The following is a 69,156-nucleotide window of genomic DNA, read 5'->3' as shown; positions in this document are numbered from 1 at the left end:
GAGCTAGAGCACTCGCGAACACTATGCCGGCTCCTGTGAGGCGAGCTGGCGGCCACACAGAGATCCTCTGCAGGATGGGGATCCAGCCTTGTCGGGCCTCCTGAACTTTATGATATTTTTCTTATTTTCATTGAGGCAATCATAAAAAAGGTCCTCTGATTTTATTCTTGTTTTTATTTTTACCCTCTCTGGGTAATGCAGGACAGCAAGCCTTCAACCTCAGTCAACTGCAGAGAAACAGTTGGGACTTTAACTTCAAGTTTAATTTTAAATATGTGCAGCCAACAACAAAATCCAGCCTTGGATGCACTTAAAATGAGTAGAATGAGGAATGCAGCAATGTGCCATCTTCACTTCTCCCGCACTTGAACTGATGTGCATGCTGGGCGGGGCCGATCAGGCAGCTTTCACCACGAGTATGCTGCCTGATCTGCCATCAATTTAAACCAAGCATCTTTGCGACATTGATTGACAGCGATTTAAAAGGAAAAATACTCAGAAATGCAAAAATGAAATCATTTCTTATTACATGTGTTCTCTTTTATAAGACAATATGCAACAAGTGTATGTCAAAAAATAAAAAAAAGATGATTTTCATCATAAGGGGACTTTAAAGGGCCTATATCATGCAAAATCAACTTTTTGAGCTTTTAAGTGCATCACAATGTTTATGCATCACAAAAAACAACCCCAAGTTGGATTTTTCACACATCTCTTGAGTATTCCTTCAAAAAACTTTTTTGTCTGAGCACCAGCCCCTCCCCACCCCAGAAAACGAGTGGGTCCTCACGTTGTGATGTCACAAAGTGGGGAACCGCCCCTTCCAGAAAGAGTCTGCACTGCCAGCACCGCCCCCAGGTTAACACACACGCCCACTTTCTCCACGGAGCTAGCAGTGATTGGCTAAACGCTTTCATTCTATATGCACAATATTCACATCCATCTTTGCAAAGTTCGGATGTTGTTGTGTCATGAAATGGGCGGCACCCACAAGGAGCGAAAGGCGGTGTCTCGGAGATCAAATGGTCTAACTCCCAGGTACGAGAATGAACTGTGAAAATACCTAATATTTCCTTAAAAAGCTCAGTTTTCATTGTCCCAAAGGTATTATATAAATTATATATATATATAGGTCATATCTATGGATATAGTTTACTGTGAAAGGCCTAAGAAAAGCATAATATAGGCCCTTTAAGTACATTTTCTATATAAATGGGTTGCTAGTCAAACCCCGCAGAATAATATCTGAATCTGAATGACTCTTTGTTCTGTATCTTAATGTACACACAAACATACTCAATTAGACTCACAACAACAACTTCAGGTGTGAAGCACTCTGGCTGCTCATAACAAAGGTAATTCTCAGTGGTGCAGTGTTTTTCACACTCTTTGTCATTAGTCAGATGATGACAGCGAAGCATTTGAAGGTTCAGCAAAGCAAGCTACAGCATTTCCAATGCAACAACTTTAAATAACCCATTAAAGTTTAGTTTAATGTTATTATGTTTCTGATGCAACATGCAGATCTCAAAATCCAGTTATTTAAAAAGATGGATTCAGTTCTAATAAGGAAGAAGCTTGCATGTTCAAAGTAGTTTATAAAGCAGCCTTTCAAAGTCCAGTTTCCCTTAAAACCAAAATTCTGTGGAAACATGACTTGAATAGCTGAGCTTCTTCACAAAACATGCTCATCACAGATCAATGCAAACTTAGCTGTCTTCATCCCTTGCCAACCTAGGCATGCTCAATGTTAAAGAGTTCGCATGATCAAAACATTTCATAATCAAATTACATAAATCCTCCAAACAACCTAATCGAAGCATGAACAGTTTTGGTGAAGGGTGAGAAGAACCCAAATAAAACCTTTTAGGGCAGTTGGAGAGAGAAACCCCAAAAGATCTCATAAAGCTTACCCTCCGCCTTGTAAGAGACCCTTTTTTTCAAAAGAAAGAGCAATATCACCATCAAGACGACCACCAATAGCTTCACAGAAAAAGTCACAGAAAACCCATATTCGCAAAAAGCCTTAACTCTGGGATTCTGCCAATTACATTTCTACATTTAAAATGTGAAGAATATGAACACAACAAAACAAAAAGAAAATAACAGAGAAATGTTTGTCATGATTTGAGTTTGTTGTCTTGTTTTTCGTCCTTGTTCTTGTTCTGTCTTGTTTGTTTCTGTTTCCTGTTTTATTTTGAAAGTTCTCCTGTCTTGTCTGGTTTCTTGAATTTTACTTCCTTTGGTCCCCATCTGCCCTGATCGTGTTCACCTGTGTCTTGTCTGCCCTGTCTGTATTTAAGTCATGTCTTTGCCTTCCTCCTGTGCTGGTTCATTTAGTCTTGTCATGCTGTCTCTTGTCATGCTGTCTCTTGTCACGTTCCATGTTTCATGTTCCTCGCCACGTCAAGTAAGTTTTGTTGGGTTTCAGAAATTCTGCTCTGCAGCGCTTTGTATTTGGTTTTTGTTATCATTAAATCCATTAGTCTCTGCTCCTTGTGCCTCCGCCTCTGCTACTGGGTCCTACCGGCTCTCGAGCCACCCCTCCACCGTGACAATGTTTCTGCTTTTACAGAATTTGATCACAAATACCAAGTCAGATCCAACATTATTTGATTAACAACTATCAAGGCCTTTGGACTAACTGAAATATCTGGCAGATGTGCTGAAGTGGTCATTTAGAAAATCTGTCTTACCATCTCAAATTTCCTACATAACAAACATGAGAACTTGTTGGCACTGTAGATCCTGGATAATAAATTTATAGAAATGTAGGTCCATGTTTGGATGCAAGTTGTTTACTTATCTTTGACCTGAAAACATAAATATTTAGTATTTTTTTTTTTTTTTAAGTTATGATCCAACCTTTTACAAGAGCAATGCACCATCATTGAAATAACTATTTGGATATTATTTGTCTTTCAGGGACTTCCTCGAGGGGCGCCACACCAGATCATTTGCCTCCAACTCTATCCTCTGTATTGTTTCTAATACCACCAACCACCCTTACATTCTCCTTCAGTAGATCCATTAATCTCCTATTTGGTCTTCCTCTAAGCATTTTTCCTGCTAGCTCAAACCTCAGCATCCTTTCACCACTGTCCCTCCTCTCACACCATCTCAGTCTGCTTCCCTGTGTTTATCTTTAAAACATCTACCATGATCTGTTCCTCTGATGGAACCATTCCTGATCCTATCCATCCTGGTCACTCCCAAAGAGAACCTCAGCTTCTTCCTCTCTGATACCCCCAAATATTGGTTCTTGGGCCATGGAGCATCCCCTGTCTAGGAAGGAAGAAGCCTGATATTAAACAAGAGGTTGAGATGTTGCTGATAAAAGTTGGGCTCACCTTTACGTGCGGCCGGAACTCAAAAATATAACTTCTTGAGAAGGTTTGTAAGATGATGTTGGCTTACTTGTGAGCCCCCTAAACAGCCATCAAGTGTTGGGGCTCTTACCAGGGGACGAGAGTGTCTACTTGTTTTTGGGCGGGGGATATGTCTTTGACCATGGTTTTGGCCTGTGCACTGAGCAGCAGTTCAAAGAATCTGACCTTATTGTCTCTCAGAGGGACACTCAAAAGTGCCCCAACGGGGAATTACATTTTCTGCCTGGGAGACTTTAATGCTGACATGGACAACAACCGTGGCACCTGGAAGGGCGTGATGGAGGGAAGGGCCTCCCTTGGCCTAGCTCAGCCACCAAATTGTTGGAGTTCAGCCAAGAGGGTCGTGTCCCTTTTCTTTTGGGCATCGGATAGGTATCTGACATTGGTTTTGGCCGACAAGCCTAACAGCAGTTCAGAGTACCAAACCTTCTTAGTGTCTCTCAGAGGTACTGGAAAGCGCCCAAATGGGGGACAACATTGTCCTCTTGGGGTCCTTTAACAACGTCATATGCAACAATAGTGGCACCTGGAAAGGTATTATGGAAGGAATGGCTTCAGTGATCTGAACTCAAGTATTCTGTTGTTGGAATTCTGTGCTCATTACGGTTTGTCCATAATAAACAGCATGTTCAAACATAAGTGTGTCACTAGCAGGGAAGAGGACGGAAATTTTTGGCAGATTCAAACATATTGTGAGAGATCTCTGGGAACATCTGACAGAATCCATAATAAAGGTCTTCAACTTTTAACAATTCACTAGGATAACTAGTCATGTTACTAATAAATAAATACACGAAAAGGGGTTCAACACAAAAGAGCATCTTAATGCGGAGAAATAATTTGCAGATAACAGAAAATTTCCGACACAACCTGTTAAAGTGGGTGTTTCCACACAAAAAACCAGTCCAGCTTCGTTGCAATATCCCAACTGGGTCTGCATTTATTAACAACGTCGGCCTGTATCTCTTCTTCTCCGGTCTCACTTCCTGAACTTCAACATAAATAGACAAACCATCATTGCCCCCTAGTGGCAGGTCCATTAACTTAAACAAACAATATACCATATTGTTACATCTTTTCTCTTTTTGGAAGCTACTGCTCAATGTTATTCTTTGTACGGTCAAAATAAAAAGAATCATCACATATGTCTAGAACAGCTAAATCAGTTTACCATGACACAATCCAAACTTTTCAAACAAATGTTTGAACATTTTTTTTTTTTTTCTACAGGAGTGTCTGTTCAGGAAACAAAGTCTTTGTAGCGCCTTGGCTTGTGAATGACCCTACCAGCTCTGGTTGTTATTGGTCTCTCAGGGGTCGGTTGAGTTTGTACTGACTCTGCTTGGGCACTTTCCGGGTCAACCGTCTCAATATCAAGGGGTACTGTTGGTGTTATGTTGTGAGAACGCCTGAGGTGCCTACGGTTTCTCCTCAGCACAGCACCTGACTCCATTGCAACCTCATAGGACCTATCCTCGACAGATTTTCTCACCAAACCTCTCCTCCATTTGTTGTGGGGCTGAAAAGGCTGAACTCTCACAGCATCACCTACTTTCAAAGGACTGAGGTCTCTGGCTGATCGGTTGTAGTAAGCACACTGACGATGTTGGTTGTTAAGCAGTGCTTCCTTGGCTTGAGGTACTTTGGGCTTGAGTAGACTGGGTTTGACTGGAAGCAATGTCCGTGTGCGGCGACTCAGTAGCCTTTGTGCTGGGCTGCTGTCCAGTCCCTGGGATGGTGTATTGCGATGGTCTAAGAGTGCAAGATAAGGATCTAGTCCAGAAACTTTGGCTTTGTGTAACAGTCTCTTGGCCGTCTTAACAGCTGACTCGGCTTTGCCATTACTCTGTGGGAAACCTGGGGATGAGGTTTTGTGTTCAAATTCCCACCGTAGGCTGAATCTCTGAAACTCTTGAGAAGAGTACTGTGGTCCATTGTCTGAGACTACAGTGTTGGGGATGCCGTATCTAGCAAAATGAGCTTTCAATTTTTTAATCACGGTGCTCGATTTGGTGTCTGGCAGAAAGTCTATCTCCCAAAAGTTGGAGTAATAGTCAACTATTACATGATAGTCTTTGTTGTCAAACTGAAATAAGTCAACACCCACTTTGGCCCACGGCCTGTTTGGTATTTCATGTGGGTGGAGTGTTTCCTTTTGTTGTTTGTCATCTACTGACCTGCAGATATCACAACGAGCAATATGTTTCTTGATTTGGTCACTCATGCCAATCCAGAACACGCATTCCCTGGCTCTCCTTAGGCATCCTTCTGCACCAAAATGAGATGAGTGCAGGCGTCTGGTGATGTCCTCCTGGAGGGAAGAAGGGATAACCGCACGTTCTCCTTTAAACACAATGCCATCTTGGTGACTGAGTTCCTCTTGAAAAGAAAAGTATGGTTTTATTTCAGTTGGTATTGCTCTTTTATCTGAAGGCCATCCTTGCTGCATCATTTTGATAATCATTTGTAGAGTTTTGTCACCTTTTGTTGCTGTTCTGATCTGGCTAAGACTGTCATGGGAAATAGGCAAATGTTGCAACATATTAACAGTCTCTATTTCAGCTTCTCCAGAGTCCTGGTGTGCACCTTCTGGGAGGTATGCTCTGCTCAATGTGTCTGCCAGTAACATGTCTTTGCCTGAGACGTACACCACATTCAGGTCATATTTCTGAATACGTAGCATCATTCTTTGGAGTCTCTTTGGTGCACTTAACAGTGGTTTTCTAACTATGGTCTCTAAGGGTTCATGGTCAGATTGGACGGTGACTTTGCGACCATAAGTGTACTGATGGAACTTCTCGACACTGAAAACCATAGCTAAGAACTCCTTCTCGATCTGAGCATAACCGCGTTCTGTTTGCGTGAGTGCTCTACTTGCATATGCGATGGGCTTTCCCTTCTGTAGGAGTGCTGCACCCAAACCTGCGTCTGATGCGTCACATTGCACCACCAGATCATCTTCTGGGCTGTAGTACTTCAGGGTAGGAGCATCTGCAATCGTCTGTTTAAGTTTCACGAAAGCATTCTCATGATGATCTGTCCATTCCCATTCCGTGTCTTTATGGGTCAACTGTCTTAACACTGCACACTGGTTGGAAAGATGTGGGCAAAACTTAGCTAAATAATTAGCCATGCCTAGCAGTCTTTGTATTGCCTTCACATCTGTGGGCCTCGGCATTTGTTCAATTGCATGCACCTTGTCTGGGTCAATCTTAAGTCCATTCGCTGTGAGACGATGTCCGATGTATGTGCACTCACGTTCTCAGTTTAAACTTTTCTGGGTTCAGTTTGATGTTTTTCTGTTGACAGCGTTCCAGGAATTTTCTCAACTTTGCATCATGGTCTTGGATGGCTGCTTCCTGACTTTCACCTTGGCCTGTTATAAGCACATCGTCAGCAATAATGTAAAGGCCTGGCAGCCCATCCAGAGCTTGGGTCAGTTTTCTCTGGAAAACCTCAGGTGCTGGACTAATCCCCATGGGCATTCTAAGCCATCTGTAGCGCCCAAATGGAGTGGAGAAGGTAGTGAGGTAACTCGACTCCTCTGCGAGTTTCACATGCCAAAATCCATTCTTAACGTCGCAAACTGTGAACACTTTTGCCTTAGACATGTCTGGAAGTACATCCTCAATAGTAGCCAATGGAAAGTGACTTCTTTTGAGTGCCTTATTCAAGGGCTTTGGATCAATGCAAACTCTGAGTTTACCGTTCTGCTTTTGCACAACCACCATGTTGCTGATCCAATCTGTGCTACAGTCAACTGGGGTGATAATACCTCTCTGCTCCAACTTCTGAAGCTCCTCCTTTAGTGGCTTCATCATGGCGACAGGCACTCGTCGCTTTGGGAGTTGTACTGGCTTCACGCACTGGTCCACTTCCATTTTGTATTCTCCTTCCAGACAACCGTCTCCTGTGAACACATCTGCAAAATCTGTTTTAATTTGTTCGAATGTCCATTTTCCGTTTGCATCTTCTCCTTTTGTCACAATGCTATCCATAGTCATAATGTTTTCATAGTGTACTTTTATCAGCTTCATAGCTTCACTAGCTCTTTTACCAATCAGTGGCACAGGGCTGTCTTTGTCTACCACCTGGAACTCTAACTGGTATAGTTTTTGGTTTCTGGGGTTCCTTAACTTCACTTTACATTTACCCAGTGGCTTCACTTTGCTACCGTTATACATCACTAACACAGAATTTGTTTCATCAAGTGTTACATCTTTGTTTAGCAGGTCAACAGGTAACACATTACATGTGGCTCCACAGTCTATTTGAAATCTTACCATCTTTTTGCCTAAGAGCATGTTTGAAAACAGTTTAGCGTCTTTCATTTTGTCAGAGCTAACAGGTTTTCCATTTTCTCCTTGTGCCTCATCTTTAACACACAAAATATCCTCAAACTCACTTTCACATTCTGTTATATGATGCACTGTTTTCTTCTTTCGTGTGTCAATGCGGGCTTTACACATTGCAGCAAAGTGGTTTTCCTTACCACACTTTTTGCATTTTTCCCCAAATGCTGGACATTTTAGTTTGCTCCTTTGATGCGTTCTGCCGCAAAACTTGCATTCCACTGTGCTTTCTTTGTCTCTTTTTGTCTGATGCTGGTGAGGAGACCTGTGTACAGCGTGAACGTCCTCCTCCGTTGTACTTGAAATTGCTTTGCAGTTCTCCCGGGATAATTCAGCCGCTCTGCAGAGTTGAATACAGGTGTCCAACGTCATGGCTCTCTCTCTCAGAAGCCTTTCTCTCATGCCGTCATTGTTAATGCCACATACTATCCTGTCTCGGATGAGTGAGTCTCTTAAAGTGCCAAAGTTGCACGTTTTAGTGAGCAGTTTCAGTTCAGTCACATAACTATTAATGGACTCACTGATGCCCTGATTTCTGGTGAAAAATTTGTATCGCTCCACTGTTTCATTCACCGTGGGATTGCAGTAATTGTTAAACTTTTCAATCATGTCATCCACCTTCCAGTCAGACTGTGGCGTGTCCCCCATTAGTGTATCCATTTTCTCCCACCAAATAACGGAATAGAGTCACTCTCTTACCCTCCTCATCTGGGGCAACTGTCAATCCAACATAAAGTTGAAACTCATCTCTCCATGTCTTCCATGTTTTCGACAGGTTGTTGGAGTCCAGACACAGCACTTGTGGAGTTTTCAGTCCTTCCATTTTAGCTAGCTCGTCCGTGTGTGATGCTAAGCTCTGCTAATGTTAGCGCTTCACCGTCTTCCACGGAACCTCTGCAGCAAACGACGAGAGAAAAAAATGCTCTTAAAAAATCCGGGTAGAGTTCTCTACCGCTGCCACCATGTTAAAGTGGGTGTTTCCACACAAAAAACCAGTCCAGCTTCGTTGCAATATCCCAACTGGGTCTGCATTTATTAACAACGTCGGCCTGTATCTCTTCTTCTTCGGTCTCACTTCCTGAACTTCAACATAAATAGACAAACCATCATTGCCCCCTAGTGGCAGGTCCATTAACTTAAACAAACAATACAATACCATATTGTTACACAACCCGTGCATAAATCAACAGACTAAATTAAGGTATAGTCAGTCAACAATATGATCATTGTTCCATTCCAAAACAAACATTCAGGTGATTAGGCGTGCTCAGCCTTAGTCATTCATAGAGTTCAATTCTTCCGGAAAGTCAATAATTCCAAAAAATGAGGTGAGTCAATAAAGAAAGGAAAAAAATATAGCCCTAAAGCGATCGCTATTTTCTGGTATACCAGTAACTAAAAAAAATATGGTTGGATCTCACCAGCGTTCTTCCAGGATCGTTGACGTGGCCTCTCGCAGCAAACTCTCCTGCTCCCGATCACGAAACACGTCTGCTGTGGGAACCGCGCCTCCCGGTAATGCTTCCTCCGTAGATCTAATGATCCGGCTCCGGTGGGTTTCTTTATTTTTCCGTTAAAGCCATCAGCATTCGAAAAAGTCAGAGAATTCACTCCAAACATCCACCTGTGGAGCTGTCATTCGCGGCCTGCAGGTGACAGGGGAGATCCTCGCGCCACACCCCTCATCGGCGTTTTCAAGGAAGTCAGCTGGCCTCGCTGTCTCGTCACCACCCCCTTATATAGTCTTTTGATGACGTTCCCCATTATTTAGTTTTGATTCTGTTTTGTTTATGGAGTAATTTAAATGAAAAAACAGACAACCCTTTTTTCCCCACAGCAGGAGTACATACATACGTTTTTATATACAAAACATAAATTCCTGACGGTACCATGTCAAAAGAATTTTCTTAACTACGTCTTGCACACATCAGTATAATGTGACATTGTCACAAACTCCCATATCAAGTGAGAACTTCAAACAGGTACCGAGGGAGGATGTGGATATTAACTCAGAGCTGACCATGTTCTCCACTTTGGTTGTCTTTGCGCTTGTTTGAAGCTGTGGTCTCGAGGTCTATGGTGCCTGCCGTGGTAGCAATGCCCAAGTCGGTGGACACCAAAAGTACGGGATGGCATGAGGCTGAAGAGGGGATTCTTCAGGAAACTGACAGGTACCAGCAACCTAAGAGAGCTACAGCCCAGGTTATTGTGAAGGGGAAAATTCAGTCTTGGATAAGGAATAACGGTTAGCCTCAAAGAGACTTTTGCAAACTCTCAGGGCGGGGAAGCAGTTTTCCACTGGCACCATTCTCAGGGCAAGTGGGGAGCTGTTGGGGAGAATTGTCAGGTGGTGGAACAGATACTTCAAGAATCTCTGTAACCATGCTGAAATGCTTTCTGTTTATGAAACTGAGGCCAGAGATACTGTTGGGGGTGCTGTCCACCAGCTCTATTGAAATCCTTGAAGTAGTTTAAAATTAAATCTGTGGCAAGGCACTAAGTTGTGTCAATCAAAAACAACTTTGAATCATCTCATCAAAGTCTTTTAAAGCCTGAATATTTGCATTTAACAGCTAAAGCCCAAATACCTACTGCATTTAAATATCTCCCCACAGGTCAAAAATCACAGAAGCAACGGTCCTCTGTTTCATGTCCGATAGTACAGGCTTCCACATCAACCATCAATTTCTGATATTGGACACCTTGTTACTTTATAAACGTAATTGATGTGAAAAAGGACTAGCACAGTTAACAATGCTCCTTGTGTTGTAAAATAGGTTTAAACAGTGGGAGGAGCTTCTTGACATTCAACTATATAATGAGAACTAAACAGTTTCGGAAGCTCTGCAGCCTCCTGTCCTCTGTCTGGCATGATGGAGACTCTGAACACAGATGAGCTCTGCTTCCCACACCTCCTCAATGCCTCCTGCAGGAAGCCGCCACAGCGTCCTGCTGAGAACGTTTTCATCTTCATGGTGTTGTGTCTTCTGTCTGTGCTGACTGTGACTCTAAACCTGCTGGTTATCATCTCTGTCTCTCACTACAGGCATAGAAACTAACATAACGTTTTCTGACTGAATCTTATTTTGATGGCTGTTTCAATAATTGATTGTTATTTTTTCCAGGGCACAAAGTATCAGATATGTCGAACTTTAGAACTTCAGAACAGTCTAATCCAAATACTGCAGCTGTTGTTTCTCTGTGTCTGCAGGCAGCTGCACACCCCCACCAACCTCCTCCTGCTCTCTCTGGCCGTCTCAGACTTCCTTGTTGGGTTCTTTGTGATGCCGATTCGTATTCTTCTCACAGAGGGTTGCTGGGTTTTGGGGACTTTCATGTGTGGACTGTTTAACTTTGCCTCTTTCATTCTTACATCTGTGTCAGTGGGACACATGGTGCTCATATCAGCTGATCGATACGTGGCCATCTGTGACCCGTTACGTTACCCCACCAAAGTCACTCTGAGGAGAGTTCAAGTCTGTGTTTGTCTGTGTTGGGCCGCTTCTGCTTTCTACAATGGAGTGATTCTGCAGGTCGCTCTCACAGACCCAGACAACAATAACCACTGCCTTGGAGAGTGTGTGCTGCTTGTAGATTATCTAACAGGAGCTTTTGATGTGGTCATCACTTTCTTTGGTCCCATTATAGTCATTGTGGTTCTGTACATGAGCGTGTTTGTGGTGGCTGTGTCTCATGCTCGAGCCATGAGGTCTCACATCATTTCTCTCCAGAGTTCAGCTCACCTGAGTGTAAAAAAGTCTGAACTGAAAGCAGCAGCAGCTCTGGGTGTGGTTGTGTTCATGTTTCTGGTGTGTTTTTGTCCGTATTTCCTCCCTTCTGTCACGGGACAAGATCTTGACTCCAGTCATTTTTCTTCAATTTTTGGAATTTGGCTCTTTTACGCAAACTCATGTTTGAATCCAGTGATTTATGCTTTTTTCTATCCCTGGTTCAGGAAATCTCTGAAGAGTATTGTTACCCTGCAGATACTGCACCCTAACTCCTGTGATGTCCTTTTATTGTAAAGTTGTCAAACAACTCATAGAAATGGGACCCTATTTTGGTTTTACCCCTATACATGTATTTGTATTTTTTTCCAGGAATTCATGAAAAAATAAACTTTTTGATCAGCAACATTTATTAAACTCTTTTTTGGGAATCGCTATAAATAGTACAGAAAAAATAAATAATTAGTAGCAAGGCAGCAATTAAATTATTGAATACAACAGGTGTTTGGCTGGGGCAAAGAACTTGTGACTGAACCTGGAGGTTTGTTTCTCTGCAGTTATCATCATCCTTTGGGAGGTTAGCAGTAAGTGGAGAAGGAAGATACGTTTTTTCAATGCTGTGGTCATATTTGCATCCAGGGAACATTTCTGCTATACTGTTAAAATGTCGCATGTTTTTTTCTTGAACCAGACTCTACACTGCAAACTTTAGAGAGGAACCATAAGTAGGCACTTTCTGTTGGTCAATAAAACCCCACCAGCAACTTCTCCAAATCAAATGTGATTAAATTTGATTTAAAAAGCACTTTTTATATGCAAGTAAAACCAAATGTTTAAAGGAAATTTTGTTTCAAGCTTAAAAAGCTATCTACTTGGAAAAGATAAAACACACAACTGTCCAACCCCAACACACCCAACATGGTGAAACGTTATATAGCATATAAGTAAGATTAGAAAAGAAATAGAAATCTGGTTCACATTGTTTTTCCAAAGCACCGTGAACATTTTTTTAGCTGTATTTAGCAAAATTTTGCCAAGATGTGAAATCTCTAATAGTAATCTCATGGTTTGGCAGGACCGTGTCCCTCTGTCTCCCTTCTCTGGTTATCTCTGCTGGTGTTTGTCCCCAGGATTACTGCCGGGGACTCCAGATGCATCTGCAGCCCATCTACATTCACACTGGATATATGTAAAACTGGTTTTGCAAGCCCTTAGCCTCCAATCTGTCTACTAACTTTAAGTGGTATTGAGCCCACACAATGTCAAAAGGTTTACTTTGTCCTTTACTGCATTTTTACCTCATCTCTTATCATCATCTTACCATATGAAACACTTGGATTTTCTTCATCATTATGGACAGAAGTGACTACCATCTGCACCAGGGGGTATTCCAGTAGGCCAGTTTAAACTACCCTGACTTTAACCCTGAACTCTGGCTGAAATCCGCCTGAACTTGCTTACTCTGGGTATGTCGGTTCCAAAAGACCGGAAATGAGTTAGTGTAATTACACTCGACTTGGTAACCCTGGGTTAATGCGCGTGCACGGCAAGGACATAAAGGTATTCTCAATTGACCGCTGATTTCTGGAGTCACCATGGAAACGCATCGAGAAAAAAAAGAGAGTGCTATACTCCAGTGAGACGGAGTCGGAGATTTTAATGACGGCGTATGAAAATTATACGTCCTTCACGTCTATCCAACTCAATAAATGCTTTTACAACTCAAATTTACATATTTATCTAAATGTCATATTACTCCAATTCAATTAAATGTTTTTTCATCTTAATTTATTTTACTTCTTGAACTCTCATATGTCTTAGTTTGAGGCAGCAGATATTCTAATTTTTATAACATTAAAATGGACGACTGAATGTGGATTTGTAATATGAACCATGCTCTCTTTTGTCATGAATCTGATTTCAACTTCACTTCTTAGAATCCAAACTACCACTAGTGGTGCTAAATAAACTCATTATCCTCTCCCTCCCTCTTACTCGTGGTGCAGAAAGAATGAAACCTGGTAGAACAAAACAACTCGGCAAAACACAGTAAAACAGCTAAACAACTAAAGACATTTGGACAAAAACCCACACTTAAACCCTAATCCATCCAGACAGGCAAAAGGAATGGTATCCCACAATTCCTTGCGCTGCCAATCTAACAGCAACACCAAAGTTACACCTACTTAATTGAATTTATTTAAATGAAAGTAAAATAGCTATGTCTGATAACTATGTGTTATCTTTAAGTTGACTGAACTCAAACAAATGATTATCTTATTTGAAGCAAATAATTAAGTTATATCCATGTAAAAAAGTTTATCTTTAAACATCCATACGTGGTCTTTTCACCCTCTCACTGTTGAAAAAGTTTTATCTGAGCTTCTTCATCCACTAAATCATCTTCAAATGGACACGCCATGCTCCTTCATCTCTTTGAAACCAACTAACCTCTAATTAAACCTGCTCCAGACCAGGGGGGTTTTCCAGAAAGCATGTTTAACCCTTGTGCTATCCTATGCCCTACATTGAAGTGTTATCCCTATGACAAAGGTGGATAAAGGTAAAAATGATTTCATGTAATCCATGGACACCAGTGAAGATCACAAATCATTGAAGAAAAAAAGTTCAGCGCACTGTCTAGTGGGTCTAGATGACCCAATTCCCAATGTTAAAGTGCCCAGGATAGCACAAAGGTTAAACTACCCTGACTTTAACCCTGGACTCTGGCTGAATTCAGCCTGAACTTGCTTACTATGGGCAAAAAGGAAATAAATAAAAGTTTTGTTTGAATTTCATTTAGAAACATATCCAAAAGAACGGATATGAGTTAGCGTAATTACGCTCGACCGCCATCAGTGTGTGAACGTGTGTGTGCATGGGTGAATGGGACTGTGACTGTAAAGCGCTTTGGGCCTTCGAAAGAGGGTAGAAAGCGCTATGTAAGTATACGCCATTTACCATTTCGACTTGGTTACCCTGGGTTAATGCGCGTGCACAGCAAGGACATAAAGGTATTCTCAATTGACAGCCGATTTCCGGAGTCACCATGCAAACGCGTTGAGAAAAAAGAGCGCAATACTTTAGTGAGACGGAGTCGGAGATTTTAATGACAGCGTATGAAGATTATACGCCCATCAAAAAAGTAATACAGCTGGATCATCAGCAAAAGACAGAGTGTCTACTTGAAGAAAAAGAACAGAAAAAGTATATACTGTGAAAAAAAAAAAAACGCCCCTCTCACCCTCCGCGGGTGGTTTCTCCTCCAAGCTCGGGTCCTCTACCAGAGGCCTGGGAGCTTGAGGGTCCTACGCAGTATCTTAGCTGTTCCTAGCACTGCGCTTTTCTGGACTAAGAGGTCTGAGGTCTTTCCAGGTATCTGTTGTAGCCACTCCTCCAGCTTGGTGGTTACTACCCCAAGTGCTCCAATTACCACAGGCACCACTGTCACCTTCACTTTCCAGGCTTTCTCCAGTTCTTCTCTGAGTCCCTGGTATTTCTCCAGTTTCTCATGTTCCTTCTTCCTGATGTTCCCATCGCTTGGCACTGCCACATCCACCACAACGGCTTTCCTCTGTTCTTTATCCACCACTACAATGTCTGGTTGGTTCGCCATTACCATCCTATCAGTCTGGATCTGGAAGTCCCACAGGATCTTTGCCCTCTCATTCTCTACCACCTTCGGAGGTGTTTCCCATTTTGACCTTGGGGTTTCCAGTTCATATTTTGCACACATGTTCCTGTATATTATTCCAGCCACTTGATTGTGGCGCTCCATGTATGCTTTCCCTGCCAGCATCTTACATCCTGCAGTTATGTGCTGGATTGTTTCAGGCGCTTCTTTGCACAGCCTACACCTTGGGTCTTGTCTGGTGTGGTAGATCTGAGTCTCTATGGCTCTGGTGCACAGGGCTTGTTCCTGGGCTGCCAGGATGAGTGCTTCGGTGCTGTCCTTTAGGCCAGCCCTTTCTAGCCATTGGTAAGTTTTCTTGATATCAGCCACTTCAGTTATGGTCCGGTGGTACATCCCATGCAGGGGTTTGTCCTCCCATGAGGATCTGTCCTCCAGCACTGTATCCTTGTTGTATTCATCCTGGATAGTGGCTTCTACGCTCACTAGTCCTCGGCCTCCTTCCTTGCGGCTAGCATACAGTCTCAGGGTGCTGGATTTGGGATGGAACCTTCCATGCATGGTGAGGAGCTTTCGTGTTTTAACATCCGTGGTCTGTACCTCTTCCTTTGGCCATCTTATTATTCCTGCAGGGTATCTGATAACGGGCAGCGCGTAGCTGTTTATTGCCCGGGTCTTATTTTTGCCATTGAGCTGGCTTCTCAGGACTTGCCTTACTCGTTGATACTGTGTATATATATATATATATATATATATAGAGAGAGAGAGAGAGAGAGAGAGAGAGAGAGAGAGAGAGAGAGAGAGAGAGAGAGAGAGAGAGAGAGAGAGAGAGAGAGAGAGAGAGAGAGAGAGAGAGAGAGAGAGAGAGAGAGAGAGAGAGAGAGAGAGAGAGAGAGAGAGAGAGAGAGAGAGAGAGAGAGAGAGAGAGAGAGAGAGAGAGAGAGAGAGAGAGAGAGAGAGAGAGAGAGAGAGAGAGAGAGAGAGAGAGAGAGAGAGAGAGAGAGAGAGAGAGAGAGAGAGAGAGAGATAGATAGATAGATAGATAGATAGATAGATAGATAGATAGATAGATAGATAGATAGATAGATAGATAGATAGATAGATAGATAGATAGATAGATAGATAGATAGATAGATAGATAGATAGATAGATAGATAGATAGATAGAGATATGGATGGATGGATAGACACAACTCATAAAACTTTATTGAATTGATTCAATTGGTAACAAGTAATTGAGTTAAATTTATTCAACCTAATTTCTTATGTATCAGTATCCTGCTCTTTGCATTGTGGTTTCTTCACCTGAAGCCATGAACAGTACAGTGATAGTAGGGATCTAACCCACAGGGAGAGAACTTGCTGGCCATGGTAACCTTTCCTTCTTAACCAGCCGAGTAGAAAACCCCATATCCACCAAAGCACTGCAGAACTGGCTACCAATAAAGAAGTTCAAATATAATCAACGAATTGGATTGCAGAGGCGTAGTTGGTGTGATGTCACACAGGGATGTTGCTGTTAGGGGGTGGAGGCCAGCTAACGGCCTCATAACACTGGTATTTCCCTAAAGAGCCTGGGGTAATGATCAACAGGGGCCCTTAAAAGTTTTTATAGTAGGAGAAAGTAGGAGGCTACCACTATTGGGCACACTGTTTGGAATTATTTTTACATGTGTATAAAAAAATTCTTCTGGCACCCTCCATGGGGTGTTTCTCTCATAAGCTTATGTCCACTACTTGAGGTGTGGGAGCTAAAGGGTCTTATGCAGTATCTTTGCACAAGACTGAGAAGTCTGAGTTTTTCTTATGGATCTGCTGTAGCCACTCCTCCACCTTGAGATTTCAATCATAATGTGTGTGTCAATGGTGACGGTTATTCTTAGTCCTTCATTCACCACCACGATGTTTACCACTTTAACTCTGGGGTTTTTATCCATGTTTCAGGGACCTTTCGCAAAGTCTACACGTCTACACCTTGGATCTTGTCTGGAGTAGTCAACCAATAAGGTTATGGAAAAGCACCTTTGAAGCCAATGATAATCCACTTGCACTACCGTTTTTTATTTTATTTTATTTAACCAGGAACGTCCCATTGAGATTAAACACCTCTTTTCCAAGGGAGTCCTGGCGAAGAGGCAGCACATTTCAATACAAAAAACAAACATAATTAAAATCACACAAATCATGAAAAGCAGTTGCACATTATTGTTGAAGTCTCTGATGCTTTAAGCTTGTTCTTAAAAACATTTAAAGATGCCAGTTCAGTTAGTTTCCAGTCTTTCTGCAGCATATTCCAAGCAGAAGAAGCAGAGTGGACAAAGACTTTTCCCCAGCTCTGTGCAGCAAATGGAACAGAAAGCAACAGCTGGTGTTTTGATCTTAAGGAGTAAAATACCACACTTCTCTTTGTGATTAGGGAACAAATGGGAAGCAGTAATCCAAGTAAGGCCTTGTAAATAAAATTGTACCAATGTCCCTACCTCCTAGTGGCCATTGTACTCTTGAATACAAGTCACAATAATGCCTCATACAGTAGTGGACAAAATTGTTGGTACCCCTTAGTTAAAGAAAGAAAGTCCACAATGCTCAGTGGCATGACTTGAAACATTCAAAAGTAACAAATTAAAATTTATTTAAAATTAAATAATCAAAATCAGCCATTACTTTTGAGTTGTTGATTTACAGAATTATTGAAAAAAACAAAATAATGAAACAGTTTTGCCCAGGATGAACTCAGGTATGTCCTTTAATTGACATCACAGCTGTTTTCATCACAGTGACAGAAAGCTTGGTCTCAGTCGCAGGTCATGGGTCTTCCAACAGGACAACGATCCAAAACACACAGCCAGAAACCCCCAAGAATGGCTAAGAGAAAAGAGTTGGACTATTCTGAAGTGGCATTCTATGAGCCCAGATCTGAATCCCATTGAACATCTGTGGAAGGAGCTGAAACATGCCATTTGGAGAAGACACCCGTCAAACCTGAGACAACTGGAGCAGTTGGCTCATGAGGAGTGGGCCAAAATACCTGTGGACAGGTGCAGAAGGCTCATTGACAAATACAGAAACCGTTTCATTGCAGTGATTGCCTCAAAACGTTGTGCAACAAAATATTAAGTTATGGGTACCATCATGTATGTCCAGCCCTATTTCATTAGTTTGTTTTTTTAAATAATTCTGTTAATCAACAACTCAAAAGTAATGGCGGATTTTGATTATTTAATTTTCCATAAATTTTAATTTACTGTTACTTTGGAACATTTCAAGTCATTTTAGTGAGCATTGTGGACTTTCTTTATTTAACTGAGGGGTACCAACAATGTTGTCCACCACTGTAGATTTATAGTTGGTAATGCGCCTCAGGGAAGCAAGACACATGGTGTCAACAGTTTGGAGACATGAAGAAGAGGCATTTACAGTATATACATAATATCATCATAATCCAGCACAGAAAAAAGTTGCAGAGACAAAACGCTTTTTTACTTCAAAAGAAAAACACAAAGCCAAGTTTCAATTTTATTTTATTTTTTAAGTTTTTCTATGTGCGGTTTAAAGGTGGGGGAGTCATCAATCCAGACACCAAGGTACTTGTATTCATGAACCACCTCTATAACATTTCCAATCAGAGTGGACACCATTGGAATTATTTTAGAGACCTTCTATGTGTTTGAAAGCAACATTAACTTTGTCTTGTCAGCATTGAGAACCCATTTTAACTGAATAAGTGAATGCTGAACAACAAAAAAAGCTTTCTGCAGGGTTTCAATTGCCGGAGCAAGAGATAATCCATAACAGTAAATAACCGTGTCATCGGTATAGAAATACAAATTAGCTTCAGAGAAATTTTGACCCAAGTCATTGATGTACAAAATAACGCACGTTTTTGGACAGTGGGAGTTTGTATTTTATCCCCAGAGAAAACTCTCGCATGCATGGGAAGAACATATAAACTCCACGCAGAAAGGTCCCCCATTGGTGTTCTGTTTCAGGTCCTGAACCTAAAGGCTTCATGCTGTGAGGTAAGAGCGCTAACCGCTGCGCCAACGTGCAGCCTGGTCCCTTTTATCTATTATTATTGTCATGCTCCATTTCAAACATGTTTTGTATTATTATTGTAAGATTGACATTATTATTATCACTCTTATGGTTTCACCGTATTGATTTTATTAAAATTATAAAAACATAACAAATTAAATACAAATAAAAGAAACAATCGTGCTACCTGGATACTACTTTGATACACTGAACATGAAAACATTGTGGATTAAACAGCAATATCGAATCAGTTCATTCCAATTCCTGTTTGATCTTAACTTTTTTGTTTTACTTGATTGTACAATCACAGTGGGAGGAGCTTCCTGACATTTAACTTCATAACGAGAGCTACACACCTGCAGGAGCTCTGCAGCCTCCTCTGCTCTGTCTGGCATGATGGAGACTCTGAACACAGCTGAGCTCTGCTTCCCACACCTCCTCAATGCCTCCTGCAGGAAGCCGCCACAGCGTCCTGCTGAGAACGTTTTCATCTTCATGGTGTTGTGTCTTCTGTCTGTGCTGACTGTGACTCTAAACCTGCTGGTTATCATCTCTGTCTCTCACTTCAGGCAATGGAACTAAAATGACAAAAACAATATGCGTTTGCTGCTTTAAAATTTGATATTTTATATAATTCATGAATGTTCCAGGGATGTAGAAATAATTACCAATTCAAACACTTCAACTGTTGTTTCTCTGTGTTTGCAGGCAGCTGCACACCCCCACCAACCTCCTCCTGCTCTCTCTGGCCGTCTCAGACTTCCTTATTGGCTTCTTTGTGATGCCGATTCGCATTCGTATCACAGAGGGTTGCTGGGTTTTGGGGACTTTTATGTGTGGACTGTACACCTTCACTGCTTTCATTCTTACATCTGTGTCAGTGGGACACATGGTGCTCATATCAGCTGATCGATACGTGGCCATCTGTGACCCGTTACGTTACCCCACCAAAGTCACTCTGAGGAGAGTTCAAGTCTGTGTTTGTCTGTGTTGGGCCACTTCTGCTTTCTACAATGGAGTGATTCTTAAGGATTTTCTGGAAGATCCAGACAGATATAACCTCTGCCTCGGAGAGTGTGTATTGTTTATAGACTATATAACAGGAGCTTTTGATGTGGTCATCACTTTCTTTGGTCCCATTATAGTCATTGTGGTTCTGTACATGAGAGTGTTTGTGGTGGCTGTGTCTCAGGCTCGAGCCATGAGGTCTCACATCGTTTCTGTCCAGAGTTCAGCTCACCGTAGTGTAAAAAAGTCTGAACTGAAAGCAGCAGCAGCTCTGGGTGTGGTTGTGTTTATGTTTCTGGTGTGTTTTTGTCCGTATTTCTACCCCAACATCGCAGGTCTGGCATACAAATCCAGTGATTTTTTAAGAGTTTTTGGAACCTGGCTCTTTCATAGCAACTCATGTTTGAATCCAGTGATCTATGCTTTTTTCTATCCCTGGTTCAGGAAATCTCTGAAGAGTATTTTCACCCTGCAGATACTGCAGCCCGACTCCTCTGATGCAATCATTCTGTAGACATGTTGTGTTAAAGAGCTATTTTGAGGAAACAAAAAAAGTCTATAGTGATGTACCTACCTTACCTACATAGCCTTTTTCTTACTGCCACTTAACATACACAGTCCCATTCACTCACTGTAGGAGCCAAACTGCACATATATTGTTTGCCCTGTGGGTGTCGCCTTGGTGGGAATTGACATAAAGTACAGGTGCAATCTGTGAGTAAATGTTTTTTTACTGTTGCAGCAGAGAAAAATAGAGGTCTTAGTAAGTTATGACTCCTCAGTGCAGAAATGAATAAATAAATATAGGTTTTTACCTGCATGAATTGACAGAGCCATACATTTTTTGTAACAGAGAAACAGCATTTAATTCAAGCTGAACCATTCCAGGACAACCAGCATAGCAGCTCAAACACTGGACTGAGCTACAACAACCATGTTTGCACTGATGCCGGTTCCGCTGCTTTACATTGGCACCAACCTACAACCACCAGGAACAAAGTGGGGTTCAATGTTTTACCCAGGAACACTTTGACGCATGGGTGGGCAAGGCTGGAACTGAACCTGCAATCCTCCAAACAGGATTAGACCGCTGTACCTTTGCACTACAGCCGGCCTTTTTTCTATTGTACATTTACAGTGTTATGAGCTGTTTTTCAAACGAACTGAAAAGGCACAGATATGTGTTCATGGTTTTGTTTCTTTTTATTATGTTGTTTTTACATTTGGGCAGATTCGTGTAAGAAGGGGAGATCCTCCATCTGTAACGGTTTGATTTCTTTGATTTTGTTTTTTGGTTCTACTTTAGTTCTGTTTCCTGTTTTATTTTGAAAGGCTTCCTTTTGTGTATCATGGTTTCGAATTTTACTTTTGGTCCCCATCTGTCCTGATTGTTTCCACCTGTGTCTCCTCTGTTCTGTGTCTATTCAAGTCCTGTCTTTCCCTTTCTCCTGTGCTGGTCCATAGTTTTGATGTTTCCCCTTTTTCTAGTGTTTTGAGTTTCAAGTGTGTAGTTTGGTTTGTCTGCGTAGTAAGTTTTAAACTCCTGTGCCGACTTTGACAATGAGCGCGCAACTGCACCACCTGCATCAGTGGATGTCCAATTACGTGAAAAAGCAAAGCCTGTTCCCCAGGGTTGTACAAGCCCCCCTGGCATCGCCCCTATTAGGGGGCGCGCCCCACTGTTTCAGAAGGACTAGTCAAATGTAAAATGAAGAAAAAAAGTAGAAAAGGTTGGAGTTACCAGAGACAAGGCCTTGAGGAGAATCAAAGATGATTTTATGGATGCAACAAAGAAAGAGATGTGGATGGTTGGTGTAAGCAAGGAGAATTGGTAACCCTTGTGCTATCTTAGATGACCCCCCCTTACATTGACGTCTGCTCCCTACCATGACAAAGGTGGATAAAGGTGGAACGATTTCATGTAATCCATGGACATCAGTGAAGATCACAAATCATTGAAGAAAAAAGGTTCAGAGCACTGTCCAGTGGGTCTAGATGACCCAACTCCCAATGTTAAAGAGCCTAGGATAGCACACGGGATAAGAGAGGATAGAATTAGATAAGGGGAGAGGGTGTGCTGTGGCTCCCCCTAAGGGTAGAAGTTGAAAAGATAAGGAAGGGTATTATAATAAAATGCCTCTCACGTTACATTCGAGGTTTGAAAAGTGGGAGGAGCTTCTTGACATTTAACTTCATAACGAGAGCTACAAACCTGCAGGAGCTCTGCAGCCTCCTCTTCTCTGTCTGGCATGATGGATGATTGCCCCACAGACTGTATTGACAAGGAAGGAGCGCTGGCAGGACTCTCTGGTGTTCTTGACAGCTCTTTAGTCTAGTGGAGTTTGGAGTTTCACTGTTTGAGGGTGTGGACTGCACAGAGCAGAGGAGTGGACTGTGTGGATGCAGAGGCAAACTTTCTTTTTTTCTCAGTCTAATGTAAAATGAAAAAAGGGGTAGAAGAGGTTTGACCCACCAGAGAAGAGGCCTTGAGGAAAATCAAAGATGAGCTTATGGATGTAGCACAAAAAGACATGAAGGTGGTTGGTGTAAGCCAGTGGTGGGCCGTCAGGACCTTCAGCGCCTTCACTGAATGCGTAAAAAATATCTGAATCGTGTGTTAATTCAACTTTGTCCATGCATACTCATTAAATCATTCTAAATGGTCTTTCCAGTTCCTTTTATTGTGTTTATGATGGTTATGCTTCTTCCAGACAGACGTAATTTCAGATTGGAGCATTTAACCAATCGCATTCCAGCTGTCCTTTGTTGCCAGGCAGAGTCGGAGCTAAAGGGGCCTTCACTATGAGTTCTGAAGGTGTTGTAATGAAAAATCTATGTTGATCATTCATTTCTTTCAACTCAGGAAAAATGTCCGACATGCAGCCTTGTCCAGTTTGACACAGAGCCACGGAGCACTTTTTGATCCGTCTCAGTTAAAAACAGAGCTGACTGTAGTGTACGCCATGGAGGATTTAGCAGGAAAATCTCCCACTGATCTCCTCGACTTCCTTCATCAGAAAACTCTGAGTGAAATCATGAAGCAGCTTTGAAGATTTGTGTGTTTGGCGTTGACCATCCCCGTCTGCGTCTGTCTAGCGGACATTTTCGGCTCTAAAGCGAATTCAAACCCACGCAGAAACACAACTGGACAGTCTGGGCTCTCAGCACTGACCTTGATGGAATAGAAAAGGACTTCTTGACGGAACTGAAGCGCAATAATCTACATGACAGGGTGATGGAACTGTTTTTGAGGGAGGAAGGTTCAGGTGTGTAATAAACGGTCCGCCAGTGGTGTAAGCAAGGAGAATGGAGAGGTTAGAGTTAGAGAAGGGAGGATTTGTTGTGGCGCCCCATAAGGGGAGAAGTTAAAAAAAGACAAAAAAAGGTATTAAAATAAAATGATTATCGTGTTGCATCACAGGTTAGAAAAGTAGGAGGAGCTTCTTGACATTTAACTTCATAACGAGAGCTACACACCTGCAGGAGCTCTGCAGCCTCCTCTGCTCTGTCTGGCATGATGGAGACTCTGAACACAGATGAGCTCTGCTTCCCACACCTCCTCAATGCCTCCTGCAGGAAGCCGCCACAGCGTCCTGCTGAGAACGTTTTCATCTTCATGGTGTTGTGTCTTCTGTCTGTGCTGACTGTGACTCTAAACCTGCTGGTTATCATCTCTGTCTCTCACTTCAGGCAATGGAACTAAAATGACAAAAAAAATATGTGTTTGCTGCTTTAAAATTTGATATTTTATCTAATTCATGAATGTTCCAGGGATGTAGAAATAATTACCAATTCAAACACTTCAACTGTTGCTTCTGTGTCTACAGGCAGCTGCACACCCCCACCAACCTCCTCCTGCTCTCTCTGGCCGTCTCAGACTTCCTTATTGGCTTCTTTGTGATGCCGATTCGCATTCTTCTCACAGAGGGTTGCTGGGTTTTGGGGACTTTCATGTGTGGACTGTTTAACTTTGCCTCTTTCACTCTTACATCTGTGTCGGTGGGACACATGGTGCTCATATCAGCTGATCGATACGTGGCCATCTGTGACCCGTTACGTTACCCCACCAAAGTCACTCTGAGGAGAGTTCAAGTCTGTGTTTGTCTGTGTTGGGCCGCTTCTGTTTTCTATAACGGAGTGATTCTTAAGGATTTTCTGGAAGATCCAGACAAATATAACCTCTGCCTTGGAGAGTGTTTGCTGCTCATAGACTATATAACAGGAGCTTTTGATGTGGTCATCACTTTCTTTGGTCCCATTATAGTCATTGTGGTTCTGTACATGAGAGTGTTTGTGGTGGCTGTGTCTCAGGCTCGAGCCATGAGGTCTCACATCGTTTCTGTCCAGAGTTCAGCTCACTTGAGTGTAAAAAAGTCTGAACTGAAAGCAGCAGCAGCTCTGGGTGTGGTTGTGTTCTTGTTTCTGGTGTGTCTTTGTCCGTATTTTTACCCCAACATCGTAGGTCTGACATTCAAATCCAGTGATTTTTTAGCAGTTTTGGGTACCTGGCTCTTTCATAGCAACTCATGTTTGAATCCAGTGATCTATGCTTTTTTCTATCCCTGGTTCAGGAAATCTCTGAAGAGTATTGTTACCCTGCAGATACTGCAGCCCGACTCCTCTGATGCAAACATTCTGTAAACATGTTGTGTTAAAGAGCTATTTTGAGGAAACAAAAAAAGTCTATAGTGATGTACCTACCTTGCCTACATAGCCTTTTTTTTGCTGGCACTTAACATACACAGTCCCATTCACTCACTGTAGGAGCCAAACTGCACATATATTGTTTGCCCTGTGGGAGTCGCCTTGGTGGGAATTGACATAAAGTACAGGTGCAATCTGTGAGTAAATGTTTTTTTTACTGTTGCAGCAAAGAAAAATAGAGGTCTTAGTAAGTTATGATTCCTCAGTGCAGAAATGAATAAACAAATATAGGTTTTTACCTGCACGAATTGACAGAGCCATGATTTTTTGTAACAGAGAAACAGCATTTAATTCAAGCAGAACCATTCCAGGACAACCAGCATAGCAGCTCAAACACTGGACTGAGCTACAACAACCATGTTTGCATTGATGCCGGTTCCGCTGCTTTACATTGGCACCAACCTATAACCACCAGGAACAAAGTGGGGTTCAATGTTTTACCCAGGAACACTTTGACGCATGGGTGGGCAAGGCTGGAACTGAACCTGCAATCCTCCAAACAGGATTAGACCGCTGTACCTTTGCACTACAGCCGGCCTTTTTTCTATTGTACATTTACAGTGTTATGAGCTGTTTTTCAAACGAACTGAAAAGGCACAGATATGTGTTCATGCTTTTGTTTCTTTTTATTATGTTGTTTTTACATTTAGGCAGATTCGTGTAAGAAGGGGAAATCCTCCATCTGTAACGGTTTGAGTTCTTTGCTTTTGTTTTTTGGTTCTACTTTAGTTCTGTTTCCTGTTTTATTTTGAAAGGCTTCCTTTTGTGTATCATGGTTTCGAATTTTACTTTTGGTCCCCATCTGTCCTGATTGTTTCCACCTGTGTCTCCTCTGTTCTGTGTCTATTCAAGTCCTGTCTTTCCCTTTCTCCTGTGCTGGTCCATAGTTTTGATGTTTCCCCTTTTTCTAGTGTTTTGAGTTTCAAGTGTGTAGTTTGGTTTGTCTGCGTAGTAAGTTTTAAACTCCTGTGCCGACTTTGACAATGAGCGCGCAACTGCACCACCTGCATCAGTGGATGTCCAATTACGTGAAAAAGCAAAGCCTGTTCCCCAGGGTTGTACGAGCCCCCCTGGCATCGCCCCTATTAGGGGGCGTGCCCCACTGTTTCAGAAGGACTAGTCAAATGTAAAATGAAGAAAAAAAGTAGAAAAGGTTGGAGTTACCAGAGACAAGGCTTTGAGGAGAATCAAAGATGATTTTATGGATGCAACAAAGAAAGAGATGTGGATGGTTGGTGTAAGCAAGGAGAATGGGTAACCCTTGTGCCATCTTAGATGACCCCCCCTTACATTGACGTCTGCTCCCTACCATGACAAAGGTGGATAAAGGTGGAACGATTTCATGTAATCCATGGACATCAGTGAAGATCACAAATCATTGAAGAAAAAAGGTTCAGAGCACTGTCCAGTGGGTCTAGATGACCCAACTCCCAATGTTAAAGAGCCTAGGATAGCACAAGGGATAAGAGAGGATAGAATTAGATAAGGGGAGAGGGTGTGCTGTGGCTCCCCCTAAGGGTAGAAGTTGAAAAGATAAGGAAGGGTATTATAATAAAATGCCTCTCACGTTACATTCGAGGTTTGAAAAGTGGGAGGAGCTTCTTGACATTTAACTTCATAACGAGAGCTACAAACCTGCAGGAGCTCTGCAGCCTCCTCTTCTCTGTCTGGCATGATGGATGATTGGCCCACAGACTGTATTGACGAGGAAGGAGCGCTGGCACGACTCTCTGGTGTTCTTGACAGCTCTTTAGTCTAGTGGAGTTTGGACTTTCACTGTTTGAGGGTGTGGACAGATGTCTTTTGATACCCAGTTCCAACAGGTGGTACTAAAACAGGAATAGAGGATAGAGGAGTTTCTTAACCTTTTGAAATCGAAGCTGACCCCAGCGACAATGTCTAACCATGACTCTCCGACCATTGTCGCAATCAATTTAATTCAGAAATGTTTTGATGCTAACAAAAGCAGCTTTGCAAACCTTAAACTGCACAGAGCAGAGGAGTGGACTGTGTGGATGCAGAGGCAAACTTTCTTTTTTTCTCAGTCTAATGTAAAATGAAAAAAGGGGTAGAAGAGGTTTGACCCACCAGAGAAGAGGCCTTGAGGAAAATCAAAGATGAGCTTATGGATGTAGCACAAAAAGACATGAAGGTGGTTGGTGTAAGCCAGTGGTGGGCCGTCAGGACCTTCAGCGCCTTCTCTGAATGCGTAAAAAATATCTGAATCGTGTGTTAATTCAACTTTGTCCATGCATACTCATTAAATCATTCTAAATGGTCTTTCCAGTTCCTTTTATTGTGTTTATGATGGTTATGCTTCTTCCAGACAGACGTAATTTCAGATTGGAGCATTTAACCAATCGCATTCCAGCTGTCCTTTGTTGCCAGGCAGAGTCAGAGCTAAAGGGGCCTTCACTATGAGTTCTGAAGGTGTTGTAATGCAAAATCAATGTTGATCGTTCATTTCTTTCAACTCAGGAAAAATGTCCGACATGCAGCCTTGTCCAGTTTGACACAGAGCCACGGAGCACTTTTTGATCCGTCTCAGTTAAAAACAGAGCTGACTGTAGTGTACGCCATGGAGGATTTAGCAGGAAAATCTCCCACTGATCTCCTCGACTTCCTTCATCAGAAAACTCTGAGTGAAATCATGAAGCAGCTTTGAAGATTTGTGTGTTTGGCGTTGACCATCCCCGTCTGCGTCTGTCTAGCGGACATTTTCGGCTCTAAAGCGAATTCAAACCCACGCAGAAACACAACTGGACAGTCTGGGCTCTCAGCACTGACCTTGATGGAATAGAAAAGGACTTCTTGACGGAACTGAAGCGCAATAATCTACATGACAGGGTGATGGAACTGTTTTTGAGGGAAGAGAGGAGGATGGATTTTGTCTTCAAATAATCAGATTTTTTGATGAGTGAAATGATAAATATGATAATAAATAATATTCCAAATTTATACGTTTTTTTAAATGTTTTTTTCTGGCTGTAGTTGCAAAAAGAGATTTGTTCATTGTTGTGTTTATTCAGTTTATTTAGAGGTTATTGTGGCTACAGGAATTTTTAATATGCAATGCAAAGCTCCTTTCTGCAACAGTAAAATAGTAAATGAGGGGTTAAGTGGTTCAGACGTAGCTCTGCTGAAGGTTCCGGTGTGTAATAAACGGTCCGCCAGTGGTGTAAGCAAGGAGAATGGAGAGGTTAGAGTTAGAGAAGGGAGGATATGTTGTGGCGCCACCTAAGGGGAGAAGTTAAAAGACAAAAAAAGGTATTAAAATAAAATGATTATCGTGTTACATCACAGGTTACAAAAGTAGGAGGAGCTTCTTGACATTTAACTTCATAACGAGAGCTACACACCTGCAGGAGCTCTGCAGCCTCCTCTGCTCTGTCTGGCATGATGGAGACTCTGAACACAGATGAGCTCTGCTTCCCACACCTCCTCAATGCCTCCTGCAGGAAGCCGCCACAGCGTCCTGCTGAGAACGTTTTCATCTTCATGGTGTTGTGTCTTCTGTCTGTGCTGACTGTGACTCTAAACCTGCTGGTTATCATCTCTGTCTCTCACTTCAGGCAATGGAACTAAAATGACAAAAACAAATATGTGTTTGCTGCTATAAAAATTGATATTTTATCTAATTCATGAATGTTCCAGGGAAGTAGAAATAATTACCAATCCAAACACTTCAACTGTTGCTTCTGTGTCTACAGGCAGCTGCACACCCCCACCAACCTCCTCCTGCTCTCTCTGGCCGTCTCAGACTTCCTTGTTGGCTTCTTTGTGATGCCGATTCGCTTTTTTCTCACAGAGGGTTGCTGGGTTTTGGGGACTTTCATGTGTGGACTGTGTACCTTTACTGCTTTCATTCTTACATCTGTGTCGGTGGGACACATGGTGCTCATATCAGCTGATCGATACGTGGCCATCTGTGACCCGTTACGTTACCCCACCAAAGTCACTCTGAGGAGAGTTCAAGTCTGTGTTTGTCTGTGTTGGGCCGCTTCTGCTTTCTATAACGGAGTGATTCTGCAGGACGCTCTCAGAGATCCAGACAAATATAACCTCTGCCTTGGAGAGTGTGTGGTGCTCATAGACTATATTTCAGGGGTTTTTGATGTGGTCATCACTTTCTTTGGTCCCATTATAGTCATTGTGGTTCTGTACATGAGCGTGTTTGTGGTGGCTGTGTCTCATGCTCGAGCCATGAGGTCTCACATCGTTTCTGTCCAGAGTTCAGCTCACCTGAGCATTAAAAAGTCTGAACTGAAAGCAGCAGCAGCTCTGGGTGTGGTTGTGTTCATGTTTCTGGTGTGTTTTTGTCCTTATTTCTACCCCAACATCGCAGGTCTGGCATACAAATCCAGTGATTTTTTAGCAGTTTTTGTAACTTTGCTCTTTTACTGCAACTCATGTCTGAATCCAGTGATCTATGCTTTTTTCTATCCCTGGTTCAGGAAATCTCTGAAGAGTATTGTTACCCTGCAGATACTGCAGCCCGACTCCTCTGATGCAAACATTCTGTAAACATGTTGTGTTAAAGAGCTATTTTGAAAAGATTCTATTGTGACATTTATCTGCACATTTGTTGATTTTGAAACCAATCGATCTCAAATCTTAATTTAACATGCATAGATAGAAGGACCTTGTTTTTTTTGCTTCTTATATTTAGGCAGATTAAGTGTACAATAGGGGAGGTCCTTCATCATATCATTATGTTTTCTGCACATCCTGTTCGTTTTAAGACCAGCATCTCTTGTACTAGCATGATTTCCTTTGCAGCAGTACTGCTGATGGTAAAACAACCATAATAAAGATTAAAGGTAATATCATAAATGAGATGCAGTTTGTCTTGTCAATCCTTCCTCTTCTCATCTATTTACAGTGAGGATAAGATTTCTTTTCCTAACAATGAAATCCTCTTAGCTCAGGGATGGACAAACTTTTTGACTCATGGGCCACAAAGGGATCTAAAATTTCACCGAAAGGCTGGACCAGGAACAGATGTGTGGAAAGTTTTGGTATAGAAATTATATGGAATCTGGACAAAAACAAGCTTTCGTTTTGATTGAAACCCATTTTAAGGGCCAGTTGCACCAAAGAGTTGATGTACCTCTGGGAAAAACGGATACTTAGACAAATGCTGCGTTCACTCGGTGTTGGAATGATTGGAAACATGACTTTTCAACTTGGAAAAAAAACATGAATGTGAGAAAAATAACAAATATTCCAACATTATTGTGGAATAATCTTCTGTACCTACGTGCCATTTCTGCTCTGTGAAGAAATGTATGGAAGCATTTTTGTGGCATAATTACAAATAAAAGCCAAAATCCGGAATTCTTTTTCATTTTCAAAATGAAGATGCATTTGTTGATTCAAAATTAAAATGAAAAAGGAATCTGCCAAACCAAATTTTTTTTTCTTTTTCTTTTTCAACACCACTCATTCTGTCACTTGATTAAAATGATTTTAAAAAATGGCATTTGACTTTTTGAAAATGACATTTCAAAACCCATTTTCTTTATCATTTTAATAAAGTGACATAATGAGGGGTGTTGAAGAGGTAAAAGAAAAAGCGGTTTGTCGGATTGATTTTTCTTTTTAGTTTGGGTCAAAAAAGCTTTTCTGATATTGACTTTTAGTTTTAATTATGCTACAGAAATGCTTCCATTAAAATGGAGTTGTTGGACTGCTGATCCGAAGATTGCAGGTTCCATGCCCTCCAAAATGTCAAAGTGTCCTGGACACTAACCCCCCCCCCTTGCCTCTGGTGGTCATAGGCTGGTGCCAGTGTTCAGGAGCAGAGCCACCATCATTGTGTGTGTGTGAATGGGCGAATGGGACTGTGACTGTAAAGCGTCTTGGGCCTTTGAGGAAGGTAGAAAAGTGAAATGCAAGTATACACCATTTACATAAACAAAGGTCAACATATTTATATTGTGCCATCAATGGGTAGATACCAACATGATTCTGCCTTGGATCTGCTCCCTCTGCAGGAAAGTGGATCATGAAGGAGCCTCTCTAGAAGAGTTGTTGGCAGCAACCGTGCAGCGGCTCCTCTTCAGTTACTACAGCCTCACTCCCTGCAGGTTCCTGTGGTGCTGAGGACCTGATGAAGCTGTGAGGAGCACATGCTGCCCTCACACTCTTCTGCACAACTTCTGGGTGGACTTCATCCAGGCCTCGATACTGACACCTCTGCACAGAAAGCATCCAAGAGGCATTCTTCAAAACCACCCGGGCTGGGGAGAGGTTGTAGTTAAAGATGCACCTCTCTCTGGGAAGGGGGAACCCAGGGAATGATTGCATCACATCCTTTTTCAGCCACAAAGACACTGGGACTCATTGGAGACAGATAATCTCAGGGAATCCTGAGTTTGGAGTCCTTTAAAAATATATATATTTAAATGTTTGATGTTTGTTTTTAAAAAGGGCTGCCTGTTGGGCAGCTTGTTGCCTTAATTAGCCTTTTTGAAGGCCCTGGACCTGCCGGGTTACAGGAACCCTCCTTGGTACGACCCCCTGAGGGTTTGCAAGTGTAGCACTGTGTTGGTGGAACCTGCCGGTCTTTTCTCAGGCGTTAAAAGTTTCCTCCAACATGAGATGACTTGCTTTTAGAGCAAGAAAGTGTTCTGCAGCAGCTCTGGCTGCAACCTGTGGAGGACGCCTCAAAGCAGCGTTCAGAAAGTCAAACATCAAACATGTCATATGCTTAGACACTGTGGGGGGTGGGAGCTTGTGTATACAAAAAAATGGCAGACAGTTGAAGGGGCGGGACCTTTCCGAAAAAAGAGCTGAAGCTGCGGCTAAATCACTGTACTGGCATTCCTGTCAAAGTGTCTTTAATAGAATCAAATAAACACAAAGAAAAAGTATTTTATTATCTTTCATATTCCTGACTACTCTGTGTTTTATCTGGGCCTGTTTGGATGAACACAGAGCTGATATCCTGATATCCCTATGGTAAATCTTTATAGATCAGTGAAAATGGGTAATTTCCCACGGCCCACCTGACCATATTTCACGGCACACTGGTTGAAAAACACTGAGATATATGTTTAAAAAATGGCGGTGAAAATCTCACAGCATGAGCATTTTTTACATGTTATTCCCTATTTGAACTGTAGGCGGCGACAGAACCCAACCGATACATGAGTGCGGCAAAAAAATGCCAAACCCAAAGAAGAAGAACTCAGTGAGTCACGTGATTCGGAGAAAGGCTTGATAAGTGATGCTAAAACGAGCGGATGTCTGTGATTTTACAATAGAACAACATTTAAATGAACGTTTATTATCATTTAGTGATCGTGATTTTTAAACCATGGTGTCTAAACAGTGATAATTTGGGTTTTATTGGGTAAAAATGCATTAGAAGGCTCTCTTCGCTAACTGTTGTTCTAAGATGCTAGCCGGCTAAGCTGGCAAAGGTGAGTACAGAGATTTCTTCTCGTTTGTTTTGTTTGTTTACTATTTCCTTCTGGTCCAGTTATGCTAATATCAAATAGATTTATATCTCTACAAACACAGCAGCGCTGTTGGCTGCTATGAGCGTTCATATAAACAGTCTTTAGCTAACACACGGATGAGTCCACATCTGTAGTTTAGGATTATACTCGAGCACACAGCTGCGCCAGTTAGATCTCTAATGATAGGTTTTAGGGTTGTCATTTATTATTATTTTTATCATCGTTTTTTTTTATTAATCAATAAAAAAGTATTTTTACCTTTTTAATTTTCAAGTAGGAAAGTATTTCATCCTAAGCATTGATTAAAACTTCAAAATTTCATTCACATGATGTTCCGTCTAACAGTTTTATTTGTTCGTAATACCAAACATTGACAAACTAAATACAAAGCACTCTGTTTTTGAGAATTTATTGCAGATTTAGAAATGTACATTAATGGGTATATAAAAACAAATGAAAGCAGAAAAGTTGCAGCTTCTACAAGTGGATTGATGGATTCAGAGACCGTAGTTTTTTTGTGAACTCCTGTTGTTTATGCAGCTGAATCCTTGAAGAACCGCTTGGACCGGATCTTTCCTGACATGGACGTGAGCATAGCTGTGTCGCTTATTCGGGGTCAGATGGGCACCGTGGTGGAGCGAGCGGTCAACGTTGCCGTGGAGACCGTTTTGGCAGAGATGCTTAAAGTGGTCGGAGCCAAATTTGAGGAGCTGAAAACCCAGGTGATGCTGATGAAGAGAGACATGGTGGCTCTGCAGAAGGAGAAGGCGCTGAAGGAGAAGGAGAACGACAACATCCGGGCCAAGCTGCGATACACGGAGCTGAAGCTGAAGTACTACCGCCAGGGCGTGGAGGAGGAGCTGCAGCAGAGAGCCTCCTCCTCCACTCTGGTCCGTATTTACCCACCTGGATATGCCAGAGGGCAGGGGGGCGAGGTCCTGCCCACTGAGCCCTCCCCATCCTGCTCGGCTCAGAGGACCCCAGATACAGTGCTGGTGAAGAGCGGTCAAGGTGAGACATAGTCAGACGGTGACCTGCTCGGTCCTCCCAGTAATCAACTCACTCCTTCCTGTTTTTACCCTCCCAGAATGCACCTCTTCACAGAGCACATGCAGGCGTGCGAGCAGAGCGTGCTGCCCGTCAGACACAACATGCTCGGACTCGATGGAACTGCGACAGAACGCTCCTGCAGAACCGCTGGACGGCAACGCCGGTACAGTCCGAGAGAATTCACGAGGAAAAGAGTAACTTTGGAGGACTTCCGGTAAATTTAGTGAAACTTCTGCCGCACATACAAATGTTTCTGAGCAGCTTTCCTTCCGGAGCGTGACATCTGTCCTACCCGAGGTCCAGATGAGGCCGAATGGAGCATCTCTGTGGGGTCGCACTCAGACGCCACAGTGGCCACTCCCTCTATCCAGATCCTGACCACTGATACGGGTCCTCCTCCAGCAGGCATCTCATCTTCTCCACCAGCCCACAGCTGGAGCCCCCCCTCCCCTGCTCCACAGGTGACCCAACCCCCCACCCACCCACCCACCCATGCACCAGTGTTGGACATTTGGAGGCCTAAAGAAACATTTTCTACAGGTGAAGCAGGAGCTGCATCCGCAGGAGGAGGAGGAGGAGGAAGTGATCTGCATCAAAGAGGAGCCAGAGGAGCAGCAGGTGATGGCGACCTTGGAGCAGCAGAGTTGTCCTCCAGAGTCAGAGGTAGAGATTTTTGAGACGAGATCTCAAAACTAGTTTCTCTCTGGGTTTTTATGTTTTTCTGGAGGTCATTTCAGAAGTGTTGTTTGGTTTTGTGAGGGTCATCTATGAGCCGTTTTATTCCTACACCGTTCCTTGAGGTTGGCATGAATACTTCTCTAAACGAACATCACTTTGGTTTGTTTTTCATAAAAGTTTTTTAATTAGACTTTAATGAATGGTTTTTAAATCTAAATAAAATAAACTTCCTGTAGAGAAAGACATGACAGCAGGTGAATATGACTCAACTTTATAGATGAGGAATATAAATATTAAATACATCTAAAAATCTACATACAGAACTAGGACTTTTTACTTTGTGGAAATATTAGTAGAGATTTTTTTTAAATCCATAATATTGGGATGAATTTATAACTTGCGTTCAGTTTTATGGTCTTTCTATACATGAGTCTGTTAACTGAAACGAACAGTTTGTCTGCAGGCTCAACTGTTGGTGACAGAGAGGAATAAACCTTCAACAAGCCAGATGAACCCGAGCGTCTCCGTCAGCTCAGGAGGACCGAATACCTGTGAGTCAAGCGTCTGCAAAGAGACGTTTTTTCTTTTTCTTTGGTATGACTCAGCCTGGATTTGAACTCACAACCTTCCAGTCTCGAGGCAGACACTTTTCCACAGGGTCACTGAGCTGGTCTGGTTTAGTTTTTGAAGTATCTGGGAAAACTCGTCAACCAAAACCTCCAGATTATATATAGAAAATATAATAAAATGTTTTTTTTTTTTAAAAACATTAATAAATATATATAAATGAATAATATATAAAGGACCATAGAGCAAACACACAACATCCACCAAAGCTCCTCAGTATCAAATACCATCATCTTTGTGAGGATTCATGTGAAAAGGTGTTTTTTCTTATTGCTAGTTGTAGTCTGTGCACTCTGTTAATAAATATTTTAGTTAGTTATTTCTAATGCGGCGTTCACACTGAACGTCTGTCGCCTCCATGTGGACACGCGGCGTATTCGCTGCCAGACTGTCCAAAAATGTGTTGAACTTGTGGGAGGAGCTACTGCCGAATGTTTTTAGCCTGATCGATTCACGGAGCCGTGACTGTGTCTGTATGATTAACAACGGATGATGTTGAGATTTTAGATTTTAAAGAGTTTTACAACAACATCGGTAATCGTGCCTCCATGGGTTCATGACATCATTCAGAGACTCTTCCAGTACGGTGAGCTTCAGACTCTGCTGATGGCGGTACTGAAAGCCCGGTTTGACGACCTTCTGACCCGCATTAGTCTGAGGAGGGAAAAAAAGGAAAATAAGAATTAGAAAAAAAATGTATTATTGTCTCCATGAAAAAAAGTAAAATATTATAAGAATTCTGTAGAAGAAAGATCAGATTCTCCTCTGTGTCGGTTTTGGACTCCGCCCACTGAATATTAAATACGTCTCAGGCCAAAGCTGAGTCTCTGATCGGTTGACGCAACACGACTTCTTTGCCAAAGTTCATATCTTTGAACTCTAAATCACGCTGCAGGACCCCTGATCACCACTGCGGAATGGCGTTCGCTGTGAACGCAGCTTTAAGAAGAGACTAAAGGTGTATAACTGAAAAATCCTACATATTGAACGAGCTGAAGGATTAATCAAATGTTTCTTCCTTTTCTTTTCTATGCACCCTCAGACGCTACGTCTCAGCTCGCTGCCTCCCTGCCCCCGGGGGCGCTGCAGCCTTGGAGCAAAGACCTCACCTTCTACGACGAGTTCAAGCTCCGCAGGAACGAGCTGCGGCGGCGAAACCTGAGCCGTCAGAGAGAACTGGAGAAGGAGCTACCTCAGCCTCTGCTGGCAAATCTGGTGAATAAGAGCTTTCAGGTGTTTGGCCGATGATCCAGATGATCTGAACTAACGGTCGGTGGATTTTAGGTGCAGGAGCGCCGAGAGAAGACCAGGCTGAGGGTGGCCAGATGGAGAGCCAAGAGAAAACTGCAGGCCTATCTGAACCAGACTCAGGTTAGGGAACGCCCTCCTCAGTCTAAAGAAGTTTTTCTATCATTTCAAACAGAAAAATTCAGTCAGCAGGCTGGATCAGTTGGAAAACCTTTATTCATACGTGACAGAAACATGTCTGCGTCTCTTCCAGGCTCAGGCCGGAGCTGCTGGTTCTTCTCCTTCGGGTTTTGCAGGCGGCAGTCAGCAGCTTACAGCTCCCTGTGGTACGAATGACCAAACCTCTGCGTTTAATCTGTTTAACTGGAATCAGAGCCAAATTTCAGCAAAAATGTCCCTCTCTAGAACACGTTCATGTTTCCCAGTCACTGATTGAGTGACGACGTCTACAACCAATCTCCTGCGTGGACCGAATGCGTTCATCTTGACACATTTACATTTATCTTTGTTTACCTTCTTTAATACTGGACTTGTTTCTCTATAAAGTTTTGAACTTGCGTTCCCAGTGGTCTTTTAATTAAGATGAAGCCGTTTTTGACTTCCAGAAATGGACGGTAACTAGAAAGTCAGGCTCGACTCTGCTCTCCACAAAAACATTGAGCTATCCTTCAAAAGGACGATTTGAATTACTCCAAACAGCAAGATAGATCTGTGAAAGTGCGCCACTGGCAAGGGAGGTAAAGACAGGCTGAAGCCATCCACACAATGTAAAATGATGGACTTTCGGGCCGCAAACTACGGAAAAGCGAATCGCTAATGCTAGCACAACGCTAACGCTAGCACAACGCTAACGCTGCGCGCGAGGAGGAATCTGCTGCGGTGACCAGAGGAATGGCGGCCGCTGCTGGAGGATATAAACCGGGTGACTCGGTTCAACACCAGATAAGCAACAACCAACTTTTTGCCTCTAAAGAGGAAATACTGATGGAAATACGGGGTTTGAGGTTCGAATTTTCAGGAAGGTTTTTTTTTTTTTTTTTTTTTTGGCATCATGGCGCCTCCCGAGGCGAACGTGTTTCCTCGCGTTGCTGTAGAATGCCGGCTTTTTGTTATTTTTTATGCGTATTTTGTGTATTTACTGCACTGCACAGATGCCATGCAGGACTGGCATACAACAGGCAGACACTGCTTAACATTGCAGACCTACACCATTATGGATTTATACCTCCGGACCTGCAACTCATTGTGCGCCCTAAATGACCGCCATGGCCACGGCGCGCCGGCCACTTGCGAATCAGCTGACCCGAGGAGAGTGCTTCAGAGACGGAGCCAAAAGAAAGGGAAGTGGGGGGGGGCTCCACGCTCGGCTAAAAGCCCGTGCAACAGGACCACCGCTACTCAGGACGACGACACAGCGGGAAATATTTAAGAGAGTGCTGCGCTCTGATTTTCACCGAAACGTGGCTCTCAGAAAACATTGCAGGACTGTTTCACAACAGACTGGGATGTGTTTAAAGCTGCAGCCACGCTGGAGGACGCTTCTGTCAGCATACAGGATTATGCTGGCTGTGTGACTGGATACATCAGCAGAACATCGTGCCCACCATCCAAGTCAGGAAGTTTCCTAACCAGAAGCCCTGGATAAACAGCCATGTGCGTCATATGCTGCGTGCTCGCTCCAGTGCATTTACATCTGGCAATGAGTCCGAGTACGCCCTGAAAAAGGCCATCACAGCAGCAAAGAGGCAGGACTGAGAGAAGCTGGAGGGCTTCTGTTCCACTGCTGACTCTGGCTGCATGTGGAGGGGTTTAAAGCACATCACGGACTACAGAAGCAGCACCAGCACCATCAGTGCTGCAGACAGCCTGCCCGACGACCTAAATGCATTCTACACCCGCCTTGAGACGTCCACCCCCCACATCTTCTTTCTCTTTCGGCTTTTCCCATCAGGGGTCGCCACAGCGAATCATTCTTTTCCACCTCACTCTATCATGAACATCTTCTACCCTAACGTTAGCCAACTTCATATCCTCTGTTAAGACATCCATATATCTCCTCTTTGGCCGTCCTCTTGCCCTCCGGCCAGGCAGCTCCATCTCCAACATCCTTCTACCAATATATCCACTATCCCTCCTCTGAACATGTCCAAACCATCTCAGTCTGGCTTCTCTGACTTTGTCGCTAACACAGGCAACATGAGCCGTCCCTCTGATGTACTCGTTCCTTATCCTGTCTAACCTGGTCACTCCTAAGGAGAACCTCAACATCTTCATCTCTGCTACCTCCATCTCAGCCTCTTGTCTCTGTCTCACTGCTACCGTCTCTAACCCATAGAGCAGAGCTGGTCTCACCACTGTCTTGTACACCTTTCCTTTGAGTCTTGCTGGCACTCTTCTGTCACACAACACTCCTGACACTTTCCTCCAACCGCTCCAACCTGCCTGCACTCGCCTCTTCACCTCTTTTCCACAATCCCCATCACACTGAACTGTTGACCCCAAGTACTTAAACTCCTGCACCTTCTTCACCTCAGTCCCCTGTAACCTAACGCTTCTACCTTGATCCCTCTCGTTCAGACACATGTATTCTGTCTTACTACGACTGACCTTCATACCTCTTCTTTCCAGAGCAAACCTCCACCTCTCTAGCTGTTCCTCCACCTGCTCTCTACTCTCACTGCAAATTACAATGTCATCCGCAAACATCATTGTCCAGGGAGATTCCTGTCTTACCTCGTCTGTCAGCCTGTCCATCAGCATAGCAAACAAAAAAGGACTCAAAGCTGATCCTTGGTGTAGTCCCACCTCCACCTTGAACTCCTCTGTCTGACCTACAGCACATCTCACCACCGTCATACTTCTCTCATACATGTCCTGAACTACTCTGACATACTTCTCTGCCACTCCAGACGACCTCATACAGTACCACAGCTCCTCCCTTGGCACCCTGTCATACGCCTTCTCTAAATCTACGAACACACAATGCAGCTCCTTCTGACCTTCTCTGTACTTTTCCATCAACATTCTCAAAGCAAAAATGGCATCAGTGGTGCTCTTACGGGGCATGAAACCATACTGCTGCTCACAAATCTCCACCTTCTTCCTAAGCCTGGCTTCCACTACTCTTTCCCACAGCTTCATTGTGTGGCTCATCAACTTTATTCCTCTATAGTTGCTGCAGTTCTGCATGTCACCCTTGTTTTTAAAGATCGGGACCAGAACGCTTCTCCTCCATTCCTCAGGCATCTTCTCACTCTCTAAAATCCTATTGAACAACCTTGTTAGAAATTCCACTGCTGTCTCTCCTAAGCACTTCCATACCTCCACAGGTACGTCATCAGGACCAACGGCCTTTCCGCTCTTCATCCTTTTCAGAGCCTTCCTAACCTCATCCTTTCCAATCTCTGCTACTTCCTGCTCCACAACAACCACATCTTCCTCCCTTCTTTCCCTGTCATTTTCCACGTTCATCAGCTCCTCAAAATACTCCTTCCATCTTTTCTGTACACTCTCCTGGGTTGTTAGCACCTTTCCATCTCTGTCCTTAATCACCCTTATCTGTTGCACGTCCTTCCCATCTCTGTCTCTCTGTCTGGCTAGCCTGTACAAGTCCTTCTCTCCTTCCTTTGTGTCTAACCTGTCATATAGCTCATCGTAAGCTTTCTGTTTGGCCTTTGCCACCTCTCTCTTCACTCTACGCTGCGCTTCCTTGTACTCCTGTCTACCTTCCTCAGTCCTTTCTACATCCCACTTCCTTTTAGCCAACCTCTTCCTCTGGACGCATTCCTGTACTTCCTCATTCCACCACCAAGTCTCTTTACCGTCTTTCCTCTTTCCAGATGACACACCTAGCACCTTCCTACCTGTTTCCCTGATAATTTCTGCTGTAGTTTCCCAGTCATCTGGAAGTTCATCCTGACCACCCAGGACCTGCCTCAACTTCTGCCTAAATTCCTCACAAGTTTCTTCATTCTGTAGCTTCCACCACTTGGTCTTCTTTTCTGTTTTCCCTATCTTCTTCTTCCTGACCTCCAGAGTCATCTTACACACCACCATGCGGTGCTGTCTGGCTACACTCTCTCCTACCACCACTTTGCAGTCATTAACCTCTCTCAAATGACCTCGTCTACATAGGATGTAGTCCACCTGGGTACTCCTACCTCCACTTCTGTATGTCACTCTATGTTCCTCTCTCTTCTGGAAGTAAGTGTTGACTACAGCCATTTCCATCCTCTTCGCAAAGTCCACCACCATCTGTCCCTCCAGATTCCTTTCCTTCACACCAAACCTGCCCATCACCTCCTCATCACCTCTGTTGCCCTCACCAACATGCCCATTAAAGTCTGCTCCAATAACAACTCTCTCTCCTCTGGGAAAACTCTCTATGACCTCATCCAACTCACTCCAGAATCTCTCCTTCACTTCTAACTCACAGCCAACCTGTGGCGCATACCCACTGACTACATTCACCATCACCCCTTCAATTTCTAACTTTAGGCTCATCATCCTGTCTGAGACTCTTTTCACCTCTAGAACACTGTTTACAAACTCCCCCTTCAGAATCACTCCTACCCCGTTTCTCTTCCTATCAACACCATGATAGAAAAGTTTGTATCCTCCTCCAATACTACGTGCCTTGCTGCCCTTCCACCTTGTCTCCTGCACACACAGTACATCTACCTTCCTTCTCTCCATCATGTCTGCCAGCTCTCTGCCTTTCCCTGTCATTGTGCCAACGTTAAGAGTCCCTATTCTCAAACCTATGTTCCTGCCTTTTCCCTTCTCTCTCTGGCCACGGACCCTTCTGCCTCCTCTCTTTCTTCGACCAACAGTAGTCAAATTTCCACCGACACCCTGTAGGTTAACAGCATCGGTGGCGGTCGTTGTTAACCCGGGCCTCGACCGATCCGGTATGTCTAAAGTGTTGTGGATGATTCGCATGGTTATTTTGGCAATTTTTACGCCGGATGCCCTTCCTGACGCAACCCTCTCTATTTATCCGGGCTTGGGACCGGCACAGAAGTTACTGGCTTGCAACCCCTGTGGCTACCACCCACATAGAGGGACCAATACACTCTGCACACCCCACACCCACACCCCCACCTGTCCTCTCATCAGCCCAGGTAAACAAAGCCCTGAGTAGGATTAACCCCCGCAAGGCGGCAGGACCGGACAACATTCCTGGACGAGCCCTCAGAGCATGTGCTAACCAGCTGACGGACGTCCTCACCTCCATATTCAACCTGTCCCTCAGCCAGAGAACCGTCCCCTCCTGCTTCAAGACCACTACCATTGTTCTCCTCCCCAAGAAGAGCCCTCCCACCTGCCTGAATGACTACAGACCAGTAGCATTCACTCCAATCATTATGAAGCGCTTTGATAGAGTGATGCTGACCCACATTCAGAGCAGCATCCCAGACACACTAGACCCCCTGCAGTACGCATACCGGCCCAACAGGTCCACCTCAGATGCCATTGCCCCAGCACTGCACACCTCCCTCTCACACCTGGAGAATAAAGACTCCTTCATTAGGATGCTCTTTATTGACTCCAGCTCTGCATTCAACACTTGTTCCCACAAGCTCACCCACAAAATGTTCTCCCTTGGACTACACCCCATCATCTGTGACTGGCTCCTGGACTTTCTGCCTGGCAGGCCTCAGTCTGTCAGAATAGGGGACAGAACTTCAGCCAGCATCGTCTCTAACATTGGCACACCACAGGGCTGTGTGAACACCCTGTTCACCCTCTCATAAGGACAACATCATCCTGAGGTTTGCTGACGACACCGCTGTGATAGGACGCATCACTGGCGGGGACGAAGCAGCTAAAGGAGGGAGGTGGCCAGTCTGGTGACATGGTGTGAGGACAACAACCTCACTCTCAACACCGACAAGACAAATGAGATGATGGTAGACATGAGGAAGGAGAGGAACACTCATAAGTCGCTTCTTATCGGGGTTCTGGAAGTGGAGAGGGTGAGCAGCTTCAAATATCTGGGGGTCCACCTCAGCCAGGACCTCACCTGGACACTCAACACCTCACAGCTGGTGAAGAAAGCTCATCAGCGGCTGGACTTCCTGTGGAGGCTGAGGAAGTTCAGCATGTCCCCGAAGATCCTCAGCAACTTCTACAGCTGCATGGTTGAGTCCATCCTGACCAGCTGCATCACAGTGTGGTACGGCAGCTCTACCGCCACGGACCGCAAACGCCTGCAGAGAGCGGTGGAGACTGCGTCCAAGATCACCAGGACTCCTCTGCCCTCGCTCCAGAGCATCTACAAACGCAGGAGAGCTGCCTCCATCATCAAGGACCCCTCCCACCCCCAACTGGAGGTCTGTTCACTCTCCTCCCCTCGGGATGGAGGTACAGGAGTGTGAAGTGCAGGACCACCAGACTCAGAAACTTTTTCTTTCCCTCTGCCATCAGGCTCCTTAACAGCTGACAGGAGTCTGGAAGAACAAACTGCACCTTTGCACATCCTCATTGTTCGCTACTGTTTATTATCACTGTTTTTGCACATTTAGAATTTGTTTTTGTTTTTTGTTTTTGTGTATGTTTTGTGTAATTTTTCAGTTTCCTGTATACTTTCTTTTTGGCATTCGGAGCAACCCGTTTCTTACTGTGCATATGACAATAAACCCTTTGAATCTTGAATGGTGTTATGAAAGCCATTGAGGACGCACAAAGGCACGGGGGGGATGGATGGAGCGGAGGTGCGTCTCTCCTCTGTGGAGGATGTTCAAACAAGCATGAATGCTGAAGTAATGAAGCTGGTGAAAAATAACGAGGAGAAAAGAATCGATTTGGAAACAAGATCACTGATGAACAAGCTCCGACTTGTTGATTTACCCGAAGGTGCAGAAGGCTCCAATGCATGTGTGTTTTTGGAAAGCTGGCTGCCTGAAGCACTGGATGTCGCTCAACTTCGGCAGCCCCTAACCATAGAAAGAGCACATCGGGTTGGACCGAAAAAGAGTGCAGATGTGCCACCAAGAACGCTTATCATGAGGTTTCATAACTTCAATCAAAAGGAACTTGTGTGCAAAGCAGCAAGATCCAAAAAGGAGGAAATTCTATATAAGAACCAGCGTGTGAGATTCTACAACGATGTTGCAACAGAAGTACACAAACAGCGTAAGCAGTTCGACACCACACGCCAGCATCTGCGCCAGCTTGGACTGAGGCATGGCAGCTTATCCCCAGCTACACTGGTGCTGACGTACAAAGACGTTGAGCACAAATTCACCAACACAGAGGAGGCCCAGAGTTTCATATCCAAGATCCGAGAAGGCAAAGGAGGAAATTAAAGAACTACATGGAAATCTTGCTTCAAATGTTAAATACAGAGTAAGACTTTAAAACACAGGATATGTTCATTTTTATGTAATTTTATGACCCACTAAACAAAAGTGTAAAGGAAACGGCTGGTTACAGTAAAAATAAATACAGTTTGGTCTTACAGCTTTTCTCAGTCGCTTTAGTACAATTCTCAGATCAGACTTGAAGTTTGCAAATACATGTGTGCATTTCTCAAAACAATTTGTACAAACAGCAAAACACTATGGATTTCTTGCAAAAGCCTGTAACTTGCTCAAAATCTTGAGATCATCTCTCAAAACTAAGTCTTTATGTCATTTAACATGTCAGTGTCATCAGAATGTCAAGTCTTTGTTTCGTTGTCTACGAACAAGACAGTCAAATGACTTAGTCATGTTGTCAATATAACCCTTGTGCTGTCTTAGATGACCCCACCCTTCCATTGACGTGTTCTCCCTACCATGACAAAGGTGGATAAAGGTGGAAAGATTTCATGTAATCCATGGACACCAGTGAAGATCACAAATCATTGAAGAAAACGCGTTCAGAGCACTGTCTAGTGGGTCTAGATGACCCAACTCTCAATGTTACAGTGCCTAGGATAGCACAAGGGATAACTGTGTACTTTAGAGGGAGGTTCTGATGTAAACTATGGCTAAAGTTTGGATGACAATTATTGTAAAATGTAAGTTACACCTTTTTTGTTTGATTGCAAGAGAATGGACAAGATTCACATTTACACTTTTATTGTTCATATTGTAATTTGTTGACAGACCATGTCATACCTACATAGAAAAAACTACGGTGGCCCAGAAGGGTCACAACACAACACAACACATTAACTTTACACACAACACACTAACTTTACACACAACACATTAACTTTACACACAACACATTAACTTAACACACAACACAACACAATAACTCACAACACAACACAATAACTCACAACACATTAACTCACAACACATTAACTCATGGCCCAGAAGGGTCACAACACAACACATTAACTTACCTCACAACACATTAACTCACAACGGAAGTAAAGCAGCAATTGAAGTGCTTTTATTCTGAAATTTCTACTGGGCTGAGCAGCTAACTACCTAACAGAAAGTAATGTCACAGTGAGCTGTGGAGGGAGCTGCACGCGCGCTCCTCTCCTCTCCTTTTTTCCGCTCCGTCCTCTCACACAGGCACGTGCAGTCCCCAACACACACGCACACACACGACGGAGCGGAAAAAAGGAGAGGAGAGGAGCGCGCGTGCAGCGACAGAGGGGGGTGTCAGAGCGGAGGGAGGAGTGTGTGTTCATATTGTGTGTGTTTAGAGGAAGGAGAACCGTAGTAAAGACAAAGTTTCTGGCATCACTGCTGCTAGCTTCTCTTGTAGCAATAACATGCTCCCTCCGGCGATTCGGATTCGGCGATTATATATATGCTGATCGTCCCGATGGGTTGAATAAAGCATCAATTCAGAGGGAAAGTTAATCGCTTACCGCTTGTTTTTGCCCAGATGATGAAGCAAAAGGTTGTTTTACAGAAGCCGGCGCAGGGATACAAATCATTTAAGCTAGCCGACCGGAACTTCTTTTTTCACCGTGCGGTTATCAGGTTTTAACGCATACCCAGCAGCCAATCAGAATCGAGTATTCAACCGGACCATGGTATAATTTATGTTAAACAATTTTTAACATTATTTTAATACATTTAAAAGTTAAACCTACTTGCTTTTTGTTACTATTAACATTGAAAATGTATACATTTACTTTATTTTTATTTAACTTTTTACTTTTATGACATACTTCACACAAACCAGTAAACGGAGCATCTGATTGCATTTCTAAAGGATGGAACTTGCTCCTAAAGCTAGCAGAGGAGAATAGGGTTAAGGGTTTGATTAGCTGGGAAAAATGAGGAAGGGGTTTTGTGTGTTATGTTGTGCTATCTTAGATGACCCCCCCCTTTCATTGACGTGTTCTCCCTACCATGACAAAGGTGGATAAAGGTGGAAAGATTTCATGTAATCCATGGACACCAGTGAAGATCACAAATCATTGAAGAAAAAAGGTTCAGAGCTCTGTCTAGTGGGTCTAGATGACCCAACTCCCAATATTAAAGTGCCTAGGATAGCACAAGGGTTAACGGGTTATTTTTAGAAGGTATCTCCAGTGATAAACCTGGGACATTTCTATCATAAATGCGTGGTTGTAGGTTCAAATCTGTCTCAGATGCTGAACTTCCTTTGGTGACTGAATCTTTTTTTTTTTTCAGCTTCCAGGAACCAGCAGAGGCAGAACGCCAGCAGCTTCCTCTGCAGCGCAGCTACTGGCAACATGCCCGTCATCCTCCCCCTCATCTCTGCCTCGTCCTCCCCCCTCATCCTTCAATGCCCCAGCATGCTCCCGAATGACCAGAATGTCACTTCATCTTCATCCTCCTCCTCTTCCTCTTCATGTACACAAGTCAGCCTATCACAAACCCAGATGTTCAACAGCGAGTCGTGACTTTCTTCACAAGAACCACACATTTATTTGAGAAAATTCAAACTGAAGAACTTTATTTAAACTTGAAGGACAGACAGTTATGTGTGAAATTGTTTCCTGACTGAACACTCCTGTCTTACTTTGTTCATATTTAAAGATGCTAGCTCACCTCTGGAACTGCCTGCTGAGAACTTCAGCATGCAGAGATTTTTAAACATGGCTTATAGATGAACTTATCTGGTTGACTGTTTTTATTTATTTAACTTTCTTCTTTTAATGATTTTAGCCTGATGGTTTCCATGTAGGGATCCTTTGTACCAACATACTGCCTGCTCACAGCAGAAGTCTCTTATAAATAAAGTTTATGAGTTCGTCTTTTGTTAGGTTGTAATGGACGTTTCTATGTCAGAAGTTGTGATTTCAGATGAACATTTGATTCTTCTTCACGCTGCGATTCCCAGCCGAGTCTGGTTTCCTCCGCTCCGTCATCCGTTTATCATCTTCTGGGAGATTGCTCCCGGCAGAGTGTAGAAGAGCAGAGCGAGGAAGAGCGCCAGGATGAAGAGGATGAGGGCCGTGATGATGTACTTCTTGTAGTTCCGCCACACCAGGTGGAAGAAACACTTGAACGGGTTCATGAACCAGGAGAAGGAGGTGTCCGGACGGCTGGAGGCCAGGAGAAAAGCCTTTTTACAGCAGCCTCAAGGAAAGACTAAAACAAATACGAGGTTTTTCCTACTTTGGTTTTGGAAGCGGCTCCGGCTCTTTCCTCGCTCGGCCAACTGGGTTCTTCTCAGCTTCCTCAGCCGTCACCAGGTGAAACTCCGCCTCCACCTTCCCCTGAGGATCAACATGTTTGTCTGAAAACGTTCCACGTTTAATAAATGTTCAATTGTTCATACATTTTATTTTTGGGTTGTTTTTTCTAGGAATCACCACAGTGCGTCATTCTGCTCTAGTTTATTGTGCTATCTTAGATGACCCCACCCTTACATTGATGTGTTCTCCCTACCATGACAAAGGTGGATAAAGGTGGAAAGATTTCATGTAATCCATGGACACCAGTGAAGATCACAAATCATTGAAGAAAAAAGGTTCAGAGCACTGTCTAGTGGGTCTAGATGACCCAACTCCTAATGTTAAAGTTCCTAGGCTAGCACAAGGGTTACAAAAAAAAAGCAGAACCAGAAGTCTTCGTCTTTCCTCATCATCCTCTCCTCAACAGGAATGTTTTTAAGACCTCTCCACTCATCTTCCTCCTTTCCTGATCTTTGCTTCTTCCATCTTCCTCTGTAAAGTTCACATTTCCATCTCTGTGTCTGAGTCTCTCAGTATCTCACAGAGGAAAAGGCAGATCAGGCTTTAGAAAACCTAAAACCAACAGTGACCTCTGGTGGCAAATTATGTCATTACAACCTGTCATCATTCATCCCAGTTAAAAGTTCTGGAAAACAGCAGCATTTTTTTAATGCCAAATAGAATTAGTAAAACTTTTAAAAATGTAAACAAGTTTTTTTTAGCTCCAAAACTATAAAACAATAGTAGATTTAAGGACCATCAAGTGTTTGCGTTTGTGTACCGTGAGCTCTCCAGACTTGCTGAAAGGCCACCAGCCTCTTGCTCTCTTCTGCTGAAAGATGGAGATTCTCTCCGTCCTCCCCGTCAGCATCTCCGCCTTGCACGCCTTTGCCGTTTTCGCCCCGGGAGGAAATCCGTGGAGGTCCAGCTCCAGCGTTCCTGCTCACACCGTCAGCCTCATGAAGCCCGGGAACCGGGGTTCACGCAGAGAAGCGGCGACGGACTCACCGAGGAAGTCGTCTGAAGACAGCGTCTCGAAGTCCCAGACCTGCAGGATGAGGATGGCGGGGAGCTTCTGCTCGGTTTTATCCAGAGAGAAGATGTTGTCCCTCTTCCTCACCACCACCACCTGTGACAGGAGGATGTGCTGACTCTGCCATCCTCTTTTCCTCGAGCTGACATTGCCAGAGCTTTACCTTCTCTGCAGGCATGTAGCTGAAGGGGAACACCAGGCGCCAGTTGAAGTTCCCTTCTCCGGTCAGGGAGTTGTAGTGAACGTCCGTCTCCTGGCGGTCGTCCTCCAAACCTTTCAGCCAACTGCAGAGAAGCAACGTTTTTACTTTTACTTTGAACCTTTATTGTAGTTTTCAGATAAAATAGCTATTGTCAATCAGAAATTTGAAAAATAGAAAAGAAACAAGTTAGGAAAACACTGAGGCATGCTGGGAACCACAGCTCAGCTGAACATTGGAAACCACGGTAGCGGGATGATGCTACAGTGATTAAAATGTGAGGAAAACATTTACAAGTTTACAGACTAGAAGTGTTGAAATCTGAAAAAAATCTGTCTGCAAATGTCAGAAAATTCGTTTTTAAGAACATTACTTTAAAGTTTCGAGTTTAATTTTCACAATGTTCTGTAAGGGTGGGGCTATGCTGTACGTCATCACCAGCTTCTCATGATATGAAATTAAACACATTTTATCACATATACAAACATATAATCATATTTAAACCAAAAAGGATCCATGTAAGGAATCATTTTTTTGATTATGTTTTGATTTGAAATGGTTTATTTCAAGCAATCAAATAGGAATAATACACAAGAACAATACAATCATCAGTTAGACATTCATACAATAACTAATTAAACTTAGTATAATTAGAATTAAAATTATGTATTGCTTGAAAGGGAGTGGAAGGAAGCGAACTTATATAATCCCACCCTGTTCTACTGTAACCATTTTATTACAAGATTTATCAATATCCGGTTCCTAGAAAGCACATGACAAAGAAAACTTAAATTATTTTGTAAAAAATAACTTTTAGAAATCAACATGGCAATAAAGTATCCAAAATATATGCAGATTATGTTACTTATAAAAGTCATGGATATGTTTTAAAAAATAATACTGTATCAATAAAATAGACAAAACACTATTTCAGGAATTTTCATAGAAAAATTTGGTCAAGTATCAAAAGTTAATAATATGCACAAAATTATATTTCATTAGGAAAAATTCATGAATCAACTTATCAATTTTTTTTAAACGAGTGAAGTAATATAATTAAAAGTCAATCAATTTGACAATTTTCAATAATTGATTAATCATTTACAATTTTTTTTTATTTTTATTTATTTATTTATTTTATTCATTAATGCCCGAAGAGGAGTCCATTATTGAAAACGAATGGGACTTTGTGGAAGCAACCGTCTGAAATTACATACTAATGCTTTAATCTTGTTGTTTTTTAAGAGAAGATCCTGTGTCAATGATTTTTAGATTATAAATCACTTTCTTCTGCTAGTTAGCCCTCATATACCAGCTGCAACAGAGCAAAGACAATGTAGGTTTGATGTAACCCTTGTCACTTTACTGTTGGGAGTTGGGTCATCTAGACCCACTAGACAGTGCTGAGAACCTTTTTTCTTCAATGATTTGTGATCTTCACTGGTGTCCATGGATTACATGAAATCTTTCCACCTTTATCCACCTTTGTCATGGTAGAGGAGAACACGTCAATGTAAGGGTGGGGTCATCTAAGATAGCACAAGGGTTACATAATGATCGCTTTTTATTGGACACCCTGCAGCCAATCAGAATCCAGTATCCACCCAGAGCGTGGTGATGTGAATGAGTCGGTACCCTTTGACGTAGATGTCACTGGACTGCTGACCCGTCAGGAAGTTGCTGTCATCCAGGATCACGTCCTCCGTGTTCCAGATGATGATGCGCAGCTCGTACCTGGACAGAAAGGTTCTGGTGGGGTTCTGCGCTGACAGGTTCTGCTCTGAAGGACAGCGGCGTCTCACCCTTTAGGTTTTCGTGGAGAAATGTCGACTGGAGGTCCGGGATGTGGCAGGTCCATGGGGAACATGTCGACCCACATCTGGACCTGACCCTGCACACAAACATGTTTCTCTGTAGGATGTCCTCCTGCTGGTCAGCACCCGAGCCTCGTTTGGTTTAGTACCTGGTCCATGCCGGGCCGGGCCTTGTTGTACAGAACTCTGGTCTCGATGTGTTCGGGTACCAGTTTGCAGCCCACAGCTGGGATTTCCGACCAGCGGTGCAGAATCTTCAGAGACAGGTGTTCGTAGGACTCCACCGGCTGGTCTGAAGCAAACATCAGACGGGTTCTACAGAAGATCTGCGGACGGTTCCAGATGAACGCAGACCCAAAAGCGTCTGTCTGCCTTACCTTCATGCATGTAGAGCGTTTTGCCGTGAAAGACTTTGTCCGCCACAGAGATCTTTCCTGGACTGAAGCGAGGAGCGTCCAGCCCGTTCTCCCTGCACATCTTGGACAGCAGCTCTGAGGGCTTCAGGCTGTCCCTCCAGGCGTTGTAACCCTCTCTGACGGACAGAACCACAAACATCCGGTGTTCATTCCAACGGTCTCTGAGCAGAACCTCAGCTGTCCGAGCTTACAGGCTGTACTCCGTGGGGAGTCCACAGGTGGCTCTGTGTCGGCTGTAAAAGCGGTTTTCCAGGTCGATGCGAGTCTCGCCGATCAGGTCATCGCCTCCCACCAGGTCGAAGTCGTAGATCACCACCGACAGCAGAGACTCCTGAGGAAACGTGGCCTGCATCTCAAAAGATCTGCAACACGGGTCAGTTTCAGGCAAAGTCAACGTCAAACGTTTCGTTTGGCGGTTCTTTACCTTCCAAAAACCGGGTTCAGCTGTTTAGGAATGTAGTTGTCTCGGTCTTTGATTTCATTTTTGCCGAGACGGAGAACTATGTAAGGGTCCGCCTTCCCGTCCGGGTCAGCCGGGTGAAGGTTCGATGCCTGCAAGCGGCAGATTGGATGAAATCACGTCGGTAAGAAGTGAGGCCGGAGGCTGAGCCCACTCACCGACACGACGTAGACCCGTATAAGGACTTGGACCGGACTGTTGGCCGGGATTCCTCGGCTAACTCGGAAAAACCCTGGGTCTGACCCTTCACCCCACTCCTCCTCCGCCAGCTTGTAGAGGCAGAACCGAGCCTGAGGAGCGGTACGTGAAGGGGTTTTACAATGTCACAGCTCCAAGAGGCAATGCAGACCAGCTGGTCTCACCTTAAACTTCCCGACAAACCTCTCGTCGGATGATCCCTCTTCCTCGTTGGCCTTCCCGCGGAACAGCTCGTACGTGTTCACCCAGTCGTCAAACTGTCCGAAGTCGGCCTCTAGTTCCCTGTTGTAGAGCTGCACCCACAATAAATACGACTATCGCAGATTCATTTTCAGAGCCCACGACGGACCCACACGTGGGAGGAAATACCTTAAGCGTGGCCAGTTTAGCGCTCAGACCAGACCTGGGCTCCACTTTTCCTTTCTGCTGCTTTTTTTTGTCTCCGTCCGACTGGCTGCTGACTGATGGACCAACCAGACCGTTATTCAGAAACTCACTGAACATACAGAGGAAGACGCGTGTGGCTGGATCACACGGTCTTCATCAAAAACATCGTACAGAAGACAAAGGGGACCAGATCTGTAACATCTGAAACCAGAACCAGTCCGTCCGCAGATGTTTAGGGAAAGACCAAACAAGATCTCCACCCGGCGGGTCAGGACCTCGTCTGCGGGCCTCAGTGCTTACCCAGAGAGTCGACTCCATCGCTGAGCAAGCTGCAGTAGGGTGAAGCTGTGAAGCACAACATCTGTCAATCATCAACGCTTTTACCTCACAATTACCACCTCCAGACAGGCTGTGATGGTATTGTTGTAGTACCGCTTCTTCGCCACATGAGGGCAGCAAACCAATAATCTGTTCTGCTCCTAGTCCCTACCAGCTGACTCAAAAAGTCAGATGCTATGTTCAGACCGGGCTCTGAAACGTGTGTTCAAGCAGCCACTTCCAATCAAAAGTCCACAAAAACGCCTATAAATTCGTGTTTCCGCGTTCAAAACTCCCGCCGTTACGCATGAGTTGAAAGTTAAACCACCTGAACTTTGACCCATTGGGGACATGGATTTGGTAGTGACATATAAGCAGGGTGCCAGAAGTGCCAATAGGTAAGAACTTTGGCTTCTTGGACCTAGCAGGTACTTCCTGTTTATAACGACGCCATGGGGGAGGAGTCACTGGCAACATCAAAGGGGCCACCTTCAAATTAAATTGCTGAAAAAGCCGTTAAGCTTTTTAATTAACTAACTAATTAGTTAACAGTTACAGAAGTTTTTATAGAATTCGTGTTAAGATTTAAAATAGGCCAAGTGGAGCGACAGAGTACAGAATAAAATATCAGATGTAAATGTTTGGCTATAGAGTTTGAACTGTTCAAATATATTCCTGGATCTTGAACTAAACGAAGGAGATGGATTTTAGCTCTAGTGTTTGACATGTTTGTCTTTTCTACGTTCACCTGTGTGTCGGGATGGTCTGTGATTTTGATTTGATTTGATTTGAAATGGTTTATTTCAAGCAATCAAATAAGAATAATACACAAACACATTACATCATCAGTTATACATTCATACAATGACGTATCAAACTTAGGATAACTAGACATAAAATCAATTTGATGTTAAAGCGCCAGTGTCCACTCTGTTCTGCTTCTTATAAACATGGAGGTTGGATAAATCCTCCAGCAGAAACATGGTCATGAAAGTGGGAGGAGTCATCTCTTACATTTCTCAAAGATGTGCGGGAAAGGCGAGTCGTCCCTGTTCTTCTCCTGAAACACACACACACAAGAGCTCATCGTCCCGCGTCAGAACCGGTCCTTGTGAGCACAGAACTACCTGTTTCTCCACGGAGGCGTAGTATTTGGACCACCAGTCGATGACGTTCTCTGCAGATTCGTCTGCGATGGTCCGTTTCCGCCGCTTGGTGGAGCGATGGACGCTCTTCCTGCCGCTTTCCTGAAAGCGAGTCAGACACCCATGAAGACCGGGGATGTGCTGAGTGTGGGGGGTCTGCTGAGTGTAAAGAGTCACCCTTTTCTTCATGGGCTCCTCCGGCGGTGGGGGCGGAGCTTCCCCCTCCACGGTGACCAGAAAATCCTGGTTGGTTAACGTCGCGATCGAGCTGGTTTCTCCATCAAACTCGGACGGTCCTGAAGGAGAAGAGACAAAGTTTGTTTGATCTTTCATTACATCATCCAGAGGAAAATTACAACAAAATGGGTCCTTTTCAACCTAAAGCGTTGGTCACATGACCCCCGTATGGGGGGGATCATGTGGATTTTTGGGTTGTCTGGGTTCGTAGAGAGGAGCGGCTGCATCTTGGCCCTTGAGGCTCGTGCGCCCACGTCAAGGGACGTCACAAAAGTGGACCGTACCATTGTGTTTTTGTTGTTTTTACTGTAGAAAGGATTTTCTGTAATCTGGCCTAAATGAAGCAGTTTGACCACGAACCCTCACGGTGAAGTGGTTCCGGCATGGAGCTGGGTCCGGGCTCCGGTGGGACCTCAGGCGGCTGCTGCGTCTTCACAGAGGGAGGGGCGGCTGGGGGCGGAGTGTATTTGAAGGCTTTCAGGTTGTTGATGATGTGGTTTCCAACCAGAGTGCTGCGGCCGAAAGCTCGCCAGTCGACGACCGTGATGCTGAGAGGAGGATGAAGGTGCTCCTTCTCCGGCAGCTCCTGCAGAGCAGAGGAGTTGGTGTCGGTCCGGAGGGGAAAAACCAGGACGTAAACAAAAAAAAAACAACACATTGGTTTTCGCAATTCTTCTTTCTTACCTATCAGCAAAAAAATTAGCCAAATCCTCAAAAACTCGCCAAAATTTCTATGACCTGGTGAAAACGTATTTTTGACATAGTGAGTGACCCCGCCCCCTAAGAATGATGACATCACAGCGGGAGAAACCATCAAAACCATGGGGCCAACACTTTCATTGGGATAGCTATTTCAAAATCTTCTAACGAAACACGTGTTTTTTTATTATTATGGGATGGTCACAGAACCTAAAGTTAGAAGGTATTTTGTGGCGAAGTGCAAAATTTGACCATTTTTCCATTGATGATGTTTATTATGTTGAAGCAAACCCTACAAATTTCACAGACTCCACAAAGATTCGCTGACCTTTGACCTTGGTAAGAGGCAGCCATCTTGAATTTTCAAAAAATTAAATAAAAAAGTCTCCTTTAGACCCGCCTACAAATTTAAACGTCTCCGATGGTTTTCGATCTATTGTCTCCAAAAGGGCGTGAATTAGAAATGTAGAATTTAGCAATTTGGTTTTGGGAGCTCGCAAACGTGGCGTTCCCAGATTACTTTTTTTTTGGATTATTGAGGAATTTGAACCGATGAACTGTTGGCTCAAGCGGAACGAAACTATATGACTATTTAAAGAATGTGGGCGCGGTTAACACAGAGAAAAGGTTACTTTTGCTGATTCGCCTAACAGTTCCATTGATCTGTCCGTCACCCCCAGGTGACACAAAACTAAAATGGTTGCTATGGAGACACAACCAAAAGCAGTGTTTATGAATTTGTCACGTGCACGTGTTGCTTTAAAACAAAAACAAAACAAAACTCAAAGACTGTTAGCTGCTGAGCTAAAAAAAAGAAAAAAACTAAAATCAACAACAAAAACAACTTTTGGATCTTTTACTTAAATTTTATTCTACAATCTATTTATAGTTTCTATGCTAAAACTTCAAATGACCATCAAAAATAATCAGTCGTCTTTAAAGTCTTTTTCCGTGTTTGTTGGTGATTTCTGCTTTCCTCACCAGCTCCATGGCGTCCACCAGCGTGGTAAAGTTTGGGTTGGACTTGTATTTCTGGATGACAGAAGATCGCAGCGTTTTCCCCGAGCACTCGATGAACACCTGAGGGAAGAGGCGCAGGTGTTCCTATGCTTCCAGGAAAACGGAGGTGGTTTCAGGCGACGTTTCTGTACCTGTGGACGATCCACCGACAGGAGCTGGACCTTCTTCAGCTCCCTCAGACCCCAAAACAACACCTGATGGATGGAAGGACGTTTCACAGACCAACACAACACAAAAAGCTTTCAAATGAAACTTAAAGGTTATAGAAGGCGGCAAACCTCCAGCCTGTAGGTGCTGAGGACGGGTCTGATGTTGGCAGGAACCGGGAAGACGCCTCCTTCCCTCTCCTCTAAAGCCGGAACGTTCTGCTGTCCCGACTCGGGGATCTGCACGGTTTGGATCGGAGTCATTGCTCTCTGCTGCCATCCTTTGCGTTTATTCAGACAGGAAGTGCTAGGTTTCTAAAAAACTGACCTGCAGCAGCTCGAAAGCAGCCAGCAGGTCTCCTCCTGACAGGCTGCCGCAGTGCAGAGGGCTGTACTGCAGGGTGGGAGGAGAGTACGGCTCTGAGGACAGCTGGACCTCAGGAACCACCACGGTGGACCCCAGATACTCCGCCTTCCCCTGCAGACGGGAGGAGGAGGAGTCAGAGGGGTCCGCGGGGCGGCAGGCGCCGGAAGAAGGACCTCACCAGAGCATCGTCGTCGTAAACCTCGATGACGACGCGCGGCGGCTCCTCCTTGACCAGCTGCAGGGCGCCGTTCAGCTGCAGGTTGCTCATCAGCAAACACTGGTTCCATGTGGGACTGAGGGTCTGGTTGATGATCTGGACGGAGACAGAACCAGAACCTGAGCGGAGCGGAGCGGCAGCAGGTCTGCCCCGAGCTTTGCACAGAACGAAACTTTACGTTGGTGGTTTGACTGTTGGAGAGGAACGTGACCCGGGCGAAAGGGTCAGACAGACCCGTGTTGTCTGCGGCGATCAGACCCCGGGCCTGGTACATGTGACACCTCAGCTGAAAGGCGTGTTTCTCTGGAGGAACAGAGAAACTCCGTTTAACTCAAACGACAAAGTGACCGGAAGCAGCAGCCGGCTTCCCCTCACCTGTGCACGCCAGGTACGACGGCAGGCCGCTATCCTCCGCCGAGGCTGGTCCGAACCCCGCAGGCAGGTCGTCCAGCACGTGGGCGGAGTCCGAACAGGAGCCGAACCAGAGGAACACATCCAGCTTGGCTTGAACCATCAACCCCGCGGTGCGTTTCCCCGGAGGCTGCGCACACAAACGCACATCCAGCAGAAGGCTCCTCCTCACAGGAGGCGCTCGGATCTCCTCGCTCACCTTCAGAAACAGAGTCAGGATCTTGCCGCAGAGGATTCCCCGCGCCTCTCGGTTGCTGGAGAACAGCAGGTCCCGGGTTCGAACGCGGGCGTACGCCACGCGCTTGTTGTTGCTTAGCAACCACACAAACAAGTCTGGGACCGTGTGCTGGGGCTGCAGCGAGCAGAGAGGAGGCGTTCTCAGCAGACAGATGCATTTCCAAACCTGTCTTTAGTGGGATTTCTCACCTCCTCGACCAGGAAACGTAATTTCTGTGTCAGTTTGGTGGCGTCCTGCAGCTTCTCTTTCATCCCCACAGCCTTTCTCCTCCTGTCCTCCAGGGACTCCGCTTCTCCAATCATGCTCTCCTGTAAAACACGCAGGATGTGACGTCGCCGTCCTGGGAGCGAAAACTCAACAAACATTGTTTTACATTTGATATTAAACAAAACTAACTCTTTAGTCAAATTCAGCGACACGTTTTGTTGAATCCATTCAATCGAACGACTTAATTTAAATCAAATCTGGAATGAAAATCGTTTCTTGGACTCACAATGTTCACACGATTTTGACAACCTTGTCAAAACTTAAAAGATAAAAATTTTGGGGAGAAAATGTTTGAGCAAGGATGTAAATGCAGCTACTTACAATACACCTAATATGAGTGTTTTGTAGCCGATTTCACGACTAAATTTTGTCTTAAAAGAGCAAAACCACACAACTTATTTGAAGAAATCTTACTAAGACGAACTCCACTAATTCTATAGGCGGATTTTTTTATTTATAACAAGGAAAAACCTTTTTGACTCGTTTTAAGGACATTTTCTCCAGTCAGTTTAAAGTATTTTTGCTGATAAAAACAAGAAGTAATCCTTATTTAATTCCACAAAACTACTCGGTTCAGTCCAGAGAATCTCAACCCACAGAAGAAATGTTCATTTATTCCAAAACTAGCTGTACGGTTATGCCGTTTTTAGAGCATTAGAGACGTAATAATGTAGCTTATTTAAATGTTAAATTGTGCAATTTAGTGTAATTTCATTCAAAGTGTTTTTTGCTTTAAATGAAGATTAGATCAAATCAATAATTCATTCATTCTTCAAAGGAAAATTCACTTATTCAGCCACTGAGTTAATAAACACAACACTAAGAAATTAAAAAATACATACAAAAAAAATATAAAAAAAAGAGATGGATCTTGTCAGAGGAAACGCTCACCAGTTCCTGTTTGCATAAGGTCAAACGTTTCTTGTCCAGCTGCGTCAGGTTGCTGGACTTCATCTCCGCCTTCAGTTTGGCTTCTGCCAAAGCGATGAAACTCCTGCAGAAGCAGAAACCTTCGTCTGTCTCAGAGGTCTGACAACAATCAGCCCAAAATCTCACTAAATCAAGCCATCATGTAGGAAGGCATCCGTTCATCACATGTCAGTCTTGAGGAAACTGCACAGAACTTTAGCCATTCATTTGTAAAGACTTTTCTTAAATCTGAAATCTCAAATAAAATTTCATCCAAATGTCTCCTGTGAGTGTAAAAAGTTCCCATCAGGACCTGGCATCCCAGCAGAAATCTGTGAGCGCCGTTCGGAGGATGGACCCCGCCGCCACGTCAGACTTTTTGTGGGCCTGCTTCGCCATGGAAACGCCTTCCTCCTGAAAAAATAAAAGCACCAACAGGGTTTTCCAAACCAGAACCTGATGTTTACAGGATGGACCCACAAACCCTGCGGCCCTTGTTTCTGGGGTTTTAGGAATTTCGGTGAGAAGTTTAAAAAGAAAAGTAAAAACTGCTCCACCGACATCGACGACACTCAACCTGACGGCAGCTTTCAGGAAACATTTCAACTTTTGTATCATTGCAGTTTCAATATTGTTTTTTTCTGTTAATGTATTAAATTCCTTTTTAAATGTTATATTTAAGTATTTTTGTTTTGCTCCACTGAAGTTTTTTTCACTCTTTTTTTTGTTGCATATCTTCAGTTACATGGATTTTTATGATTTTTATTTTTGCAGCATTTAGCATCTCTAACTTTCTACTGCTTATTTACTTGTATGGTTGAGACTGTCAAATGAACAGATGCACCTTCAAAATGTTTTTTTTTTTAAACACTTTTAGACCAATAAAGCTTTAATTTTTTGTTGGTTCATTTTTCTTAACCAGATACTCGCGTAGATTCACATTTTTGACTATTATTCTTTCATTTTGTTCAGCTCATTTAATATTTTAGGCTGAAAATATTAAAAATTTAGGGTTTATTTTTAACATTAATTTAAGTTCAGAAAATATTTTGTAATTAATGTTAATTGAACAATTATGGAAATTGTTTTCAGCACAGAAATGAACATCTTTGTTACTCTTTATTGATCTACTTTAAAACAGGGGAGAATACGAGGGAGTATCCAGGCCACCATCAATAAAAACATTAGAATAAAGTGAAAGTCAAGCTTTTTTGAAAAACTGTCTAATTCTATGAAATATATATAAGTTGTACATTAACAAAAAGAATGAAGCAGATTGAGTTCTTGAGCTCAGCGACGTCCGTCTGATTTCTCTTCATCGTCTGTAAACATAAATAAAAGAGATAATGTTTGATTGTCTCTGCTGAAACATTTAAAAAGCTAAACATTTTATTTAATTTTATTGTTTCCCTGGAAAATTATGGCTTTTTGAAGAATAAATGTCTGACTTTATTCTTTGTAATAGTTGAATCATTGTGTATAATTGTGTATATTTGTGTTAAACTTTTTTCCAGTAAAATGTTGACTTTTTACTCAAAGTTTTTTCCCTTTTTCTCATATAATTGTTTGTTTTTTCTTTTACAGTGTCCTAAGAGGACGATTAAATCTAACATTTATAAATGTAAATATTTAAATTTAATGCAGTGATTTAGTTGTTTTTTTGTGCTTTTCCTCTTTTATCACGCTGTAACACAAAAGTATGATCTACATTTGTTATTTCTGTCTTTTCCAGACGGTTCTGAGGTCAGCAGAAGGCGTTGTGTGTGTTGTGTGTGTTGTTTCATACAAACAGAACAGCCATGTTTTCCAGCATGTTGGAGTTGTGCAGTCGGTAGGTTTTGTCCTCCCAGCAGCTCACAACATGAACACACGGCTTCTGCTGCTCCAGAGGCAGATACATGTAGTACCTGAAAGTAACCAGAAACACACTTTATGCTGGAAGAAAATCACAGAAATGTTTATTAGTCAGGATGGAGAAGAAGCGACACAAAGACACAAAGTGACTGAACTTGTTTCCGTCGACAATGCTGGGCCGCTCTGGAGGCGTGGTGGACTTGGAGCTCAGGCCGGGGCTGGCGGACTCTCTGGGTAGGAGGGGTGAGGAGGGGCAGCTGGGGGAGGAACTCATAGAGGGGGGCATGAGCGTGTCGCCGGCGTCCAGAAAGTCCAGCCCTCTTCTCCGTAGAGTGACGGCTGGACTGGGAGCGGCCTGCTCCAGGACGTTTCCATAGTTACCTGAAGGACAAACCAGCTGTCGTTGGGCATCACCAGGTGTAGGGGGGCATTTGGGTTAACGGAACAACCCCGACTCACCCAGAGAGAACTCAAAAGTGATGGGCTTGTCTCCGATCTTCCTGTCAATCATAGTGGCTTCCAACAAAGCGCCAAACAGTAGGAAGCTTTCCTCATCTGAGCTCTGCAGAAAACATCCAGAGCATCATGGAGAACATTAAAACTCTTTAGATGGTTCACCTGCAGCTCAAACATCCCTGCATTGAGGAAAGGTTTCTACTGAAAATGTAGACAAATGTCACATGAAGATTTAAAAAAAAAAGCACAATTTAGGAAAAACATCAGGTTTAATTGTTTGTATTTATAAAAAAACTGCAGCAAAGGAAAAAAATAGTCCAGTTTTTGGTACAGGCTAGAAAAATAAAATGATTATAAAGTAGGAGAATCTGTTTAAGATTCGATCAGAAAAAAACAATTCAGCAATTTAATTTCCTTTGTGAGCAGCAGTATGGTTTCATGCCCCGTAAGAGCACAACTGATGCCATTTTTGCTTTGAGAATGTTGATGGAAAAGTACAGAGAAGGTCAGAAGGAGCTGCATTGTGTGTTCGTAGATTTAGAGAAGGCGTATGACAGGAGGCCGAGGGAGGAGCTGTGGTACTGTATGAGGTCGTCTGGAGTGGCAGAGAAGTATGTCAGAGTAGTTCAGGACATGTATGAGAGAAGTATGACGGTGGTGAGATGTGCTGTAGGTCAGACAGAGGAGTTCAAGGTGGAGGTGGGACTACACCAAGGATCAGCTTTGAGTCCCTTTTTGTTTGCTATGCTGATGGACAGGCTGACAGACGAGGTAAGACAGGAATCTCCCTGGACAATGATGTTTGCGGATGACATTGTAATTTGCAGTGAGAGTAGAGAGCAGGTGGAGGAACAGCTAGAGAGGTGGAGGTTTGCTCTGGAAAGAAGAGGCATGAAGGTCAGTCGTAGTAAGACAGAATACATGTGTCTGAACGAGAGGGATCAAGGTAGAAGCGTTAGGTTACAGGGGGCTGAGGTGAAGAAGGTGCAGGAGTTTAAGTACTTGGGGTCAACAGTTCAGTGTGATGGGGAGTGTGGAAAAGAGGTGAAGAGGCGAGTGCAGGCAGGTTGGAGCGGGTGGAGGAAAGTGTCAGGAGTGTTGTGTGACAGAAGAGTGTCAACAAGACTCAAAGGAAAGGTGTACAAGACAGTGGTGAGACCAGCTCTGCTCTATGGGTTAGAGACGGTAGCAGTGAGACAGAGACAAGAGGCTGAGATGGAGGTAGCAGAGATGAAGATGTTGAGGTTCTCCTTAGGAGTGACCAGGTTAGACAGGATAAGGAACGAGTACATCAGAGGGACGGCTCATGTTGTCTGTGTTAGCGACAAAGTCAGAGAAGCCAGACTGAGATGGTTTGGACATGTTCAGAGGAGGGATAGTGGATATATTGGTAGAAGGATGTTGGAGATGGAGCTGCCTGGCAGGAGGGCAAGAGGACGGCCAAAGAGGAGATATATGGATGTCTTAACAGAGGACATGAAGTTGGCTAATGTTAGGGTAGAAGATGTTCATGATAGAGTGAGGTGGAAAAGGATGATTCGCTGTGGTGACCCCTGATGGGAAAAGCCCAAAGAGAAAGAAGACAAGAAGAAATCCTTTGATTTATTTCAAATAATTTCTAGTAATTTTGAGGCAGAAAACAAACCGAGACCACCTCCAAAGATGGGTCTGATAGTGGTTCCTGGTCACGGACCGGGGTCCGCTTGGGTGTATTCAGACTGAACATTTGTCCCAGATTATTAAGGAAAAACGACCTCTGGTTCACTTTAAGCCAGAGAGGAAGATGAACACATATGTTCCATTGACTGGACAGGTGAGCCTTCCAATGTGGGTGTCACACGCCTCCCCCCAGGGTCGGCAACCAGCGGCTCCGGAGCCGCATGCGGCTCTTTCGTCCCTGTGCTGCGGCTCTCTGTGGTTCAGTAAAATAACTATCATGTTTATGAACGTATCATGAATGTATCATGAACGCCGACCAGAGTCTGTTATGGGATGGAAAGTTTTTCTGGAAAGACAGTCAGTGGCGATCTCGTAGGGGACACTTGAGCGCCCCCTAAAAAAGCCCCCCCCCCAGACTAAAACCACCCATCTCCGTGTAAAATTAATTAAATTTGTGTTAGGACGCCCCTACTGTCCTGTCACCTTGCTGCTACGATGACCGTATGCTGAGCTGTCCGTGTAGAACACGCTGGGGGGGGGGGGGGGGGGTTGCACGCGGGGCTTAGACTCACCGCTTGTGATTCCAGACCCGCTATAAACTAACAACTGCTTCCTAACAGTCATCCATGAAATTAATATAATTTATTGGGTTTACTTGATTTAAAGAAAAAAAAAATTGAAAGGGGTCGGCATCAAAGTGAATTTGGTTCCATCATCTTAACTCTGGTGTTTGACAGACAGAAAAGTCTATTCAAGGTTGTGGAAAAAGGACAAAAGCTCAAAGGAAACATCACGCTTATAAAGAATAAAAATAATTAAAATAAATAAATATCCTGACAGCACTTTAAATAAATACAAGTATTGTCAAATGAACTATCACGATGTATCGACAAAAACATTTTTTCTAACACATCTAGTGTAGTGGCTCCCTGTGCCTTCATCTCAGTGGGAAACTGATCCAAATGGCTATTTAAGAGGTTCAGGTTGCCGACCCCTGCTTTAAGCGAACCAAAGGTGTGCGGCCTGAACACAGCCTGAGGCTTTAAGCAAATTTCCAAGCCATGCTCCACTGCATCTGCACCAAAGGTCAAGTTGTGATTAAAAGAACTTTAAGATCTCTTTGGTTCTTCCTCTGAGGCACAGATTCATTCCAGATTTCACTAACTCTCCTCAGACAAATGGATCTGGTTGGATCGTAGCGATAGAAAGCTTTCGTCACAGAACCCACTGCTCTGATCATCAATGCGTTTCTTCACATCAGAACTTTTTCATTTTTGGTGACACTTAATTTGGTTCAGGAGAGACAACGTTCTACTCTACAATGTTTCTACAACGTAGATCTAAAACGGTTCGCAGACTTAAAAATCAAAGAACAGTTTCTTCATACTTCAGGCGGCGGTTCCACGGGCAGAACCTCGGCTGCTGCAGTTTTGGACTCATCCGCTGCTCCTGCTGCTCCTCCTCCTCCTGCAGGAGTCTTCCCATCTTTCCCTCCCGCTTTACCTCCTTTGGGGTCTTTCATGGCTTTCATGATGCCGCCGAGTTTGGACTCTGTCGGGCCACCTGACAGGATTTCAACCACCAGCTCCAAGTGGACCCGACCTCTAGAACCAAAGTCCTGGTCAGCCGCAGCAAATAGGTCCTTCATGAATGTCTGAAGACAGGTCACCTGTAGGAAACACCCTCTCCGATCCCCTCGTTCAGCTCTCCTGTATCGTCACCCAGGGAGAAGTTCCTCGCGGAGCCGTACAGGTTGATCCAAGCAGGTCCGAATGTTGGTAAAAAGCCTGAAAGCAGAAAGAAGGTCGATAGAAGGTCCAGTCCGTTGTTCTTTTAGATCTGGGTCGACCCCCTCCAAACACACCTTTGTCTCCATCCTGCTCATTGGAGATGCGTCTCAGGTCAAAGTAATGAGTTCCTATGGCGACATCACTCATGCTCCCTTCATCCCAGACCTGCAGGACGGGAGTCAGAACCATCTGCTGATTCAGTCAAACCACAACACCGCAGGAGCACTTCCCAAAGGATCTGACCTGGATCTTCAGTCTCTGGCACAGAGGTGGAAACATCTCGATGAAAAATATCTGCTCATTCCACACTGGGTCAGCTGTGGACCTCTGAGTGGACGTGCGGCCCTGAAACCCACAAACCACAGAGTCCTCAGAAGATGCTGGAAGGAGCTGGTTTCAGGTTGGCTTTCAAGTGGCTGCAATGTCGACATGTAATAAAATACTTAAGAGTCGACCTGGCAGAAATTAAGCTCTTTAGCTTCTTTATTATTTCATCTCAGCTCCAGAAAATAGCGTTTTGGAGTTGTAGCTACACTAAGAAGCTAAAAAACACACAAGCAGAATTCTCTCAGAGCAACAAAAGCTTTAACAGTGACTGAAGTCAACAAATCCTTCAGGTTTGAACTGAAGCCGTTTTTGTTTTGGATAAATATGAAAGTGGGCAAACAGGAAATGAGGATCTAGAGTCAACACTGACTGTAGCCTGTATGAGACCCGAGTCTATTAATTTCATAATTTGTGGTTGCCGATCCGATTCATAGTCGATTCATGTTGAACGGTTTGACCTAAAACGGATCCAGGACATCTTTATCCAAAACTTCTACCAGTTTCTTCGTACCACTTGTTTGAAGAAGCTGACCACAACATATGGGTCTATGAGCGCAGTGTTGTCTCCGATGAAGGCCTTGGTAACATTGGCCATGATGCTGGAGTTGTTCCGGGGGAGTCCCTCGGCTCGGTACACCCTCACGCAAAACCGAGCCAGCGGTCGCTCTGAAGGAAACCCCTCTGGAATCAGCAGGTTCCTTAGGACGACAATGAACCCTTAATGGTCAGAAGCGATTCTCGTCAACAAGACCCTCAGTTTTCCCGCAGAAATCCTACTTGTCAATCTGCTCCTCTGCGTCACTTGCTTTGGACCCGGGCTTCGTGCTTTCCCCCTTCGCAGAGACACTGATGTCGCACTTGATGTAACCTTTGACCCCAGTGCTGACATCCCCGGGGTTGGTGAGCATCGCCCACTTATTGATGAACTGATGGCCTTGGAGAGGAAGACGGAAAAATCAGCTCAGGCAGAGCTCCTCAGGGTCTGCAGCTTTGACGGGGCTGAGGAAAGACCTGGCTGCTTGTAGACGGTCCACACGTCAAGCTTGAAGGAACCAACACAGGAAGTCCTCAGCATCTTTGAGTGGACCACCTGGAACAGGCAGGCAGAGGAGGTGAGGCAGAAACCTTTTTCCTTACAAGCAGAACATTTGTGCTAAAAGAGAACAGGAACAAACCGACAGCTTGATGACTTTGTCGAAGAAGATCTCCTTATGAGCGAAGAAGTCGAAGAGGAAGTACTGAAGGAGGAAGCAGGAGTTGATGGACTTCTGGAAGAGCCTCCAGGCATCAAACCAGCAGATATCCTGACTTACCTCATTATAAAAGGGAGCATTGGTTCCTTCTTTGACCGACGTTTGCTTCTTCTCGTCTCCGATCTCAATCACCACACTGGGGTCGATGTTCTCCCCCACCAGCTGTCTGGCTTCTGTGATGTTGATGGCGATCTACAGATACATGAAAAAGTTCAAGCGAAGCCTGATCTAGTCATCCTCTAGAGCGGGGAGGTCATTATGTCAATCGCGAAGGATGTGGCGGTAGATCGTTGGCCATCAAAGTTAAATAGACAAAAAAGTATCTATGTGTCTTTAAACATTCCTGAGCATCACCCTCAGTGTTTAGTACATCACTTGATGGATGGATGGATGGATGGGTGGGTGGGTGGGTGGATGGATGGATGGATGGATGGATGGATGGATGGATGGATGGATGGATGGATGGATGGATGGATGGATGGATGGATGGATGAAGGATTACCTGGAAGCTCTGGGGCTTCCCCTCACTGTCCTGGATGTGAGTGTTCAGCTTTGCCCTGTGGACGTTTGACAGTACAGATCACTGAAAAGCATTCAGAAAAGTGTTTAATGTCCGATTTATTTCCAATTATATAAAAAAAAGAAAATTGTTTAATGATTTTTTTTGTTCAAGGTGAGACTGAAACAGTTCTGGATTTAAGGTTCCGTTTCAAATTAGTGAAATATGGCAAGAATGGGTTAAAGGTTAATCTGCACAGATTAAAATGAAGTTAGATAGAAAATTAAAAAAAAAAACTCAGTTTAAATGAAATGCTTAAAAAATCAAGAGAAAAAAAACATTTTAATGAAATATTAACATGTTTATTTCCAAAAACTTCAGTTTAAAGGCCTCCACAGTCTGAAACAAAGCCTGAGAGTCTCACTCTGATCATCTTTTAATCATGATTATGTTGTTTTTGCCTAAATTTTAAAAAGCCTGCTTCTTTTTCTAAAACGTAGTTTCTGCAGAGCGGCAGGAGTTCAGCAGAAATTCACTATGAGTTGTGGACGGTACTGTTGGCCAATTTCCCATCATCCATCTGTTTACATGCTCTCCCACTAGCTTAGTGCCCCTCACAACCCAAAGCTAACATTAGCGGTGCAACAAAATACCAGAGCTACTCGTTCTACGTTTTTTAAGTCAGATTCCAGCTCAGTTGAGGAAAACAAAGACGTTTCTGGATCTATTTGTCCGCAGGTGGATGCATGGGATAGTAGCCCACCGACTAACACTTGCGTCACTGCTACATCCAAACAGCATTTTTTCACCTGCTCCTTATTCACAATTTAAATATAGAAATACTCAGAAATGAAACTTTAAACTACTGTTCTTTACTTAAGTCCTCCATCATGAGAAATTCCTCTAGAATATGTTAAAAACACCAAGACATCCGTTTTCACAGCAGTGGGTTTTTATTGTACCACTTTGGCCCATAAGACAACAAAACCTGATGAACAGAATTCTCTGTGGACTGGAAGGCAATACAAGTCTGGTAAGGTCCAAATCAAAACCAGGTAAGTACTAAGAAAAGTCCTGCTGCAGGGCTGTTCACACTGGACAAGCAGGGAGGGGCTTGACTGATTCACAACAACACACATCTGGTTTTTGCTTGTTTTCACGCTTTGAGCTGTGTGATGTATTTCGTGTAGAACCCGGAATGAGGGTTTTCTACCTTTTATTGTTTGGGATTGTTCTGGTTCTGACTGGCGGTTGCTCCTCAGCGTTTTCTTCCGGCCGCAGCACAGACCCGTCCGGCGGATCCTTCCCCGCATTTTCTGAAAGACAGACAGAAGTGACTTTGTGCAGAAACGAGCGTTTTGGTTTTCCAGGACCTTTCCAGGTCCGTTCCGGACAGTTAACCCTCATATTGTCATGTCTGTTTGACGAAGGCTCGTCCACCAGCAGAAACGACAAGCGTCCCTCCTCCACTGTAAACACAGCGCGCACTGACAGACGTATCTGCAGGCCTCACCCACTGCTCCTTCGTTTACCAGCACCAGGTCTGCATCGGCCTCCTTCTTCTTCTTCTTCAGGCCAAACAGCTTCTTCTTCCCCTTTCTGCTCGCGGGGAAACAAGGACAAAATTTCCTTAAGAATGTTTTCTTTGTCGCGTTAGTAAAAACTTTCTTCAAAAATCATCAAAGCAGTAAATAAAACCAAAACAAAAGTTTTTCCTTGGATGGGGAAACATTCCCCTGTCATTCTTCCACTTCACATCATCTAAAAGGTGGTAAATGAAACTAAATGGTAACAAAGATGTTTCTGCTGCTTTGCTTCTCCTGAGATCCACAGGGAGATCCATCATCCATGCATGGAAAACCCGGAAAAGTGGTGAAGCTGAGCTGGAGCGGCTGACCAACAGAAATGAGTCCAAGAACCCAACAAGGACTCATCCGGGAGAAGCGGAAGAACATGGAAAGACATGCAGGCCCCACAGTTAAGGTCAGAGGTCATGGTTCAATAGTCAGAAAGAGACTTTTGGACTAAAATGGACGCATGGGAGAGTTCCCTGCTGTGGACAAGTATTCTGAAAGAGACGGAAGAGGAACTTTCTGAAAGCAATGGTCAAACAAGATGGTGGGAGTGTGATGGTTAGTTGTATTAACTTAGTTATTCTTACAATAAGAAGCAAACAAATAAATAGCATTTAAGTTCTGTAGCAGAACAAGAATCCAAACTCAGCAGAAGCTCTTCCTCTGATTTAACCCTTGTGCTTTCCTAGCCACTTTAACATTGGGAGTTGGGTCATCTAGACCCACTAGACAGTGCTCTGAACCTTTTTTCTTCAATGATTTGTGATCTTCACTGGTGTCCATGGATTACATGAAATCTTTCCACCTTTATCCACCTTTGTCATGGTAGGGAGAACACGTCAATGTAAGGGGGGGGGTCATCTAAGATAGCACAAGGGTTAAATCTGGATTCAAATCCGGCTGAGACGCTGATTCTGATCCTAAACTGAAGTTTGAGCCAAAAGTTCTTCAATGTAAAATAAACCAATCAATTCTGCAACGACTGAAGCCAAAGTCTTCTACAGACATGAGAGGCACAGACCTCGCTCACCGACCAGCTTCATCAGGTTAAAAATCTCTGTCACATTGGATCAAACTCATACAGTAAATCGATTCAGAGTTACATAAACACCTACTCTAAATCCTTATTTTCCCCAAAACTCCAGGAAATTTTTACTGAATCAAATTTCAACCAAACAGCTGCATTAAAAGGAACCTAATGTCAAAAATTTTAACTTTTATCTAATCTCACAGTTTTCTTTCCTTTGCTGCCAAGTACAAATTCCAGGTAATAAAATCAGACATTTTAAAAGCTGGGCTGAACATCGTTAAAGGTTAAGATCTGCAATCAAACATTAAGTTCACTTAATGTCTTTATGATCCTCGGTTGGTCTCCAAATCCAGCTGCCATAAATCTGAGGATTTTCTGGAAATGATCTGGTGTGTTTCCTACTTTGTCTAAGAGGTTTTAGATTGAAAACCAGAGCAGCAAGTTCAAAGGAAGATTTATTTCAAAACTGTTCTAAGGATTCTTTAACCAAAACTTCTTCTTGCTGCTGGGAGTCACAAATCCAGAGGATCCCTCCTGTTTTCTCTTCCGGCCTTCAACTCTTCTAGATGTACTCCAAGGAACTCTTGATGTTTGGACAGTTGTAGTTTTGGTGGAGGGAACTTCCCTTCATCAAACTAAACCTGTTCTCCAGCTTCTCTTCTCTTTCAGCTCTCTAATATCTATAGAGTTTCAGACCTTTCTCACAAATTCTTCATGTAAAGCCAGAGGTAATGAATGCATATAAATAACAGAAACATAGAAATATAACCAAAAGAGAAACACAGGAAAGCATTGCCGACTTTTCCCTGATTCAGCAGTTTGTATCTGCAAACATATCTCTAAAGGTAATTTTGTCCACTTAGTGACTCCATAGCCCACATCATCACAACTCCACCTCCGTGTTTATCAGTAGAAGTTTGAGCTGTTTCTAAAAGATTGTGTTTGTGGCTTTGGTGGGGCAGCAAAGGTTCTCATAGGGAGAACATTCAGTAAGGGAATAATTAAAATTCTTAGGGTTTATTGCCCATTTTGTTTTTTTTCTTTCTTTTTTTTTGCTCAGTAAATTGTTGACAGAGAAACACAATCATTAGAATGCAGATTAAAATAAAGGGGTGGGGCCTATGAGGTGCTGCGGGGTCCTTACCTCGGTTTGGGGTCCATCGTCGTCACTTTCAGCAGCCGGATCTCGTGTGCAGCTTAAGTCATAGTAACGACAGTTATGAGCATCAGTGCAGAAGCCTCAAGAATGAAATAGTCATAACCGAGTGTGTTTATGTGTGTGCGTGCAGACTGGTGGCCTTGTGACCAGGATGCACACACACGGTGGCAGAGTCAACAACCCAGCCCCGTGTAAACACTGAGGAGGATCCACCAGCAGACTGAGGGCTGCTGACAGTTAACACCACTAAAGCAGGAGACAGTGGTTCAATAAAGTCTGCAAAAGAAAAACAAACTAAACAGAAAAACCTCAAAGAAAAAGTGACATATGTATAAATATATAGGTATATGCACATACATATATTTACAGTCAGGACCGTAAATATTTGGACAGAGACACATTCTTTCTAATTTAGTTTCTGTACATTACTACAGTGAACTGTAAATAACTCAGATGCCATTGAAGTGCAGACTTTCAGCTTTTAGTCCATGGGTTGAACAAAAAGATTGCATAAAAATGTGAAAAACTAAAGTATTTCTAAACACAATCCCTTCAT

At 43.7% G+C, this 69,156-nt stretch overlaps 6 protein-coding genes across 7 annotated transcripts; 5 read left to right on the top strand and 1 right to left on the bottom strand.

Moving 5' to 3' along the window:
- The first annotated feature begins 10,614 nt into the window (after positions 1–10,614).
- On the top strand, positions 10,615–11,861 carry LOC101172291 (trace amine-associated receptor 13c-like). The gene has a single exon (XM_020713305.2). The coding sequence runs from the start codon at positions 10,831–10,833 to the stop codon at positions 11,764–11,766; it is 936 nt and encodes a 311-aa protein (XP_020568964.1). The 5' UTR covers positions 10,615–10,830; the 3' UTR covers positions 11,767–11,861.
- A 7,599-nt stretch (positions 11,862–19,460) lies between these two features.
- Positions 19,461–20,840, top strand: LOC101168264 (trace amine-associated receptor 13c-like). The gene is made up of 2 exons (XM_004084488.3): positions 19,461–19,703; positions 19,843–20,840. Exons 1-2 carry the CDS (start codon positions 19,528–19,530, stop codon positions 20,654–20,656), a joined length of 990 nt encoding a protein of 329 aa, XP_004084536.2. The 5' UTR covers positions 19,461–19,527; the 3' UTR covers positions 20,657–20,840.
- Positions 20,841–23,645: 2,805 nt separating this feature from the next.
- Positions 23,646–24,783, top strand: LOC101155992 (trace amine-associated receptor 13c-like). Its single transcript, XM_023951138.1, has 2 exons — positions 23,646–23,832; positions 23,970–24,783. The coding sequence occupies exons 1-2, from the start codon at positions 23,657–23,659 to the stop codon at positions 24,781–24,783; spliced, it is 990 nt and encodes a 329-aa protein (XP_023806906.1). The 5' UTR covers positions 23,646–23,656.
- Positions 24,784–28,231: 3,448 nt separating this feature from the next.
- LOC101168515 (trace amine-associated receptor 13c-like) lies at positions 28,232–29,587 on the top strand. Its single transcript, XM_023951000.1, has 2 exons — positions 28,232–28,418; positions 28,557–29,587. Exons 1-2 carry the CDS (start codon positions 28,243–28,245, stop codon positions 29,368–29,370), a joined length of 990 nt encoding a protein of 329 aa, XP_023806768.1. The 5' UTR covers positions 28,232–28,242; the 3' UTR covers positions 29,371–29,587.
- A 2,440-nt stretch (positions 29,588–32,027) lies between these two features.
- On the top strand, positions 32,028–46,100 carry LOC111946737. 2 transcript variants are annotated; one of them, XM_023950801.1, is made up of 10 exons: positions 32,028–32,273; positions 32,853–33,323; positions 33,400–33,525; positions 33,624–33,823; positions 33,903–34,025; positions 34,504–34,591; positions 35,710–35,882; positions 35,952–36,038; positions 36,169–36,241; positions 45,509–46,100. In XM_023950801.1, exons 2-10 carry the CDS (start codon positions 32,894–32,896, stop codon positions 45,739–45,741), a joined length of 1,533 nt encoding a protein of 510 aa, XP_023806569.1. In that variant the 5' UTR covers positions 32,028–32,273; positions 32,853–32,893; the 3' UTR covers positions 45,742–46,100. The 2 variants fall into 2 exon arrangements, with proteins under 2 accessions (XP_023806569.1, XP_023806570.1); XM_023950802.1 differs by lacking the exon at positions 45,509–46,100 and adding an exon at positions 36,321–36,476.
- Positions 46,101–46,172: 72 nt separating this feature from the next.
- Positions 46,173–68,916, bottom strand: LOC101171537 (fer-1-like protein 6). The gene is made up of 46 exons (XM_023950800.1): positions 68,586–68,916; positions 66,351–66,436; positions 66,051–66,153; positions 64,841–64,895; positions 64,399–64,530; positions 64,261–64,323; positions 64,097–64,175; positions 63,863–64,019; positions 63,597–63,783; positions 63,002–63,103; positions 62,833–62,923; positions 62,638–62,755; positions 62,356–62,572; positions 59,313–59,415; positions 59,009–59,234; positions 58,786–58,906; positions 57,313–57,413; positions 56,982–57,084; positions 56,012–56,131; positions 55,785–55,937; positions 55,550–55,715; positions 55,353–55,477; positions 55,136–55,270; positions 54,919–55,068; positions 54,723–54,830; positions 54,576–54,638; positions 54,406–54,504; positions 53,086–53,311; positions 52,666–52,784; positions 52,471–52,590; positions 52,358–52,403; positions 51,326–51,370; positions 51,008–51,099; positions 50,803–50,931; positions 50,599–50,730; positions 50,405–50,532; positions 50,172–50,342; positions 49,942–50,096; positions 49,714–49,856; positions 49,553–49,641; positions 49,386–49,484; positions 47,715–47,835; positions 47,527–47,647; positions 47,300–47,457; positions 46,460–46,560; positions 46,173–46,386 (listed from the first exon to the last, which is right to left on the bottom strand). The coding sequence occupies exons 1-46, from the start codon at positions 68,600–68,602 to the stop codon at positions 46,206–46,208; spliced, it is 5,556 nt and encodes a 1,851-aa protein (XP_023806568.1). The 5' UTR covers positions 68,603–68,916; the 3' UTR covers positions 46,173–46,205.
- Positions 68,917–69,156: the final 240 nt, after the last annotated feature.

This window comes from Oryzias latipes, chromosome 21 (assembly GCF_002234675.1).
Source record: "Oryzias latipes chromosome 21, ASM223467v1".
NCBI lineage: Eukaryota > Metazoa > Chordata > Actinopteri > Beloniformes > Adrianichthyidae > Oryzias > Oryzias latipes.
Note: the sequence above shows the minus strand (reverse complement) of the source record. Positions and strands in the feature narration are given on the sequence as shown.

What these genes read in the sequence shown, in the direction of transcription:
- LOC101155992 (XM_023951138.1), top strand. Translation starts at nt 23,657, where the DNA reads ATGATGGAGACTCTGAACACAGATGAGCTCTGCTTCCCACACCTCCTC. An exon ending in ATCTCTGTCTCTCACTTCAG is followed by an intron (nt 23,833 to 23,969) that starts GCAATGGAACTA and finishes CTGTGTCTACAG; the next exon opens with GCAGCTGCACACCCCCACCA.
- LOC101172291 (XM_020713305.2), top strand. Translation starts at nt 10,831, where the DNA reads ATGGCTGTTTCAATAATTGATTGTTATTTTTTCCAGGGCACAAAGTAT.
- LOC111946737 (XM_023950801.1), top strand. Translation starts at nt 32,894, where the DNA reads ATGGACGTGAGCATAGCTGTGTCGCTTATTCGGGGTCAGATGGGCACC. An exon ending in CCCCCTCCCCTGCTCCACAG is followed by an intron (nt 33,824 to 33,902) that starts GTGACCCAACCC and finishes CATTTTCTACAG; the next exon opens with GTGAAGCAGGAGCTGCATCC. An exon ending in CCTATCTGAACCAGACTCAG is followed by an intron (nt 36,039 to 36,168) that starts GTTAGGGAACGC and finishes CGTCTCTTCCAG; the next exon opens with GCTCAGGCCGGAGCTGCTGG.
- LOC101168264 (XM_004084488.3), top strand. Translation starts at nt 19,528, where the DNA reads ATGATGGAGACTCTGAACACAGCTGAGCTCTGCTTCCCACACCTCCTC. An exon ending in ATCTCTGTCTCTCACTTCAG is followed by an intron (nt 19,704 to 19,842) that starts GCAATGGAACTA and finishes CTGTGTTTGCAG; the next exon opens with GCAGCTGCACACCCCCACCA.
- LOC101171537 (XM_023950800.1), bottom strand. An exon ending in GCCAGAGACTGAAGATCCAG is followed by an intron (nt 62,924 to 63,001) that starts GTCAGATCCTTT and finishes CCCGTCCTGCAG; the next exon opens with GTCTGGGATGAAGGGAGCAT. An exon ending in TACGTTTCCTGGTCGAGGAG is followed by an intron (nt 55,938 to 56,011) that starts GTGAGAAATCCC and finishes TGCTCGCTGCAG; the next exon opens with CCCCAGCACACGGTCCCAGA.
- LOC101168515 (XM_023951000.1), top strand. Translation starts at nt 28,243, where the DNA reads ATGATGGAGACTCTGAACACAGATGAGCTCTGCTTCCCACACCTCCTC. An exon ending in ATCTCTGTCTCTCACTTCAG is followed by an intron (nt 28,419 to 28,556) that starts GCAATGGAACTA and finishes CTGTGTCTACAG; the next exon opens with GCAGCTGCACACCCCCACCA.